Source organism: Notolepis coatsorum, assembly GCF_963971535.1.
Source record: "Notolepis coatsorum genome assembly, contig: SCAFFOLD_113, whole genome shotgun sequence".
In the NCBI taxonomy this organism is placed as follows: Eukaryota; Metazoa; Chordata; class Actinopteri; order Aulopiformes; family Paralepididae; genus Notolepis; species Notolepis coatsorum.
The window spans coordinates 431,581-503,669 of NW_028170718.1; the positions used below are offsets into that span (position 1 = coordinate 431,581).

The 72,089-nt window shown below is 44.1% G+C and overlaps 1 protein-coding gene across 2 annotated transcripts; it reads right to left on the bottom strand.

Moving 5' to 3' along the window:
* Nucleotides 1–8,713: 8,713 nt before the first annotated feature.
* zfand4 (zinc finger, AN1-type domain 4) lies at nucleotides 8,714–42,006 on the bottom strand. Of its 2 annotated transcripts, none has more exons than XM_084339338.1 (10): nucleotides 41,836–42,006; nucleotides 36,705–37,001; nucleotides 34,174–34,249; nucleotides 31,972–32,039; nucleotides 27,101–27,272; nucleotides 24,194–24,326; nucleotides 19,068–20,240; nucleotides 18,546–18,594; nucleotides 10,017–10,134; nucleotides 8,714–8,992 (listed from the first exon to the last, which is right to left on the bottom strand). In XM_084339338.1, exons 2-10 carry the CDS (start codon nucleotides 36,883–36,885, stop codon nucleotides 8,857–8,859), a joined length of 2,106 nt encoding a protein of 701 aa, XP_084195464.1. In that variant the 5' UTR covers nucleotides 36,886–37,001; nucleotides 41,836–42,006; the 3' UTR covers nucleotides 8,714–8,856. The 2 variants fall into 2 exon arrangements, with proteins under 2 accessions (XP_084195464.1, XP_084195465.1); XM_084339339.1 differs by lacking the exon at nucleotides 41,836–42,006 and adding an exon at nucleotides 34,054–34,083 and having other exon boundaries at nucleotides 36,705–36,736.
* Between the last annotated feature and the right edge of the window lie 30,083 nt (nucleotides 42,007–72,089).

Sequence of the window (72,089 nt, forward strand, 5' to 3'; positions counted from 1 at the left end):
TTACCTGTAACTATATATAATAATACAGGAGAATAGATATTTATATCTCCTTCTTATCTGTAACTATATATATTAACACAGGAGAATAGATATTTATATCTCCTTCTTACCTGTAACTATATATAATAATACAGGAGAATAGATATTTATATCTCCTTCTTACCTGTAACTATATATAATAATACAGGAGAATAGATATTTATATCTCCTTCTTACCTGTAACTATATATAATAATACAGGAGAATACATATTTATATCTCCTTCTTACCTGTAACTATATATAATAATACAGGAGAATACATATTTATATCTCCTTACCTGTAACTATATATAATAATACAGGAGAATACATATTTATATCTCCTTCTTACCTGTAACTATATCTAATAATACAGGAGAATAGATATTTATATCTCCTTCTTACCTGTAACTATATATAATAATACAGGAGAATACATATTTATATCTCCTTCTTACCTGTAACTATATATAATAATACAGGAGAATACATATTTATATCTCCTTCTTACCTGTAACTATATATAATAATACAGGAGAATAGATATTTATATCTCCTTCTTACCTGTAACTATATATAATAATACAGGAGAATAGATATTTATATCTCCTTCTTACCTGTAACTATATATAATAATACAGGAGAATAGATATTTATATCTCCTTCTTACCTGTAACTATATATAATAATACAGGAGAATACATATTTATATCTCCTTCTTACCTGTAACTATATATAATAATACAGGAGAATACATATTTATATCTCCTTCTTACCTGTAACTATATATAATAATACAGGAGAATAGATATTTATATCTCCTTCTTACCTGTAACTATATATAATAATACAGGAGAATACATATTTATATCTCCTTCTTACCTGTAACTATATATAATAATACAGGAGAATAGATATTTATATCTCCTTCTTACCTGTAACTATATATAATAATACAGGAGAATACATATTTATATCTCCTTCTTACCTGTAACTATATATAATAATACAGGAGAATACATATTTATATCTCCTTCTTACCTGTAACTATATATAATAATACAGGAGAATACATATTTATATCTCCTTCTTACCTGTAACTATATATAATAATACAGGAGAATACATATTTATATCTCCTTCTTACCTGTAACTATATATAATAATACAGGAGAATAGATATTTATATCTCCTTCTTACCTGTAACTATATATAATAATACAGGAGAATAGATATTTATATCTCCTTCTTACCTGTAACTATATATAATAATACAGGAGAATAGATATTTATATCTCCTTCTTATCTGTAACTATATATATTAACACAGGAGAATAGATATTTATATCTCCTTCTTACCTGTAACTATATATAATAACACAGGAGAATAGATATTTATATCTCCTTCTTACCTGTAACTATATATAATAATACAGGAGAATACATATTTATATCTCCTTCTTACCTGTAACTATATATAATAATACAGGAGAATACATATTTATATCTGCTTCTTATCTGTAACTATATATAATAATCCAGGAGAATACATATTTATATCTCCTTCTTACCTGTAACTATATATAATAATACAGGAGAATAGATATTTATATCTCCTTCTTACCTGTAACTATATATAATAATACAGGAGAATACATATTTATATCTCCTTCTTACCTGTAACTATATATAATACAGGAGAATACATATTTATATCTCCTTCTTACCTGTAACTATATATAATAATACAGGAGAATACATATTTATATCTCCTTCTTACCTGTAACTATATATAATAATACAGGAGAATACATATTTATATCTCCTTCTTACCTGTAACTATATATAATAATACAGGAGAATACATATTTATATCTCCTTCTTACCTGTAACTATATATAATAATACAGGAGAATATATATTTATATCTCCTTCTTACCTGTAACTATATATAATAATACAGGAGAATACATATTTATATCTCCTTCTTACCTGTAACTATATATAATAATACAGGTGAATACATATTTATATCTCCTTCTTACCTGTAACTATATATAATAATACAGGAGAATATATATTTATATCTCCTTCTTACCTGTAACTATATATAATAATACAGGAGAATACATATTTATATCTCCTTCTTACCTGTAACTATATATAATAATACAGGAGAATACATATTTATATCTCCTTCTTACCTGTAACTATATATAATAATACAGGAGAATACATATTTATATCTCCTTCTTACCTGTAACTATATATAATAATACAGGAGAATACATATTTATATCTCCTTCTTACCTGTAACTATATATAATAATACAGGAGAATAGATATTTATATCTCCTTCTTACCTGTAACTATATATAATAATACAGGAGAATACATATTTATATCTCCTTCTTACCTGTAACTATATATAATAATACAGGAGAATAGATATTTATATCTCCTTCTTATCTGTAACTATATATATTAACACAGGAGAATAGATATTTATATCTCCTTCTTACCTGTAACTATATATAATAATACAGGAGAATAGATATTTATATCTCCTTCTTACCTGTAACTATATATAATAATACAGGAGAATACATATTTATATCTCCTTCTTACCTGTAACTATATATAATAATACAGGAGAATACATATTTATATCTCCTTCTTACCTGTAACTATATATAATAATACAGGAGAATACATATTTATATCTCCTTACCTGTAACTATATATAATAATACAGGAGAATACATATTTATATCTCCTTCTTACCTGTAACTATATCTAATAATACAGGAGAATAGATATTTATATCTCCTTCTTACCTGTAACTATATATAATAATACAGGAGAATACATATTTATATCTCCTTCTTACCTGTAACTATATATAATAATACAGGAGAATACATATTTATATCTCCTTCTTACCTGTAACTATATATAATAATACAGGAGAATAGATATTTATATCTCCTTCTTACCTGTAACTATATATAATAATACAGGAGAATACATATTTATATCTCCTTCTTACCTGTAACTATATATAATAATACAGGAGAATACATATTTATATCTCCTTCTTACCTGTAACTATATATAATAATACAGGAGAATAGATATTTGAAAGTAATACAGAACGCCCAAGAGCCTCACTGCATTATATTCCATTATATTTGTGTCAGCAGGTTCCTGAATGTTGTCTTTTACTTTACATAAATAAAGACATTTTTATACTTCCTGTTGCTGGTTTTATTGTTAACCTTGACTTTGAACTGCCTTGTGTTTTTTAATTTACATTTTTTTCTATGATCTGTAAGGTGACCTTGAGTGTCCTGAAAGGCTCCACCAAATAAAATGTATTATTATTATTATTATTATTATTATTATTATTATTATTATTATTATTATGCGTCACACTCAACACTATTTCAGATACAAACTCCTAGGGGTCCTACTGACTGTATATAAAATATGAATGTATGGGTCCTTAACTGCCCCCACATGGACTGGTGGTAGAATCACACCGTTATCAAACCCAAACGAGCCCCGACAACACTGTGGTCGGTGCCACCAGGCGCGTGCTTCAGTCTCCGCCGGGCTTTAGCCAGGATTATGACCGGGAGACTTAAATTCCTCGTTAATGAAATCCAGCTTGTTGCTAAGAGACCGCCGGAGAGTGGCCTTGAAGAAGACGATACAGGATTCTATGCGTCGATATGAATCAGTCAGCATTGTTTAACGGAGACCATTTCTTATCTGCTGTAATTCACTGCAATTTGAGGAGCATTGTGAGGAGAGCGGGAGAGGTCTGCCTGCTGTGTGGGTTACTTGAGAATAAAGAGCTTAAAGCACAGGCATGGGACGAATGATTAAACAACCATTTGTAGCGAAATACTAGACAAAGTATGCGGGTTGAATAAAGACTACAAGTGAGCAGGGATCAGGGCGGCCGGGGAGCGCAGCGGACTAAGCGTCTGCCTACCACCGCAGAGACAGTGGGATCGAATCCAGCTGTGGTGCCTCCGGCTTGGTCGGTCGTCCATACTGACACAATTGGCAAGTCAGCGGGTGGGAAGCCGGTGGGGTGGGTCCTGGTCGTTGTAAACAGCGACTCCTACAGGTCGGTCAGGGCGCCTGCACAGCGAGGGAGGGATCTGGGTGAGGTAGTGTGATCCTCCCACGCGTTACACTCACCCAATGAGAGTCCTCGCTGTCAGGTGAAAAGAAGCGGCTGGCTGACTCCGCATGTATCGGAGGAGACAGGTGATAGTCTTCAACCCTCCCTAGACCGGCAAGTGGGGGGCAAATGCGTGCAACGACCAGGAAGGGAGGGAAGGGAATTGGCATAACGACAAAAATTGGGATGGGAGAAAAATACAGAAAAAGGGAGGAGAAAAAGTAGATAATTTTTTTAATAATGCCTCACTGATATTGGCAAAACGTTATTTTTAAAGATACATTTTTTAGCATTTATTGCTTTCATGGTCAGACATGACCGACAGATGAGCAGGAGAAGAGGCGGGGAAGTCATGCGACAAATGGGAGTCACCGGGAGCGGGAAGCCAACCTGGGACGGCCGCTTCGCGACCCTAACCCTAACCCTCTACCCAGCAGTAGAGGGTGTGGTTGTACTGGGCTCCCAGGTGCCACTGAGCAAGGCACTTAACCCTCAGCTGCTCCAGTACCCAGCAGTAGAGGATGTGGTTGTACTGGGCTCCCAGGTGCCACTGAGCAAGGCACTTAACCCTCTCCAGTAGCCAGCAGTAGAGGGTTGCACTCCCCGGTGTGAAGATGTGGAACAGTGTGATGACGGCTTCAGTACATCTTACCTGGATAAACATTAAAGGAGCTGTAAGTGGTATTTTGTTTGTTAAAATAAGTGTCTACATGTTCAAATACGTGTCTACGTGTTAAAATAATAGCTCTACGTGTTAAAATAATAGCTCTACGTGTTAAAATAATAGCTCTACGTGTTAAAATAATAGGTGTACACTCCAACAGCCATCACTGGTATATAGTGTCGGGTCAGTAACATGGCTCTCTCAGTCCCTTACTTCTGAAAAAAGTACAAATATCTAGGGTTGAGGGTTCTCTCTCCTGATACCACACAAAAATACCACGTACAGCACCTTTAAACAAAAAAAAGAGACATGTATGGAAAGGCAAACTTAATTTATTACTAGATCAAACGAGAGTTACGGTTCTATGAATCCTGGATGACCTCCAGAGGCAGTGCATATAACACTGAATATGTTCCATCTTGTCGCGTAGGTCGAGTACATTACAGTCACGTGTGCCCTATAATGTCCAAATTGCAGGAGGTGCAATATTTGCTAAAGGCAAAATGTATACATGTCTAAAATACTATTCTAAATCACTGTGATCCCTAATACTATTCTAAATCACTGTGATCCCTAAAATACTATTCTAAATAACCGTGATGCTTTCCGCGCGGACTCTCACTGGGAGAGTGTAACGTGTGGAAGGATCACACTACCTCTCTCCAGATCCTTCCCTCGCTGAGCAGGCGCCCCGACCGAACTGTAGGAGTCGCTGTTTACAACGACCAGGACCCACCCACCGGCTTCCCACCCGCTAACACTGCCAATTGTGTTAGTATGGACGGTCGACCAAGCCGGAGGTACTGCTGGCAGTTGGATTCGATCCCACCGTCTGTGCGGTGGTAGGCAGACGCTTAGTCCGCTGCGCTACCCGGCCGCACCATAAAATACTATTCTAAATCACTGTGATGCAGCGATGTCCCGGCCTGCACATCACATTCTACAGACATTAAAGGAGCTGGAAGTGGTATTTATTTGTTAAAATAAGTGTTAAATAGCTCTACATTCCAACAGCCATCACTGAGTGTCTGGTCAGTAACATGGGTCTCCCAGTTCCTCCACTCTGCAGTAAACAGTCATCACTGATATAGTGTCTGGTCAGTAACATGGGTCTCCCAGTCCCTCCACTCTGCAGTAAACAGTCATCACTGATATAGAGTGTCTGGTCAGTAACATGGGTCTCTCAGTCCCTCCACTCTGCAGTAAACAGGCATCACTGATATAGAGTGTCTGGTCAGTAACATGGGTCTCTCAGTCCCTCCACTCTGCAGTAAACAGTCATCACTGATATAGAGTGTCTGGTCAGTAACATGGGTCTCCCAGTCCCTCCACTCTGCAGTAAACAGTCATCACTGATATAGAGTGTCTGGTCAGTAACATGGGTCTCCCAGTCCCTCCACTCTGCAGTAAACAGCCATCACTGATATAGAGTGTCTGGTCAGTAACATGGGTCTCCCAGTCCCTCCACTCTGCAGTAAACAGTCATCACTGATACAGAGTGTCTGGTCAGTAACATGGGTCTCCCAGTCCCTCCACTCTGCAGTAAACAGCCATCACTGATATGGAGTGTCTGGTCAGTAACATGGGTCTCCCAGTCCCTCCACTCTGCAGTAAACAGTCATCACTGATATAGAGTGTCTGGTCAGTAACATGGGTCTCCCAGTCCCTCCACTCTGCAGTAAACAGTCATCACTGATATAGAGTGTCTGGTCAGTAACATGGGTCTCCCAGTCCCTCCACTCTGCAGTAAACAGCCATCACTGATATAGAGTGTCTGGTCAGTAACATGGGTCTCCCAGTCCCTCCACTCTGCAGTAAACAGTCATCACTGATACAGAGTGTCTGGTCAGTAACATGGGTCTCCCAGTCCCTCCACTCTGCAGTAAACAGCCATCACTGATATAGAGTGTCTGGTCAGTAACATGGGTCTCTCAGTCCCTCCACTCTGCAGTAAACAGTCATCACTGATATAGAGTGTCTGGTCAGTAACATGGGTCTCTCAGTCCCTCCACTCTGCAGTAAACAGTCATCACTGATATAGAGTGTCTGGTCAGTAACATGGGTCTCCCAGTCCCTCCACTCTGCAGTAAACTAAACAGTCATCACTGATATAGAGTGTCTGGTCAGTAACATGGGTCTCTCAGTCCCTCCACTCTGCAGTAAACAGTCATCACTGATATAGAGTGTCTGGTCAGTAACATGGGTCTCCCAGTCCCTCCACTCTGCAGTAAACAGCCATCACTGATATAGAGTGTCTGGTCAGTAACATGGGTCTCTCAGTCCCTCCTGCTCTGCAGTAAACAGTCATCACTGATATAGAGTGTCTGGTCAGTAACATGGGTCTCCCAGTCCCTCCGCTCTGCAGTAAACAGTCATTACTGATACAGAGTGTCTGGTCAGTAACATGGGTCTCCCAGTCCCTCCACTCTGCAGTAAACAGCCATCACTGATACAGTGTCTGGTCAGTAACATGGGTCTCCCAGTCCCTCCACTCTGCAGTAAACAGGCATCACTGATATATAGTGTCTGGTCAGTAACATGGGTCTCCCAGTCCCTCCACTCTGCAGTAAACAGCCATCACTGATATAGAGTGTCTGGTCAGTAACATGGGTCTCCCAGTCCCTCCACTCTGCAGTAAACAGTCATCACTGATATAGAGTGTCTGGTCAGTAACATGGGTCTCCCAGTCCCTCCACTCTGCAGTAAACAGTCATCACTGATATAGAGTGTCTGGTCAGTAACATGGGTCTCCCAGTCCCTCCACTCTGCAGTAAACAGTCATCACTGATATAGAGTGTCTGGTCAGTAACATGGGTCTTCCAGTCCCTCCTCTCCCTCACATCCGCGGAGCTAATGATGCTAATGATGGAGCATCGGCGTCGGTTGTGTGATAGTAAAGGGTTAACCTTCTGCCGTGTGGCAGTGAAAGGGTTAAAAAAAACGTATAAAAGAGATTTTATCGCAACCACCTTACTGTAGACATAATCAAAACACCACAATCCCATCCCTTTAACTGTTTAACACACAGATTACATCGGACAGACACACCTACAGATTGCATGCTTGCCATTTCACAACGTGATATTGAATTTAAATAATAACAACAACAATAATAATAATAAGTCTGGGTTTAAAGTATTGGATTAATGATGACGTTGTGTACCCCCCCCCCCCCATAAAGTCGTTATGCGTTACAGTGATGCCAGTACATTATGTGCCCATGATAGAAAAGAGGGAAGGGAGTGGAATATAAAAACCCTTCATGACGGACGACGTAAACACCCTATCACAAGGACCGACACGCAAGACCCGCCCTCCCCAATCAAGAAAGTCAAACATTTTGTATAAATATGATCATTCTAAAGTGCATCTCTCAAAGACTTGTCGCATGGAAAGTGATCTGCAGATTTAAGCAAACTTGGGTGATAAAAAAGCACACAATGGTGAATAGGTCTTCTCTCTTTAGTCTTTATAGCCCATTAACTGATTATCTTTCTTTAATAACCTGTAGTCCTTTCCGCTCATCCCTCCATCTTTAAAGAAGGTGTAGTGAGGGTGGGTGGGTGGGTCTAGATCTTGGGCAGCTCGCTGACGATGGGGTGGGTCTCCTGCAGGAGTGAGGGTGGGTGGGTCTAGATCTTGGGCAGCTTGGGAGCGCTGACGATGGGGTGGGTCTCCTGCAGGAGTGAGGGTGGGTGAGTCTAGATCTTGGGCAGCTTGGGAGCGCTGACGATGGGGTGGGTCTCCTGCAGGAGTGAGGGTGGGTGGGTCTAGATCTTGGGCAGCTTGGGAGCGCTGACGATGGGGTGGGTCTCCTGCAGGAGTGAGGGTGGGTGAGTCTAGATCTTGGGCAGCTTGGGAGCGCTGACGATGGGGTGGGTCTCCTGCAGGAGTGAGGGTGGGTGGGTCTAGATCTTGGGCAGCTTGGGAGCGCTGACGATGGGGTGGGTCTCCTGCAGGAGTGAGGGTGGGTGGGTCTAGATCTTGGGCAGCTTGGGAGCGCTGACGATGGGGTGGGTCTCCTGCAGGACGTGGCGCCCGGCGGTCTTGTAGTCGTAAGTGCAGTCGTGGGTCTCGGCGTAGCGGTGGGTGGCGCAGAAGTTGTTGCCACACCTATTAAAGACATTTTAATATAAGATAAGATGTTCCTTTATTGATCAGGCGCATGGGGGAGGGGAGGTACAGGTATGGGCAGGGTAATAGTAGAAAGATGTAAATAGATAGGCAATAAAATATTACTAGTAGAGTAAACAGTATACACAAGGTGCAGTATACACAGTAAACACAAGTTATTTATACTTTATTTAAATGACATTTTTACGGTATTGAATATTTTGAAAAATGTTACGTTTGCTGATGATACTAATTCACTTTGTTCAGGGGAGGACATACAAGAATTATTTTTTGTTAAAGTGACAGCCCTAGTGCATTTCTATAGGAGCTTTTATCCAAAGCGCTTTACAACCCCCCCCCCCCCTCACATTCACACACTGATTGATGGCGGAGGCGACCACGCAAGGTGCCAATCTGCACATTAGGAGCAATTAGGAGTTAAGTGTCTTGCTCAAGGACACTTGGACACGCTGCCCCCCGGGAGGAGAGGGAATCGAACCGGGAACCTTCCGACTACCAGACGAGCGCTCTACCTCCTGAGCCACTGTCGCCCCTCTGTATCCTCATCTGGTAATCCGGAGGTTCCCGGTTCGATTCCCGCTCCCCCCGGGCAGCGTGTGGAAGTGTCCTTGAGCGAGACACTTAACCCCCTAACTGCTCCCGATGAGCAGGTCTGCTCCGCCGTCGGTGAGTGAATGTGTGAGTGAACGGGTCAAAATGTGAGGAACAAATTGTAAAGCGCTTTGACTAAAAGCCGTTATATAAATGCACCATTTACCATTTATATCACCGCTTTATTGTCGTCACTTTTGTCTGTAAGAATATATGGGTAAAAGGCTTATATGGGCCAACAACATCAAACACAGGCCTCCAGCTCCAGTGTGTTCAGTACCTGCACTGGTAGCTGGTGGCCAGGCCGGTCTTCCTCCCACACAGTAAGCAGTGCTTAACTAACCCTAACCCTAACCCTAACCCTAACCCAACAACATCAAACACAGGCCTCCAGCTCCAGTGTGTTCAGTACCTGCACTGGTAGCTGGTGGCCAGGCCGGTCTTCCTCCCACACAGTAAGCAGTGCTTGGAGCTCTTCTTCTTGGCGCCAGTAGCAGCCTTGACTGGAGGTAGGTGGGACGCCGGGGTGCCTGAAAACACAGGGAAACAAACTCTTTTACCAGGGTATGCTAATGACCTAGACTAGGGCTGGGCAATTAATCGAAATAAAATCGCGATCTCGATTCATAGACCTATGCAATCTCATTTCTAAATTATGACGATTTTTTTTTAGATACATTTTTTTTTATTTGTTTTAACTTTTTACTTAACCTTTTTAAATGATGACGATTCTGACTTTTTGTATGTTACAAGAGACCTTTAAGTTTAAGTCGAGCACTTTCATATGTTATGTTTAAGTCATTGATATGTTATGTTGTCCGTTTAAGAAAGTGCAATAAATGATTTTATTGAAAAAATAAGAATTGTGTGAGAGAATCATGATCTCAATTCTTAGAAAAAAATAAATCATGATTCACATTTGAGCAAGAATCGCCCCGAGCCCTGGTATCTACAGACATGTTTAATACCACTTAGAGAGAGAACCCTAACCCAGCCCTAGTATCTACACACATGTTTAATACCACTTAGAGAGATAACACTAACCCAGCCCTAGTATCTACATGTTTAATACCACTTAGAGAGATAACACTAACCCAGCCCTAGTATCTACATGTTTAATACCACTTAGAGAGATAACACTAACTCAGCCCTAGTATCTAGACATGTTTAATACCACTTAGAGAGAGAACACTAACCCAGCCCTAGTATCTACATGTTTAATACCACTTAGAGAGAGAACACTAACCCAGCCCTAGTATCTACATGTTTAATACCACTTAGAGAGATAACACTAACCCAGCCCTAGTATCTACATGTTTAATACCACTTAGAGAGATAACACTAACCCAGCCCTAGTATCTACATGTTTAATACCACTTAGAGAGATAACACTAACCCAGCCCTAGTATCTACAGACATGTTTAATACCACTTAGAGAGATAACACTAACCCAGCCCTAGTATCTACATGTTTAATACCACTTAGAGAGAGAACACTAACCCAGCCCTAGTATCTACAGACATGTTTAATACCACTTAGAGAGATAACACTAACCCAGCCCTAGTATCTACATGTTTAATACCACTTAGAGAGAGAACACTAACCCAGCCCTAGTATCTACATGTTTAATACCACTTAGAGAGAGAACACTAACCCAGCCCTAGTATCTACATGTTTAATACCACTTAGAGAGAGAACACTAACCCAGCCCTAGTATCTACATGTTTAATACCACTTAGAGAGATAACACTAACCCAGCCCTAGTATCTACATGTTTAATACCACTTAGAGAGATAACACTAACCCAGCCCTAGTATCTACACACATGTTTAATACCACTTAGAGAGAGAACACTAACCCAGCCCTAGTATCTAGACATGTTTAATACCACTTAGAGAGAGAACACTAACCCAGCCCTAGTATCTACAGACATGTTTAATACCACTTAGAGAGATAACACTAACCCAGCCCTAGTATCTACATGTTTAATACCACTTAGAGAGATAACACTAACCCAGCCCTAGTATCTACATGTTTAATACCACTTAGAGAGATAACACTAACCCAGCCCTAGTATCTACATGTTTAATACCACTTAGAGAGATAACACTAACCCAGCCCTAGTATCTACATGTTTAATACCACTTAGAGAGATAACACTAACCCAGCCCTAGTATCTACAGACATGTTTAATACCACTTAGAGAGATAACACTAACCCAGCCCTAGTATCTACATGTTTAATACCACTTAGAGAGATAACACTAACCCAGCCCTAGTATCTACAGACATGTTTAATACCACTTAGAGAGATAACACTAACCCAGCCCTAGTATCTACATGTTTAATACCACTTAGAGAGATAACACTAACCCAGCCCTAGTATCTACAGACATGTTTAATACCACTTAGAGAGATAACACTAACCCAGCCCTAGTATCTACATGTTTAATACCACTTAGAGAGATAACACTAACCCAGCCCTAGTATCTACATGTTTAATACCACTTAGAGAGAGAACACTAACCCAGCCCTAGTATCTACAGACATGTTTAATACCACTTAGAGAGATAACACTAACCCAGCCCTAGTATCTACAGACATGTTTAATACCACTTAGAGAGAGAACACTAACCCAGCCCTAGTATCTACAGACATGTTTAATACCACTTAGAGAGATAACACTAACCCAGCCCTAGTATCTACAGACATGTTTAATACCACTTAGAGAGAGAACACTAACCCAGCCCTAGTATCTACATGTTTAATACCACTTAGAGAGATAACACTAACCCAGCCCTAGTATCTACAGACATGTTTAATACCACTTAGAGAGAGAACACTAACCCAGCCCTAGTATCTACATGTTTAATACCACTTAGAGAGATAACACTAACCCAGCCCTAGTATCTACAGACATGTTTAATACCACTTAGAGAGAGAACCCTAACCCAGCCCTAGTATCTACAGACATGTTTAATACCACTTAGAGAGATAACACTAACCCAGCCCTAGTATCTACATGTTTAATACCACTTAGAGAGATAACCCTAACCCAGCCCTAGTATCAAGACATGTTTAATACCACTTAGAGAGATAACACTAACCCAGCCCTAGTATCTACATGTTTAATACCACTTAGAGAGAGAACACTAACCCAGCCCTAGTATCTACATGTTTAATACCACTTAGAGAGAGAACACTAACCCAGCCCTAGTATCTACAGACATGTTTAATACCACTTAGAGAGATAACCCTAACCCAGCCCTAGTATCTACATGTTTAATACCACTTAGAGAGATAACACTAACCCAGCCCTAGTATCTACAGACATGTTTAATACCACTTAGAGAGATAACACTAACCCAGCCCTAGTATCTACATGTTTAATACCACTTAGAGAGAGAACACTAACCCAGCCCTAGTATCTACATGTTTAATACCACTTAGAGAGATAACACTAACCCAGCCCTAGTATCTAGACATGTTTAATACCACTTAGAGAGATAACACTAACCCAGCCCTAGTATCTACATGTTTAATACCACTTAAAGAGATAACACTAACCCAGCCCTAGTATCTACAGACATGTTTAATACCACTTAGAGAGAGAACACTAACCCAGCCCTAGTATCTACATGTTTAATACCACTTAGAGAGAGAACACTAACCCAGCCCTAGTATCTACACACATGTTTAATACCACTTAGAGAGAGAACACTAACCCAGCCCTAGTATCTACATGTTTAATACCACTTAGAGAGATAACCCTAACCCAGCCCTAGTATCTACATGTTTAATACCACTTAGAGAGATAACACTAACCCAGCCCTAGTATCTAGACATGTTTAATACCACTTAGAGAGATAACACTAACCCAGCCCTAGTATCTACATGTTTAATACCACTTAGAGAGATAACACTAACCCAGCCCTAGTATCTACAGACATGTTTAATACCACTTAGAGAGAGAACACTAACCCAGCCCTAGTATCTACATGTTTAATACCACTTAGAGAGATAACCCTAACCCAGCCCTAGTATCTACATGTTTAATACCACTTAGAGAGATAACACTAACCCAGCCCTAGTATCTACATGTTTAATACCACTTAGAGAGAGAACACTAACCCAGCCCTAGTATCTACATGTTTAATACCACTTAGAGAGATAACACTAACCCAGCCCTAGTATCTACATGTTTAATACCACTTAGAGAGATAACACTAACCCAGCCCTAGTATCTACATGTTTAATACCACTTAGAGAGATAACACTAACCCAGCCCTAGTATCTAGACATGTTTAATACCACTTAGAGAGATAACACTAACCCAGCCCTAGTATCTACATGTTTAATACCACTTAGAGAGATAACACTAACCCAGCCCTAGTATCTACATGTTTAATACCACTTAGAGAGATAACACTAACCCAGCCCTAGTATCTACATGTTTAATACCACTTAGAGAGATAACCCTAACCCAGCCCTAGTATCTACAGACATGTTTAATACCACTTAGAGAGAGAACACTAACCCAGCCCTAGTATCTACATGTTTAATACCACTTAGAGAGATAACACTAACCCAGCCCTAGTATCTACATGTTTAATACCACTTAGAGAGATAACACTAACCCAGCCCTAGTATCTAGACATGTTTAATACCACTTAGAGAGAGAACACTAACCCAGCCCTAGTATCTACATGTTTAATACCACTTAGAGAGATAACACTAACCCAGCCCTAGTATCTACATGTTTAATACCACTTAGAGAGAGAACACTAACCCAGCCCTAGTATCTACACACATGTTTAATACCACTTAGAGAGATAACACTAACCCAGCCCTAGTATCTACAGACATGTTTAATACCACTTAGAGAGATAACACTAACCCAGCCCTAGTATCTACATGTTTAATACCACTTAGAGAGATAACACTAACCCAGCCCTAGTATCTACATGTTTAATACCACTTAGAGAGAAAACACTAACCCAGCCCTAGTATCTACAGACATGTTTAATACCACTTAGAGAGATAACACTAACCCAGCCCTAGTATCTAGACATGTTTAATACCACTTAGAGAGATAACACTAACCCAGCCCTAGTATCTACACACATGTTTAATACCACTTAGAGAGATAACACTAACCCAGCCCTAGTATCTACATGTTTAATACCACTTAGAGAGATAACACTAACCCAGCCCTAGTATCTACATGTTTAATACCACTTAGAGAGAGAACACTAACCCAGCCCTAGTATCTACAGACATGTTTAATACCACTTAGAGAGAGAACACTAACCCAGCCCTAGTATCTACATGTTTAATACCACTTAGAGAGATAACACTAACCCAGCCCTAGTATCTACATGTTTAATACCACTTAGAGAGATAACACTAACCCAGCCCTAGTATCTACAGACATGTTTAATACCACTTAGAGAGAGAACACTAACCCAGCCCTAGTATCTACATGTTTAATACCACTTAGAGAGAGAACACTAACCCAGCCCTAGTATCTACAGACATGTTTAATACCACTTAGAGAGATAACACTAACCCAGCCCTAGTATCTACATGTTTAATACCACTTAGAGAGATAACACTAACCCAGCCCTAGTATCTACATGTTTAATACCACTTAGAGAGATAACACTAACCCAGCCCTAGTATCTACATGTTTAATACCACTTAGAGAGATAACACTAACCCAGCCCTAGTATCTAGACATGTTTAATACCACTTAGAGAGATAACACTAACCCAGCCCTAGTATCTACATGTTTAATACCACTTAGAGAGATAACACTAACCAGCCCTAGTATCTACAGACATGTTTAATACCACTTAGAGAGATAACACTAACCCAGCCCTAGTATCTAGACATGTTTAATACCACTTAGAGAGATAACACTAACCCAGCCCTAGTATCTAGACATGTTTAATACCACTTAGAGAGATAACACTAACCCAGCCCTAGTATCTACATGTTTAATACCACTTAGAGAGAGAACACTAACCCAGCCCTAGTATCTAGACATGTTTAATACCACTTAGAGAGATAACACTAACCCAGCCCTAGTATCTAGACATGTTTAATACCACTTAGAGAGAGAACACTAACCCAGCCCTAGTATCTACATGTTTAATACCACTTAGAGAGATAACACTAACCCAGCCCTAGTATCTACATGTTTAATACCACTTAGAGAGATAACCCTAACCCAGCCCTAGTATCTACATGTTTAATACCACTTAGAGAGATAACACTAACCCAGCCCTAGTATCTACATGTTTAATACCACTTAGAGAGATAACACTAACCCAGCCCTAGTATCTAGACATGTTTAATACCACTTAGAGAGATAACACTAACCCAGCCCTAGTATCTAGACATGTTTAATACCACTTAGAGAGATAACACTAACCCAGCCCTAGTATCTACATGTTTAATACCACTTAGAGAGATAACACTAACCCAGCCCTAGTATCCAGACATGTTTAATACCACTTAGAGAGATAACACTAACCAGCCCTAGTATCTACATGTTTAATACCACTTAGAGAGATAACACTAACCCAGCCCTAGTATCCAGACATGTTTAATACCACTTAGAGAGATAACACTAACCCAGCCCTAGTATCTACAGACATGTTTAATACCACTTAGAGAGATAACACTAACCCAGCCCTAGTATCTACATGTTTAATACCACTTAGAGAGAGAACACTAACCCAGCCCTAGTATCTACATGTTTAATACCACTTAGAGAGATAACACTAACCCAGCCCTAGTATCTACATGTTTAATACCACTTAGAGAGATAACACTAACCCAGCCCTAGTATCTACATGTTTAATACCACTTAGAGAGAGAACACTAACCCAGCCCTAGTATCTACATGTTTAATACCACTTAGAGAGAGAACACTAACCCAGCCCTAGTATCTACATGTTTAATACCACTTAGAGAGAGAACACTAACCCAGCCCTAGTATCTACATGTTTAATACCACTTAGAGAGAGAACACTAACCCAGCCCTAGTATCTACATGTTTAATACCACTTAGAGAGAGAACACTAACCCAGCCCTAGTATCTACATGTTTAATACCACTTAGAGAGAGAACACTAACCCAGCCCTAGTATCTACATGTTTAATACCACTTAGAGAGAGATAACACTAACCCAGCCCTAGTATCTACATGTTTAATACCACTTAGAGAGAGAGAACACTAACCCAGCCCTAGTATCTACATGTTTAATACCACTTAGAGAGAGATAACACTAACCCAGCCCTAGTATCTACATGTTTAATACCACTTAGAGAGAGATAACACTAACCCAGCCCTAGTATCTACATGTTTAATACCACTTAGAGAGAGAACACTAACCCAGCCCTAGTATCTACATGTTTAATACCACTTAGAGAGATAACACTAACCCAGCCCTAGTATCTACATGTTTAATACCACTTAGAGAGATAACACTAACTCAGCCCTAGTATCTACACACATGTTTAATACCACTTAGAGCAAAGTTTTATACCAATTTCATGACCATGGTAGCAAAAATATAGTGACACTAAACTGGCGGCTGCGCCAATTTAAATTCTTGCACGTTCCACACGAGCTCTCACCAGACGCACCGAGCTCCTGGTAGGGTTAGGGTTAGGGTCTCGCCAGTGCCATGTGCAAAAAAGGTTTACGTACAGCCCTGGTGAGTGTGTGTGTGTGTGTGTGTGTGTGTGTGTGTGTGCGTGTGTAGGCCTGCCGCGATAAGCAATAAATCGATTAATTGCCGCGATAATTAAAAGTAATGCAATGATTTTGACGGGCGCGATTAATTGCTATTTGCGCCTTGTCAGTCACTGTCCGTGTGGGGGGCCGCTGGCCTTACTACAGAGCACAGCATGAATGAATGAATGAAAACTTTATTTAACAGATTGCAGAATGGGTACAATACAGTACGGCTCAATACATACAATTGTTAAGGGGATACAGACCTGAGAAAGACGTTTGTCTTGTTTCCATCAGGGTCCCCCATTTTCAATTCATATAGATGACGCTCCGTGGGGCAGTAGCAACGCCACATATAGCTTAACTACATTTCTCAATGGTGTTGCTCCTTTTAACCAAGTAGCGTTATTTATAGTGTAACGTTAGCTATTTTTAGACCCAAGTAGTTACTCGCTACTGCCCGGAGAAACTGGACTGCTAAATAAAGATGAAAGATCGAGTGTTGATTCTCATTCAAAGCTAACAACATTAGCTAACAAACGAAATACAACGTATAGCATAGCTACAACACAGAATAACGTTAATACAATTACATGCATCATTGTTTACAATGAACGGGTGGGGCTAGTCAAAGGACTGGACACGGGGACAAGTTAAACATGAATTCATTTATTATAACGTAGTAGGTAGTTTCGAGTCGTGCTGCAGTGCCTACGCGCCACAGCTATTCTATTATATACTGCTTTGACGCTTCCTCCTCATCGTTGATTGCCTGTAGTAGCTGCATCTAACGTTAGTAGCTAACGTTAAAACTAACCTAAAGTTAGTTGTTCACCAACAATCTCAATATTTGTTTTATCATTAGCTCAAAAACACAACCGGACGAGACAAGTTGGCCGCTCATAGGTGGCGGTGCCGCTAGGATAATAACAACAGTACTTCCGGTCCGGTCGGTGGGCTTCAAAATAAAAGTCTAAACACCGGAAAAGACGGAGCGGTGGGCTTCAAAATAAAAGTTTTGGGAAATAAATTTCTCAAAAAAAAATTCTCTAACCGGTCGCAATAATATCGCTTATCGCGATATTTTCGGGGGCAATTAATCGCCCAGCAAAATGTGTTATCGTGGCAGGCCTATGCGTGTGTGTGTGTGTGTGTGTGTGTTTGTGTGTGTAGGGGCTTTGGGAACATCAACTCACCCAATCTCCTAATTGAAGTAGAGGCTCCAGCAGCTGCTCTGTTGGAGGCCTGACAAGTGAACAGGGAACATGGCGTCACAAGAGGCCGTCAACACAAGGAGAGCTAGCTTCGGCTAATAGAACAGATAGCTACCGGCTAACAGGACAGGCTTCGGCTAGTGAGCTAGGCCGCGACAACCACGGCCACGAGATATAGCATAACGTCAGGACGGAGTGCTTCTCGTTGTGTCGGTGGAGCTAATCAAATGAAAACGATCACTGGGAACGCTGTCGGGGTGGAAGAGTCAGCGGCTGGACTGCTGGAGTATTGTTGACGGAAAGGTCACTCGTTTAAACACGGAAACAGAAGGGTCTGATGTTTATACTGTGGAGAACATTTGATACCCATGCAAGGTTTCTGTAAACAACATTCTTGGAAGGAAAATACATAATATAATACAAAGATAATAATAATAATAAATCATCTCAAATAAACCCTATGGAGAAGGCTTGGATGGTCTATTTAATAGATACACTGCTCACCATATAAGAGACTGCTGCTCTGTGCATGAGGTCATCCTGGAGCAGCTGTGTGTTGGTTGGGATGGAAGGGGGCATGGAGCCCCGCGCGCCCTGTCCCGAGGCACCGGCAGTGGGCAGTGCCAACCCGAGTCCCAGGCTCTGTCCGAGGCCCTCCCTGTTGCCGCCCGCTGCCCGGGAGGAGAGAGACGCCAGGCTGGCCAGCCTCTCGGAGGGCATCTCTGGCCTCTTGCCGGGCGCGTCCACCTTGATGCCGCGGAGACGAGGGGGCCGCGGGGGGGGCGGCGGCGAGGAGGCGGGGCGGGGAGGCGCGTTGCCCGGCTGGAGCAGAGAGGAGGGCCGTGCGGGAGGAGGGCCGGGCCGTAAGCGGGAGCCGGTGAACTCGAAGGGTTGAGGCGACCGTCTGGCAGGATGGCACGGCGGGCACGGCGGCATGGAGGGAGGTAAGTTAGGTACCGTATCGCCGAGCCGTGTCCTGTCGGGGCCGGTGAGCTTAGCGGTGCTCCCCAGTGCCCAGGTGCTGAGCAGGGAGGAGGGCGCAGGGACCCAGTGCTCGGCCCCCACCTCCAGGACGCCCTCTGGCTGGCCGCACACGTCCAGGCTCAGCAGATCCTGCGCGGGCTCCACCGGGCCGGTCGCTTCCTCCTCCGACAGGCAGAGTCCCAGCGCCTCCGCGGCCTGCCCCCTGGTGGACAGGGGCGGCAGCTGCGGGTACACACAGTCCCTCATCAGCCTGCCGCTGCCTACGTCCAGCCGGGAGACCTTGGGGGGAGGTCGGAGCTTCGCGAAGGGGGGGCACGACTCCCAAGGCTCCTCCTCCTGAAGCATGTAACAGGACGAGGAGGAGGAGGAGGAGGAGGAGGTGGGCGGGGCCCGCCCGGCGACGGACAGCCGAGCCGAGGAGAGGGTGGGCGGCGGGGCGGCGCCGTGGTCGCGGAGCGGAGGTGGCCGTGTGGTCGAGTGCCGGTCGATCTGCGGCAGGACGCGCAAGGAGCGGCGATGGTGCCGCGCCCCGGGGGGGGGGCAGGGGTGGGGGCTGGCGGGGGGCCCGAGAGAGCAGGGGTGGGGGCTGGCGGGGGGCCCGAGAGAGCAGGGGTGGGGGCTGGCGGGGGCCCCGAGAGAGCAGGGGTGGGGGCGGGCGGGGGGCCGTGGTTTCAAGTTGGCAGACTTGTTGGGCTGGAGGAGACACAGACGGGTCAGGGTTAGATACAGGAGATATCTGGAGGAGACACAGACGGGTCAGGGTTAGATACAGGAGATATCTGGAGGAGACACAGACGGGTCAGGGTTAGATACAGGAGATATCTGGAGGAGACACAGACGGGTCAGGGTTAGATACAGGAGATATCTGGAGGAGACACAGACGGGTCAGGGTTAGATACAGGAGATATCTGGAGGAGACACAGACGGGTCAGGGTTAGATACAGGAGATATCTGGAGGAGACACAGACGGGTCAGGGTTAGATACAGGAGATATCTGGAGGAGACACAGACGGGTCAGGGTTAGATACAGGAGATATCTGGAGGAGACACAGACGGGCCAGGGTTAGATACAGGAGATATCTGGAGGAGACACAGACGGGTCAGGGTTAGATACAGGAGATATCTGGAGGAGACACAGACGGGTCAGGGTTAGATACAGGAGATATCTGGAGGAGACACAGACGGGTCAGGGTTAGATACAGGAGATATCTGGAGGAGACACAGACGGGTCAGGGTTAGATACAGGAGATATCTGGAGGAGACACAGACGGGTCAGGGTTAGATACAGGAGATATCTGGAGGAGACACAGACGGGTCAGGGTTAGATACAGGAGATATCTGGAGGAGACACAGACGGGTCAGGGTTAGATACAGGAGATATCTGGAGGAGACACAGACGGGTCAGGGTTAGATACAGGAGATATCTGGAGGAGACACAGACGGGTCAGGGTTAGATACAGGAGATATCTGGAGGAGACACAGACGGGTCAGGGTTAGATACAGGAGATATCTGGAGGAGACACAGACGGGTCAGGGTTAGATACAGGAGATATCTGGAGGAGACACAGACGGGTCAGGGTTAGATACAGGAGATATCTGGAGGAGACACAGACGGGTCAGGGTTAGATACAGGAGATATCTGGAGGAGACACAGACGGGTCAGGGTTAGATACAGGAGATATCTGGAGGAGACACAGACGGGTCAGGGTTAGATACAGGAGATATCTGGAGGAGACACAGACTTTTGCCAAATTTTGCGTATACTTTTTGTGTATACCGTTTACTTTTACTCTTACTCATAGTATATTATTCAGATTCAAATTCTTTATTGCCTATATTTATTGTAACGTATATTATAACCGATAGGGCACACAGGTCACTCAACTGCACCTCTGTTTACCTTTCCCATATCTTTATATTCAGAGTAAGGCTGTCAAAGTTAACGCCCGATTCTATTAACGCCACTATTTTTTTTAACTCACGATTAACTTAAAAAAGAAAAAAGAAAAAATTGTTGTTTTAATTTTTTTTACTAGACTTCACTCAGGTGTATTATTGATGCTCTCATTGATACTATGTTTGTTTCTGAAGTGTGTGTGTGTGAGTGCGAGATATATAGAGAGAGAGGGGTGCGGCTGGGTGGCGCAGCGGACAAGGCGCTCGTCACCAACGCAAGAGACACTAGTATCGAATCCAGCTGTCAGCGTTGCTTCCGGCTTGGCTGGCCGTCATACTGGCTCGATTGGTAGAGTCAGCGGGAGGGAAGCCGGTGGGTGGGTCTGGGTCGTTGTGGACAGCGACTCCTACAGTTCGGTCGGGGCGCCTGCACAGCGAGGGAAGGATCTAAGAGAGGTAGTGTGACCTTCCACACGTTACACTCTCTCAGTGAGAGTCCGCGCTGCCAGGTGAAAAGAAGCGGTGGGCTGGCTACACGTGTCGGAGGAAGCATGTGATAGTCTCCGCCCTCCCGGACCGACGGTAGTGGGTAGAGTGCGCAACGACCAGGAAGGGGATTGGGAATTGGCATAACGACTAACATTGGGAGGGGAGAAAAACGGAAAAAAGGAAGAAAAAAAAAAATATATATATATATATATAGAGAGAGAGGGGGGTGAGAGAGATGAGGAAGGGGCAAGAGAGAAAGAGCTGGGAGAGTGTGTGAGAGAGAGAGGGGGGGGGTGTGAGTCCTCAGCCCTTGTGTGGGTGAATGTAACAAGTTCCTAACATTTTCTTTCCCCTATTATTTCATGCACACTTTATTCATTGTTTTAAATTATTATTTTCTTTTAAGTTATTTTGTGCATCACTCTGTTTTGAATTTGATGCAAATTTGCAATGCATGAGGGTCATCCTTTTGTGTTAAATGGCTGCATAAAGCAAGCATTTGTTGACTCGCATGTTGATAAGAGTATTAAAACTTGGAACTTGAAAAATATCCTTTTAAGGTAAAAAAAAATTAAATAAAAATGCGATTAATTTGCGATGAATCGCGAGTTAACTATGGACAATCATGCAATTAATCACGATTAAATATTTGAATCGATTGACAGCACTAATTCAGAGTTAATTATATTGTTTACACGGTTTATTTTTCTCATATTTTACCATTCAGATCTAATTTTATCACCAATATTTATGTCTGCCCATACCTCCCCTCCCCCCATGCTGCTATTGTTTCCCCAAGGGGATCAATAAAGGAATATCTTATCTACTGCTCCCCCACTTTTCACAAAACATACGCGGGTAATATTAGATACCTCAAATCCATCAGGTCCTTCACCCTAGTGATGTGACGTTTGAAGCGAGGCTCCGGAGCTTGTGTCGAGCAATCCAGCTTTTTTTAAGTGGAGCCTGTATCGAGGCGCGTATCAGGTGACGTACTGATGACGTCCGAAGCCTCGGTCCGGGGGGTACCGCCCCCGAAGCCCCACTCCGGGGGGTACCGCCCCAGAAGCCCCACTCCGGGGGGTACCGCCCCCGAAGCCCCACTCCGGGGGGTACCGCCCCCGAAGCCCCACTCCGGGGGGTACCGCCCCAGAAGCCCCACTCCGGGGGGTACCGCCCCCGAAGCCCCACTCCGGGGGGTACCGCCCCCGAAGCCCCACTCCGGGGGGTACCGCCCCCGAAGCCCCACTCCGGGGGGTACCGCCCCCGAAGCCCCACTCCGGGGGGTACCGCCCCCGAAGCCCCACTCCGCGTCACTGATTCAGGAAATGGCTTCGGGGTTGGTGCGCAACGCGTCTCCAACACGGGATCATCCCTATGTTCCCCGGAACATCCCCGCAACACAAGTGTCGACATAGGAATTCATTACGAGTTTCTTTGCGTTGGAGAATCCCGTGGAGTACTGGGAAAGACAAATAAATGTGTATCCTAATAATCCCAACATATATATAACAGATGGTAGCGCGAGGCACTGTCAGTCACGATGGACTTCAAGCGTTGTGAAGTGACTGGCGAGTAGCGGTACTGCGAGTTAAACTCACTCCACTTAAAAAGACACTTTACACGTCATGAAGAGTGAATTCACCTTGGTGTAGCGGTCTGTGCTGTCACCTGTCGCCCGTGTCACGGCAGACCCGGGTTCTAAACTCCCTCGGGGCATCGAAGAAAGTTAAACACAACGCAAAAAAGGTGACCATATGATATCATCTCCGTTACATATAAACTTGCTGTAATGTCTAACTTGCTGTGCCTAATCTGATCACATCTGTATGATCCAAATGCAGGATGGCATGTCGATTTTGAGTTGCTTTTTCTGAATAAAAATTAATGAAGCAAGCACTTGTCCCTGCCATCATTCTGTTAGAAAAACACACTATATTAAATTATAGAATGTTGTAGTAACACAAGCACTTTCTCCTCTGTCCCTGCCATCATTCTGTTAGATAAACAGACACATTATTATTTGTTTATTGGCATCATCATCACTCTGCCTGTTCTACATTTATTGTCCACTTGATGGCACAGTAGAGCAAATGCACCATCATGAAGCTTCGACACATGTGTGGTACAATTGGATGGAAAGCCTCAATGCTTCATGAAGCTTCATCTCGCCATCACTACTTCACCCCCCCCCCCCCCCCCCCCCCCAGCTATATTAACCCCATCCAACCCTCCCCCCTTCCTCCTCCTCCCACCCCTACCTTCTTGTTGAGGTTCACGTCCTCCATCTTGGCTCGGAGCAGCTGCATCTTGCTCATGGTGACACAGTTCTCCAGGGTCTGCTGCTCCTCCCCCCCCTCCTCCGGGAACACGTGACAGACGGAGCCGTGCATGCTGGGAGACACAGACACAGTCCTTTAACACGCTACAGACACAGACCTTTAACACGCTGGGAGACACAGACACAGTCCTTTAACACGCTACAGACACAGACCTTTAACACGCTGGGAGACACACACAGTCCTTTAACTCATTGACCGCCACGCATTAGCCTCAACCTGTAGCAGCTACCGCCAGCGCTGTACACGGTGGGAGTCGCTCACCTTGTTTGCAGGGCTATAACTATTTAAATATTATAGCTATATATGCAATACTATTGACATAACGAGTATCTATCGTTCAAGATGTGAAAAAGGAATATTTTTTCCATCCATATATTCTCGTTTTATACCGTGGTGAATATAAGTATGGTTTTAGAGTGGTTTAGGGTAATTCCTGGGAGGCTAGTAATAGCCTGCGACGCATATTATACTTAATCCATTGGCATTTCGTCTCTATGGTAACTACGTCTACGAACATTGTACATATGTCTAAACTGAACACTGTGACCTCTTTTTTTCTTCTAATTTTTACTATGTTTTTATTTCATACTATCTTGTCATGCACAGTCTCTGGAGCGCAACAGTAAGAAGCATTTTGTACAAAAGTATTCTGTACTTCTGTATGACAACTATTAAAGAAACTTGAGAAACTTGAAACTATACACGCTATAATTAAAAATGAAAGGGGGGGGGGGTCGTTGCTGATTAATTTATTGTCAATGACGGCATTCGTTAGTACAACAGCATATGCTGATCAGGGCGATGGCTATGAAAACAATGGACAACCAAGATGAAATTGATGTTAGATTGCTCTTACCTGTGGCCGATGAGACTCTCATATGGAATATTCCAATTATTTGATTGCCATCTGCTAGACCGTATGTCCATTTGGCCCACGCCATAACCCCCAACAGCATAATGAATCTGGCGTCCCAAAGGCGATTCAATGCGATCAGGTGAATATCTTGATCCACGTTACAAGAAAACTCCGCCCGGATGATTTTCAATGACGCACAGCCCCACACACAGAGTCAGACAGGAAGTGCGACATCGGCCGCATACCAGCAGGCGGCGTTATCGGACCGCTGCAATCTCAGACGCATTGCCACACAGTACCACAGCACGCCTGGATGAATTATGAATGGAAATAGCGAATAAAAGAAATAACGAGTATACTCATTGTTGGCGTCCAACGATTGGCGGGCTATAACGAGTATACTCGTTGTTGGCAGCCATTGAGTTAACACGCTGAGTTAACATGCTAACACAGACACAGACCTTTAACACGCTACAGACACAGACCTTTAACACGCTACAGACACAGACCTTTAACACGCTACAGACACAGACCTTTAACACGCTGGAACACGCTGTATTTTCACTGTATTTTTATTGGATTCTATTATGTTGTACCACTGTATTGCACATCGTCACGGGCAAGACCACCCGCATTTCATTGTATACGTGTATGCCGTGACAATTAAAACTCTTGACTTGACTTGAGACACAGACCTTTAACCCTTTCACTGCCACACGACAGCTGGTTAACCCTTTCACTGTGACAATACAGAAGGTTAGCCCTTTACTATCACACAACCGACGGCGATGCTCCATCATTAGCTCCGCGGTGTGAATGTATTCCCAGTGTGTCTGTTACTAGGCTTGTTTAAATTGTGATGAAACAAAGGAGAATATGAATTATGATTTTTCTTTGTATCTTTGACAGTGAATAACACCGTGCTAATAATGACCAGACAGGAAAAATGGATGTGGTTAGTATAGCTGGGGGGGGGGGGGGGGTTGAAGGACCCGATGGACCTGAGGTATCTATTATTACCTGCGTATGTTTTGTGAACAGTGGGGGAGCAGTAGATCTGTAGGGTTAGGGTTAAAGTGGGGGAGCAGTAGATCTGTAGGGTTAGGGTTAAAGTGGGGGAGCAGTAGATCTGTAGGGTTAGGGTTAAAGTGGGGGAGCAGTAGATCTGTAGGGTTAGGGTTAAAGTGGGGGAGCAGTAGATCTGTAGGGTTAGGGTTAAAGTGGGGGAGCAGTAGATCTGTAGGGTTAGGGTTAAAGTGGGGGAGCAGTAGATCTGTAGGGTTAGGGTTAAAGTGGGGGAGCAGTAGATCTGTAGGGTTAGGGTTAAAGTGGGGGAGCAGTAGATCTGTAGGGTTAGGGTTAAAGTGGGGGAGCAGTAGATCTGTAGGGTTAGGGTTAAAGTGGGGGAGCAGTAGATCTGTAGGGTTAGGGTTAAAGTGGGGGAGCAGTAGATCTGTAGGGTTAGGGTTAAAGTGGGGGAGCAGTAGATCTGTAGGGTTAGGGTTAAAGTGGGGGAGCAGTAGATCTGTAGGGTTAGGGTTAAAGTGGGGGAGCAGTAGATCTGTAGGGTTAGGGTTAAAGTGGGGGAGCAGTAGATCTGTAGGGTTAGGGTTAAAGTGGGGGAGCAGTAGATCTGTAGGGTTAGGGTTAAAGTGGGGGAGCAGTAGATCTGTAGGGTTAGGGTTAAAGTGGGGGAGCAGTAGATCTGTAGGGTTAGGGTTAAAGTGGGGGAGCAGTAGATCTGTACCGTTGGAAGTTAAGTAAACTACCGTCGACTCCACTGCGTCTCTGGTCTCTGTTTCCTAACTCCACGTTATCTTACATTTTTAATATAAATGTTTGATTTCCTTTATGTGTTTTCTTATCATCTTAATTGTATTTTTTTCCTATTCAGTCTATCCAGTGTCCTTTCTGACCCTCACCCACCTCAGGGCTCCAGAGAGCGGGCTCAGAGTGCCACCCTCACCCACCTCAGGGCTCCAGAGAGCGGGCGCAGAGTGCCGTCTCCTCGCTCCACCACCCGGAAGACGTTGAGCTGGTCGCCCTCCCGGTAGACCAGGAAGGTCACCTGCTTGGTGGGAAGGTCCCTCTGCCAGCGCTCCATCACGTCCGCCACCTCCTTCAGGGGGTCCTCCACGGCCACTGGCAGAGAGAAGATAATAATAACACATATTAATAATACATAATAACCCTAACCCTCCTCCACGGCCACTGGCAGAGAGAAGATAATAATAACACATATTAATAATACATAATAACCCTAACCCTCCTCCATGGCCACTGGCAGAGAGAAGATAATAATAACACATATTAATAATACATAATAACCCTAACCCTCCTCCACTGGCAGAGAGAAGATAATAATAACACATATTAATAATACATAATAACCCTAACCCTCCTCCACTGGCAGAGAGAAGATAATAATAACACATATTAATAATACATAATAACCCTAACCCTCCTCCATGGCCACTGGCAGAGAGAAGATAATAATAACACATATTAATAATACATAATAACCCTAACCCTCCTCCACTGGCAGAGAGAAGATAATAATAACACATATTAATAATACATAATAACCCTAACCCACCTCCACGGCCACTGGCAGAGAGAAGATAATAATAACACATATTAATAATACATAATAACCCTAACCCTCCTCCACGGCCACTGGCAGAGAGAAGATAATAATAACACATATTAATAATACATAATAACCCTAACCCACCTCCACTGGCAGAGAGAAGATAATAATAACACATATTAATAATACATAATAACCCTAACCCACCTCCACTGGCAGAGAGAAGATAATAATAACACATATTAATAATACATAATAACCCTAACCCTCCTCCACTGGCAGAGAGAAGAGAATAATAACACATATTAATAATACATAATAACCCTAACCCACCTCCACTGGCAGAGAGAAGAGAATAATAACACATATTAATAATACATAATAACCCTAACCCTCCTCCACTGGCAGAGAGAAGATAATAATAACACACATTAATAATACATAATAACCCTAACCCTCCTCCACTGGCAGAGAGAAGATAATAATAACACATATTAATAATACATAATAACCCTAACCCTCCTCCACTGGCAGAGAGAAGATAATAATAACACATATTAATAATACATAATAACCCTAACCCTCCTCCACTGGCAGAGAGAAGATAATAATAACACATATTAATAATACATAATAACCCTAACCCTCCTCCACTGGCAGAGAGAAGATAATAATAACACATATTAATAATACATAATAACCCTAACCCACCTCCACTGGCAGAGAGAAGATAATAACATGTTCATTTATTGCTCTCCTTGTGGAAATGTGGGCGTCATAGCAGTATGGGGGAGGGGGAGGGGAGGTATGGGCAGGGTAATAGTAGAAAGACATAAATATAGACAATACAATTAGATCTGAATATAAATATGAGAAAGTGTAAACAAAGGTAGAGGTGAGGGTCTGTATTCCCCATCGGTTATATTATATACGTTACAATAAATATAGGCAATTAATGTATACTATGAGTAAGAGTAAAAAGTATACACAAGGTGCGAAGAGTGAGTGAGAGAGAGAGAGAGAGAGAGAGAGAGAGAGAGAGAGAAAGAGAGGTTGAGTGAGAGAGAGAAAGAGAGGTTGAGTGAGAGAGAAAGAGGTTGAGTGAGAGAGAGAGAGAGGAGAGAGAAAGAGAGAGAAAGAGAGGTTGAGAGAGAGAGAGGTTGAGTGAGAGAGAGAGAGAGAGAGAGAGAGGAGAGAGAAAGAGAGGTTGAGTGAGAGAGAGAACGAGAGGTTGAGTGAGAGAGAGAAAGAGAGGTTGAGTGAGAGAGAGGTTGAGTGAGAGAGAAAGAGAGAAGTTGATTGAGAGAAAGAGAAAGAGAGAGAGAGAGAGAGAGAGAGAGAGAGAGAGAGAGGGAGAAAGAGAGAGGTTGAGTGAGAGAGAGAATTTAGTTTAGTTTATTCGGATCCCCATTAGCCATTGCCACAGGCATAGGCTACTATTACTGGGGTCCACACAAATCAATACAATACAATAAAATCAATACAATAGAATAAAACAATACACCTCAAAAACACCTACAAATATTATATAATAAAATATCTAAGTTCACCAATCACACATACCCATCTACTCAATCATGTTTCAAGGCATACAGTATATGTTCAACAATACATCTCAATACAACATACAAATATATAAAGAAATCTAAGTTCACCAATCACACATACCCATCTTCTCAATCACCCACTATGTTTACTTAACTGACAGTACCACTCTTTCTTATATGATTTATTTATTTATTTTGTTAATCCTCTCTTTCTCAGATTTTTCTGTTTTTCTCCCCGTCCCAATTTTTTGTCGTTGTGCCAATTCCCCCCCTCCCCTACCTGGTTGTTGTGCACATGTTCCCCCTACTGGTCGGTACAGGGGAACCCTGAAGTCATCCGCATGCTTCCTCCGACACATGCAGAGACAGCCAGCGGCTCTCTTCTCACCTGGCAGCGAGGACTCTCATTGGTGAAGTGTAATGCGTGGGAGGTCATGCTGCCTTCACCACTTCCTGCCTTTCGCTGAGCAGGCGCCCAGATCTGACCTGTAGGCGGCGCTGTCCACAACGCCAGATTACCACCCACGGCTTCCCTCCCCCTAACCCAGCCAAACGAGTTAGTTAGTCTAGTAGATAGAGGGGGGTATCATGCACCCCCCGGAAATATACTTCTAACCAGACTTTCTAGAATGGAAAAAAGGTGAAAAAAATTATAGGCTATGTTAACAAGTTGTCAGAGTGTCCCATGTATCATTTATATGCAAAATTAAGGACGCGATTATCAAAAAATCGCTAAAAAATCCGTTTCATATATCTCAGCCAATATTGCAGATAACTGAACAAATGAGGTGTCTAGACCCATGTTTTGAGGGTCAAATATCACAATAACACTATCCCTAGAGTGATCACATGTTTCTATGTAATTTTGCCAATGCAAATCTGTGCCGTCAATACAAATTAATCACATTTCTACCCATTAGTTGAGTAGGAAAGCGGATACTATCACGCACCCCCTGGAAATATATTGTTAACCAGTGTTTCTAAATGTGTAGAAAATGATAGGCTATGTTAAAAATCTGTCAGAGTGTCCATGTATCATTTATATGCAAATGAATGACGCCATCATCAAAAAATTCATGTCGCTATTTCAGCCAATATTGCAAATAACTGAACAAGTAGGTTGTCTAGACCCATATTTTATTTTGAGGGTCAAAAATCATAATAAAACTATTCCCAGAATGATCACCCGTTTGTGGCGAGCTAGTATGCAAATTAGTGTAACCTTTACAAAGAATAAAGCATTTTTACCAATAAAGACACATCATATTGTAGATGACTGAAAAAAAAAGATGTGGACTCATGTTTTGAGGGTTAAAGATGGTAATACAATTTCTGAAGTGGTCACATTATATCTCTGGCATGCTTATATACAAGAGTGCTGCTTTCACTGCCATTTCTTACGTAGGTCTACATGTATGTAATACGGTAAATACGTCCTCTGTTCTGGATATCTTCTTTGTTGACACAACATTCAAGTCTTTTTTTCTATTTGTATTTTGTGCCCTAAACTACTAATCATCATCATCATCACTAAAACAATTGTCAAAGTCTATCTCTTGGATCTCCATCTCTTCCTCCGCCTCATCACACTCGTACTCTCCATCCTCCTCCTCATATTTTTTGCATAATCTGCCTCCTTATCAAGAGCTTCTTGCTCTTCTGACTCCACTTTCTGGGCCAGTACCTCAACAAGAGAAGGACGGAGGATGGGTCCAACCGTCCAGACAGGCTCCAACACCTCCTCATCCATTGTTTTTCCCAGTCCATACTTTGATCATAGGCTTTGGGCCTCTTAATAATAATAATAATAAATTGGATTTTAAGAGAGAAGCGCCTTTCTCAGACTCAAGGACACTGTACAAGGAAAGGGTGGAAAAATAAACATTTTGAAACAATAAAAGATACAAAATAAAAATTATGAATATATGTGTATAGTAACAACAGGAAAAAACAAACAAGATAAAAAAGGGAAGCAAGGTGCTGTCTCTTGAATATTGGCTGTTCTGATCTTTTGTAGCAGGCGACTCTGAAGTTGGCTCGCTGTACATGTGGGATGAGACAGACCTTGGGAGGAGGCAGGCGGATCCGATTCCCTCCCGTCCTCCACTAGGGGGGTCCAGGGGGCTCGGGTCCTCACCGGTTCTGATGGTTGTGGGGGGCCTCAGCGGGTACATCTGTCGAGCTTCCGCTCTGCTCAGCTCCTGTGTTCCACTAAGAGCAGAGCGTAAGCTATACGATCTATAACGTAAGGTTATCCTATAACCCTAGTTATGTGAGTATAGCGAGCGCTCTGCTCTGAGGACCCCGTGGTCTTCGCCTTCGGTGGTGAAAGACTTGGGAAGGAGCTGATGGTGTGGCCACGCCCCCGCTTATGTAGAGGAGCGGATGTGGGTGTGGCCAGGCGGATGGGTGTGTGCATGTGGAGACAATTATTCATTATTAGAGTGGATAAAGGGATAGTTCCACTAAGAGCAGAGCGCTCGGGTTATAGAATAACCTTACGTTATATGCTCCTGGTGTGCTGTGAGGGCTCACCTCTCCTGGTGTTAATGGGGTTAGGGTTAGGTTAGGGTTAGGAAGGCTCACCTCTCCTGGTGTTAATGGGGTTAGGGTTAGGAAGCTCACCTCTCCTGGTGTTAATGGGGTTAGGGTTAGGAAGGCTCACCTCTCCTGGTGTTAATGGGGTTAGGGTTAGGAAGCTCACCTCTCCTGGTGTTAATGGGGCCTCCCCTCATGGCAAGGACCAGCTTCAGGGTGCAGCCCTCCGCAATGCTGCCAACACAAACACACAAACACACACTGATCAACACAACGGAGCGGAGACTCTCCCTGCCGCTCCGCGATGCACGCAGAGGGAAGAGCGAGACGCCAGGGTGTGCGGGGCAGCGTGAGAGAGACCTTCTGGCTGAACCGGGAGAGAGAAAGAGAGAAGGCGTATTCTAGAACAGATGAAGGCGTCAACTAAGCTGGTCGGTGCTAAATTCGTCTGGCATGGCCTCAGGAAGGACATCGCAGCCCGGGCCGGCTCCTGCGTGGCGTGCCAGCGTGCAAAGATACACCGTCACACCAAAGCCCCCATGGCACCGTTTCTCGTGCCGGAGAGGCGCTTTGACCATGTCAATGTGGACCTGGTGGGTCCCCTGCCCCCCTCCCACGGGTTCACTCACCTCCTCACCATGGTGGACAGAACCACTAGGTGGCCGGACGGTGGTCCCGCTGGCATCGACCACATCCGCCGAGGTGGCCCGGGCGTTCATTGGGTCCTGGGTAGCCCGTTTTGGCACACCATCTGATCTCACGTCCGACCGGGGCCCACAGTTTACGCCCGGGCTCTGGACTGCAGTTGCCGAGGGCCTGGGAGTGAAGCTCCACCGCACCACAGCCTACAACCCACAGGGCAGCGGCTTGTGTGAACGGTTTCACCGCTCTATGAAGGCTGCTCTGCGGGCCAGCCTTACGGACGGCAACTGGGTCGACCGGCTTCCCTGGGTCATGCTTGGCCTGCGCTCCGCCCCCAAAGAAGACCTGCAGGCCTCGGCTGCTGAGCTGGTGTACGGACAGCCGCTGCGAGTCCCTGGGGAGTTCCTCCCGGATGCCGAGGCTCCCTGGTCGGTCACCTCATCTCGGACTGTGCTCAGGGATGGCGCCGGTGCCTTCACCCCAGTCCCAACCTCCCAGCACTGCCTCCCGCAGTCCTACATGCCTAGGGATCTGCAGTCAGCCAGGTATGTTTTCATTCGCCATGACAGCCACCGTACTCCTCTGCAGCCCCCTTACGACGGCCCTTTTCGCGTCCTGGAGGCGGGGCCTAAGAACTTCATGGTGGACATTGGAGGAAGGTCGGAGCGGGTATCGGTCGACCGGCTCAAGCCTGCCCATTTGGACCTAGACAGGCCAGTTGAACTGGCCCGGCCCCCGCGGCGTGGACGACCCCCTGCCCGGCCCCTGCAAACTGCTTTTCCCTCTCGTCACCTCATATCTCCTGAATCCCCCCCACACGCCGCAATCCCCACCTCTACCCCTGCACGGGTGATACGGAGTCGTTTTGGGTGCCTGATCCGCCCCCCGCCTCGTTGACTGTGGATGATCTTTTGGGGGGTTATTGTGAATTCTGGGGGGGGCCTGTGTGGCGACTCACTTATCACGCACAATTGGTGCAGACATTCACTGGACTTGAGGAGCGGAGTGAGTGCTCCTTTAAGCCTGGGGATTCTGGGAACGGGGTGGGTATTTGGTAACCTACATATGTCAGCTGGCTGCTGTCACTTTGGAGGAGTAACGTTAACGTCTCTGCACTCTGTTGGATGTATGTAATTTATGTTGGGAAGTAAAAGGAAAGACTCGACTACCGTCTCCCGTTTCATCCTTTCTTGCGCTCCCACAGTAGAATGTTTACCTGTAGTCATGGAGACAGTAGAATGTTTACCTGTAGTCATGGAGACAGTAGAATGTTTACCTGTAGTCATGGAGACAGTAGAATGTTTACCTGTAGTCATGGAGACAGTAGAATATTTACCTGTAGTCATGGAGACAGTAGAATGTTTACCTATAGTCATGGAGACAGTAGAATGTTTACCTGTAGTCATGGAGACAGTAGAGTGTTTACCTGTAGTCATGGAGACAGTAGAGTGTTTACCTGTAGTCATGGATACAGTAGAATGTTTACCTGTAGTCATGGAGACAGTAGAATGTTTACCTGTAGTCATGGAGACAGTAGAGTGTTTACCTGTAGTCATGGAGACAGTAGAATGTTTACCTGTAGTCATGGAGACAGTAGAATGTTTACCTGTAGTCGTGGAGACAGTAGAGTGTTTACCTGTAGTCGTGGAGACAGTAGAATGTTTACTTGTAGTCATGGAGACAGTAGAATGTTTACCTGTAGTCATGGAGACAGTAGAATGTTTACCTGTAGTCATGGAGACAGTACTCGTCATCCAGCTCCATGTTGTTCCAGATCAAGTGCTGCTGGGAAACAGGGATGCCTTGTGAGAGAGAGAGGGGGGAGAGAGAGAGGGGGGGGGAGAGGGGGGGGGGAGAGAGAGGGGAGGGGGGGAGAGAAGAGAGATATGGGGGAGAGAGAGAGAGGGGGAGAGAGAGGGGGGAGATAAGAGAGAGAGAGGGGAGGAGGCAGAGAGAGAGAGAGAGAGAGAGAGAGAGAGAGAGAGAGAGAGAGAGAGAGAGAGAGAGAGAGAGGGGGGGGGGGGAGAGGAGAGAGAGAGGGGGGAAGAGAAGAGAGGGGGGAGAAGAGAGAGAGGGGGGGAGAAGAGAGAGAGGGGGAGAAAACAAAAGTGTTTGAGATGGAGAGGTTCATCTCACCGAGGCTGGAAACTAGGGACGCACCGATCCGACTTTTTCAGTCCCGATACCGATACCTGGGCTTTGGGTATCGGTCGATACCGGGTACCGATCCAATACCCATTGTTCAATTAATAAACTGTGTGCCTCTGTTACGTGTGGGTGTGTTTGTACCCTGATCAGGTGTTCCCCAGTGTGATGTGTGATGTCTGTAAATATAATGTAAATATCTAACCCTAACTAACCATACTGTCATGCACTTGTCCTAATAAACTAACCTACACTGTAGCACTCAACACTTTGATGAACATTGTTTCTCAGCTGATAGAGTTGTATCCTTCCTTCCTGATGACCTGTCGTACAGAACTTGTAAGTCGCTTTGGATAAAAGCGTTTCAGCTAAATGACTAAATGTAAATGTGAATATCATGCAGGTCAGTTTAGGTTTAAACAATAAACCGTTCACACTGGAATCTGATATTGGCCACATTTGAAAAACAAGCACTAAGGCTTGCAGTGTGAACGTAGCCTTAATGACACAAACACATAAATGGATAAATGGAGACTCATGGGTCAGGGTCACTACCTTCTAGCCTCTGGTCAGGGTCAGGGTCACTACCTTCTAGCCTCTGGTCAGGGTCACTACCTTCTAGCCTCTGGTCAGGGTCAGGGTCACTACCTTCTAGCCTCTGGTCAGGGTCACTACCTTCTAGCCTCTGGTCAGGGTCACTACCTTCTAGCCTCTGGTCAGGGTCACTACCTTCTAGCCTCTGGTCAGGGTCACTACCTTCTAGCCTCTGGTCAGGGTCACTACCTTCTAGCCTCTGGTCAGGGTCAGGGTCACTACCTTCTAGCCTCTGGTCAGGGTCACTACCTTCTAGCCTCTGGTCAGGGTCAGGGTCACTACCTTCTAGCCTCTGGTCAGGGTCACTACCTTCTAGCCTCTGGTCAGGGTCAGGGTCACTACCTTCTAGCCTCTGGTCAGGGTCACTACCTTCTAGCCTCTGGTCAGGGTCAGGGTCACTACCTTCTAGCCTCTGGTCAGGGTCACTACCTTCTAGCCTCTGGTCAGGGTCAGGGTCACTACCTTCTAGCCTCTGGTCAGGGTCACTACCTTCTAGCCTCTGGTCAGGGTCAGGGTCACTACCTTCTAGCCTCTGGTCAGGGTCACTACCTTCTAGCCTCTGGTCAGGGTCACTACCTTCTAGCCTCTGCTCAGGGTCACTACCTTCTAGCCTCTGGTCAGGGTCAGGGTCACTACCTTCTAGCCTCTGGTCAGGGTCACTACCTTCTAGCCTCTGGTCAGGGTCAGGGTCACTACCTTCTAGCCTCTGGTCAGGGTCAGGGTCACTACCTTCTAGCCTCTGGTCAGGGTCACTACCTTCTAGCCTCTGGTCAGGGTCACTACCTTCTAGCCTCTGGTCAGGGTCACTACCTTCTAGCCTCTGGTCAGGGTCACTACCTTCTAGCCTCTGGTCAGGGTCAGGGTCACTACCTTCTAGCCTCTGGTCAGGGTCACTACCTTCTAGCCTCTGGTCAGGGTCAGGGTCACTACCTTCTAGCCTCTGGTCAGGGTCACTACCTTCTAGCCTCTGGTCAGGGTCAGGGTCACTACCTTCTAGCCTCTGGTCAGGGTCACTACCTTCTAGCCTCTGGTCAGGGTCACTACCTTCTAGCCTCTGGTCAGGGTCACTACCTTCTAGCCTCTGGTCAGGGTCACTACCTTCTAGCCTCTGGTCAGGGTCAGGGTCACTACCTTCTAGCCTCTGGTCAGGGTCACTACCTTCTAGCCTCTGGTCAGGGTCACTACCTTCTAGCCTCTGGTCAGGGTCAGGGTCACTACCTTCTAGCCTCTGGTCAGGGTCAGGGTCACTACCTTCTAGCCTCTGGTCAGGGTCAGGGTCACTACCTTCTAGCCTCTGGTCAGGGTCACTACCTTCTAGCCTCTGGTCAGGGTCACTACCTTCTAGCCTCTGGTCAGGGTCACTACCTTCTAGCCTCTGGTCAGGGTCAGGGTCACTACCTTCTAGCCTCTGGTCAGGGTCACTACCTTCTAGCCTCTGGTCAGGGTCACTACCTTCTAGCCTCTGGTCAGGGTCAGGGTCACTACCTTCTAGCCTCTGGTCAGGGTCAGGGTCACTACCTTCTAGCCTCTGGATCTTGGCCTTGACCGAGACCACGGGCTCGCAGGGCGACACGCGCAGCTCGAAGCAGGTCCCAGTCAGCGTCTCGATGAACAGCTCCATGGTCTCATAGAACGGCAGCTTGTACTGGAAGGCTCCCATGCTGCTGTCATCGTTGTAAAACTCCTTCCTGTCGGCCATGTTGGGCGGGTCAGGAGGGGGCGGGGCTTCAGGGAGAAGGTGGACTGGGGGGGCTGGCCCCCGGGGATAGGCACCGCTCGCTGCCCCCACCACCGCCACGCATCATGAGAGGCGGACTGGGGAGAGAAACAACCAGAGAGAAGAACCCACTGAGAGCGAGGTCCCTTCTTCAAGGGCGATCTGGCCAAGGAGGCGAGCACCGATTATGTCAAATACACAAATACACACACAAGTTGTCAGTAGACTACCATACAACCGAAATGTCTAATAAAAAATTAAATTCCGATTAATAAAATACAAGCACAATAAAACAGTAACAATCAACCTCGGCGTACTGAGGGGACAGAGGCCAGAGGTCAAGTGGAAAAGGGCTTCGCATCAAAGCAGGAGGAGCAGGTGGCGAGGATTTCATTACGATTACGCCATAAAATATGACGACAGACATTCAAAGCTTCACTCGAAAACTTCAATAGAATCTTAAAAAAAAAAAAAAAAAAAAAAAACATTCGGTACAGCCCTGCTTTTACTTGCCTCAGCCCCCCCCCCCCCCCCCCCCCCCCCTGCGATCTGCTCTCTCTTCACAATGTAAAAACATCACACGTATGGCGGATTCAGGTTAAAGGTCTGCCCACAACAACATGGGACAACAGAGACCCATGGATCTGGTAGGTAGGGAGCCTTGTAACCTTGACAACACTAAGTGCACAAACGGTTCCAATGTAACACACACACACACACAGGAAGTGATAACATGAGTCAACCCATATAACTTTGTATGATAGCCAGTGTTGTGCTAGTTACTGAAAAATAGTAACTCTGTTACTTTACTAGTTACTTCATTTCAAAAGTAACTCAGTTACTCTACTAGTTACTTACACCCAAAAGTAATGCGTTACTGTGAAAAGTAACTATTTAGTTACTCAAAATTAAATAAAAAGATTGCTCTCATTAATGCCCTTACAGATACTCAAAATCTGTTGATCAACTTGACAGTTTCCATTCACATCACTGAACTCTGCTAAGCAATGTGGTCTAGATACAAACACAGATCTGACACAAACACAAATGTTGTCCCGAGTCCCAACATAATAAGAAATGCGCCGTGCCTAATTGTATCGCTGCTTAGGTTGAAGGAACAGCCTTGATGTCTGTCGCCAGAGCATTTCATTATAACCGTCTTGCAACGTTGTTTAAGATATCAATCGTGCATTGCAACGTTAGAATAGTTAGGATATCAATTGTGCATGAAAGAACTATATTTATATTGTTTGATTAGTATTGATGAGATTCCCTTGCAGATTCTTACAGTCAAAATCTGTTGATCAACTTTGCATTCACATCACTGAACTCACCAAAAGTCTGCGGTGGTTGAGATGTAACGTTAGTCCAGCCCCTCAAACATTTTCTTTAGCTCATATTCTCTCTCCAAGTAGTTGGAAAACGTGAAGTGTTCCGTCCCATTTGCTGTGTGCCGCCTGGTGATGCTAACTAGATCCCCGAAAGCGAGTGGCTTACTGGCTTCGGATGAGTCCTGTTAATGTTAGACTCAGCTACTAGCTTCGTTGAAGCATGGGCAGTAGATAGTATCTTTGAGCCAAAACACAAATGACATTTAACTAAAACGTTCTTTTCTTTGTGCTCGACAAAAGAGAAAGTGATAATATCCATGTGTACAAACGCGAGTAGTGGGCGCTGCCATGACAGTCAGGACTATAGTAAACAAAAACACGCCCCCAGCACAGCGTGTCCCCGCAGCCCGCAGGTGAGGTGACAGACAGGAGAGGAGGACCAACCACAGCACAGCGTGTCCCCGCAGCCCGCAGGTGAGTGACACAGACAGCAGTCAGGAGGACTGCGCTGGATCACTACCGCTCGCTATCAATCTACATAAAAATACCGCAGTAACGAACCATTCAGTAACGGTAACGGAGTTACTGAATTTAAAAAGTAATGTGTTAGAGTACTAGTTACCGCCAAAAGTAACGGCGGTCCCAACACTGATGATAGCATAATGCTGTATATACCGTATATATTCAATTCAAACCTTTATTTATTCTGGAAAAGGACAATAAGAGGTCACCCTCATTTTCAATGTTGTCGGGACTTACATTTCAATGCATAATTTATTTTTTACAATATAATAATAATAACTATCTATATCGCACCTTTCACACATGGAGTGGACTGCAGCCCAAAGTGCCCCAAAGCAAACAGCATAAAATGAACATAGGCATAAAATTAGTATACAGTTGACAGAATAAAAACAATTCATAAAGTGCAGACATAATAGGTATAAAAGACAATAAAAGTAGTGCAACGTAGAACGTGCAGACATAAGAATAGGCATGAAATAAGTACAATAAGTACAGTGTTGCTCGAAGGCATGTGAAACCCCCCCCCCCTCTTTGCTCAGGCATTTAAATGAAACACCAGGGATATCCTGACACAAATTGTACTTTACCTGCACTATTCTTACCCTGCCTACCTTTATACACTTCCTATCAAATGCATGTGTCGGTTCTATGCTCATTTTATCTCACTACCTGCTATGCACTGTAATTTTAAGAGCACTGCTCTGTTGTAATTCAAAATAGGGATGCACCGATCCGACTTTTTCAGTCCCGATACCGATACCTGGGTTTGGGTATCGGCCGATACCGATCCGATACCCATTGTCCAATTTCCCCCCCAAAAAAGTAATAATATTTTTTTTATTTATCCACATTTTTTTTTTAAAGAATTGTAAAGCATCACAAGTGTGTTTTTGATTTGTTGTAAACAAAGACAGAAAATAAACTTCATTCATTCAATTAATAAACTGTATGCCTCACTGTCACTGTGTGGAAGAGACTGAGATCATTCTTTTGTGCAAGGCAACATCAGGCTCGACTTAAAACATTACTTTCCTAACTTAGTGAAACTAAATGTAACAAATTAACACAGATATAAATGTACTGAATGGTTATTTCTTATTTGATTTCTTATTAAAAAAATAATACATTTAATCAGATTTTTTATTTCTTTTTTATACCCGATCCAGCTATTTTACTGATATCAGCGGCCGATACCAATATCGGATCGGTGCATCCCTAATTCAAAACTGTACTTTGTAAAGAAACTCAAAGTGTTAAGAGTAGGGAGGCTCCTCCTCTCCGCCACCCTCGCTAGAGAGTCCAGCGCCACCCCGACCACGCTGCTGGCCTTCCTGACCATTTTATCCAGCCTGGTTGTGTCCACTGCTCTCAGTCCGCTGCCCCAGCAGGTCACAGCGTACAAGAATGGTTTTCAAATAAACGCTAGATAATCGATAGTATATGTGTGCGCTGCTCTTATTTCCTGATGGCTTTCACAGTCAAAACAGCCATATCACATATAGGGGAAACGCTTATATATATCCGTGAAAACGAGTCTGATTATCCTAAGACTGATAACATAGATTCCTTACCTGAGATCAGATGGTATCCAAGTGGATTATTCCAATTCCTGATCACCATTCAAAAAAATCGATCATTGTATTGATCAACCGTGTATACAGTAGAACACATAATCCCTGCTGCTTTTCAGGCTCCAGAGTGATGCCGGTCGATGCTGCCTGCGTGAGTGAGACGTAAAATGTGGAGTCAGAAATCCTTTCTCCCATTCACTTTCATTGAGTCCAATCCAAAAGGGTGATTTACCATCTGGGAGACGATAGGGGGCGCTTTTTTCCACACCTGAGCGCCGGGGGTGCCTGGAACTCCAACGGTAGGCTCGCTTGATGCAATATGATTTTAGATCGCTAATTTAAAAAAAAACAACGAATAAAACGAATATTCTCGTGATGGGCCTTCAACCGGGGGGGGGGGGTAATAACCAGAGAAAAGCTGTGAGTGGCATTCAAAGTGTTAAGGGGATGCAGACCAGAGAAAGACTTTCGTCTTGTTTACATCAGGGTCTGCCATTTTCAATTCATCATAACTACTGTACTGTATATTTGTATATCTTGTATGTCATAAATGTCTGGATGTAACAGTACTGTCTGTATGTCGTGTATGTCATAAATGTTATGAATTGAAAATGGGGGACCCTGATGTAAACAAGACGAAAGTCTTTCTCTGGTCTGCATTCCCGTAACAATTGTGTGTATTGAGCCGTACTGTATTGTACCCATTCTGCAATCTGTTAATACAAATTTCAATCAATCAATCTAATATGAGGTGATCATTTAAACAGATAGTTGGTCGTTACGAGTCCGTGATGTTTAAACCTAAACGGCGCCACCACCAACATCACCTGCAACAGGTAAACAACGGCCGAGCCACATTTAACAGTTAGCCAAACGTCCACTAGCTAGAAAGCTAGAGTAACCATAGACCACCACCACAACACTACCGGTACTTTGAGCTCAGAGGAGGGGGGAACTTGGGAGCATGTGAATGAATGTTGATTATAGCCACTTACGTCAAGGCTCTGATCAACATTAATTAATTGTATCCCCTCACGAGCTGATTGATTGATTGATTGAAAACTTTATTAACAGATTGCAGAATGGGTACAATACAGTACAGCTCAATACACACAATTGTTAAGGGGATGCAGACCAGAGAAAGACTTTCGTCTTGTTTACATCAGGGTCCCCCATTTTCAATTCATTCCATGTAACACGGAAGTGCAGTAGATATCCCCATAGATATATATATATGTATATCCCTCCCAAGCTCCATGTAACTCGGAAGTGCAGTAGCTATCTCCGACACGCCCCCCCCCCTCCCCTCACGAGCTCCATGTAACGCGGAAGTGCAGTAGATATCCCCCACACGCTCCGCTCCCCCCCTCCCCTCACGAGCTCCATGTAACGCGGAAGTGCAGTAGATATCCCCCACACGATCCGCCCCCCCCCCCTCCCCTCACGAGCTCCATGTAACGCGGAAGTGCACTAGCCAACAACTCAAACAAAACAATGGCTCCTACCTTTCTCGGTGGCTAGCTTAGCGAACCGCTAGTAGCAATAGTCCCGTCCTCAATTCCGGTTTAGCTTTCGAGAGCACCTACCAAATCAAGCGCCATCTCCTTCACATTAAAGCCAAACGACAATTAATTGATTACACTTCCACGTCCGTTGGAGTGACGCTGTGCTCCAGGTTGTTGTTGTGGGCCAGCTTCGTGAACTCCTCCCACCTGTGACGTCACTCCAACCAGCCAGCCGCGGGAGGGGAGGGGCGGGGCTAGCGCGTTTGGGTTGCCAAACTTTATTAACAGATTGCAGAATGGGTTTGATTGAATTGAATTGATTGAAAAGTTTATTAACAGATTGCAGAATGGGTACAGTACAGTACAGCTCAATACATACAATTGTTAAGGGGATGCAGACCAGAGAAAGACTTTCGACTTGTTTACATCAGGGTCCCCCATTTTCAATTCATCATAACATACATGACATACAGATAGACAGTACTGCTACATCTATACATTTATGACATATCAGATTTGCAAATACAGTACTGTTTGTGATACAAAAGTGTCCAGAAAAGGAGTGTATATACATTTGGCATAGAAACTGTACATTGGAGGAGGTTGGTTGGGTGGGGTGGGGTTGGGTGGGTTGGGTGAGGGCTGTACATTGGAGGTGGGGGGGGGGGTTGGGAAGGGGACACACACACATTTTACACTGTACATTGGAATATTGACAAAGCCTTACTTGGTCATTTACTGTACAACTAGGTTAGGACATTTGTAGGGGCCAGTTTCGAATTGCAGTCTCACGTAGGTGTTTTTTGAGAGTGTTTTTGAAGGTGGGTAGTGATTCACATTCCTTTACAGCTTTAGGCAGGGCGTTCCACATTGATGTGGCATAATTGCGAAACGTGTTTAGTCCCTTGTTTGATCCGAATCTGGGTTTTACATGATTTGTGGAGCTCCCTCTGGTGTTGTGATCGTGGTATTCACTGACCTTTGGGAAGTATTTTGACATGTACATGGATACCTTGGTCGCGTAGTGTATCTTGTAGACCAGGCCCATTGCAAGTTGCTGTACTCTGTCGTCTACTCTAAGCCATCCTAGGTTGTCAAAGTGGGCAGGGGTGAGGTGGGTTCTAGGAGTCAGGTCAAGTAGTAGTCTGACTAGCTTGTTTTGAGATGTTTGTAATTTGTTTTTTAGTGCCTTTGAGGTGCTTTGGTACCATGAGGTGCAAGCATAGTCGTAGTACCCTTGAATGATGATGATGGGTACAGTATGAAACTGTATGAAACTGTATGAATGAATGAATGAATGAATGAATGAATGAATGAATGAAAATGAATGAAAACTTTATTTAACAGATTGCAGAATGGGTACAATACAGTACGGCTCAATACACACAATTGTTAAGGGGATGCAGACCAGAGAAAGAAGTTTGTCTTGTTTACATCAGGGTCCCCCATTTTCAATTCATATAGACATTTATGACATACACAACATACATGACATTTATGGCATAGGGACATATAGGCATGGCCGCCTAGTTATAGTTGAAAGTGGGGGTGCAAGTTTTTTTTTTTTTTTTTTTTTTTTTTGCAATGGGTGGTTTGGAGGGGGTCCGGCACGACCCCCTCCACGGCAGATTTTTTTACATTTAATGAACACCTGTATGTGCAATTTCCTGCAATATAGAGCCTTCAATCTTGACCAAAATAAAGCTGCTCTTTTCACTATAAAACTCAGTTTATATTGCAGTATGATAGCTATAATAATAATAACTTCACTGCGAGGGCTCTTTTAGCTAACGCTAGCTAGGCACGTATGATAGCCAATTACTATTATAATAATAATAACTTTCCCATCCTCCCAAAGCCCCTCCAGCCCCGTTCACATCCGCAGCACCAACAACAACAACAACAACTAATTGACGCTATCAATAGCCCCAGTGAGCGCGGCGGCTGAATGAATGAAAACTTTATTTAACAGATTGCAGAATGGGTACAATACAGTACGGCTCAATACACACAATTGTTAAGGGGATGCAGACCAGAGAAAGACATTTGTCTTGTTTACATCAGGGTCCCCTTTCGTGACTGTGCTGCACCGAGTGAATCCACAGTCACTTGCTCCTCAATGGGAAACCAACCTAGATTTACCATGAAGGACTGGTTCTGGCCGAACCGTTCGTTATACAAGTATCACAGAGACATTACAAAGGTGCTCACAGTTGCACGAGGGGTTCGCACAGAGATACGGGATGGTTTGAAAGCTCGGCGTTGCTAATAAATATTTTTAATATTTTTTTATAAACTGCTCAAAGCGGCATTATTTCCGCCGTTGGGTGATCACAGCGCCTGCGCACCATCCTGTATCTCTGGATTCACTCGGTGCACTGGGTGCAGCGCCGAGGCTCACCATACGAGAAATATTCAGTTTCAATCTGTTTGCGCATTTAGTATACAGTCACAGTGTTCGACTTACGTGATGATTTGCTCCATTTTGATGTAAACGCCGAAGAATAATCCTCACGAGTCACAATGTTATCCAATATCCAGCCTGAATTTTTCAAGGGCTTTCGAAAAAGCCGCCTCCCCCAACATGTCGTATACGTCATGCCGACGAACCGTGGCCCGTGGGCACTGGATCAAACCATTAAAGTGGGGGGTCACACAATCTTTGGAAACTTAAAAACTTGCTATTAAGTGTCATTGCGTATTATTAATTTGATTGAAATTACGTAGTTATGGTTCGATAAGATTTATATATTGGGGGGGGATATTTATATCATATGATACGATCAAAAAGTGAGGGAGCAAAGAGACAAGCTTGCTCCCCCAAGTTCAATAGTCCTGGAGCACGTGCATCGTCTGCTCCGTTAAGTGGGCGCCTATGCATATAGGTATTTAGTACTGATACATTTGTGACATAAACGGTATTCAAATATACAGTACTGTTACCCCTAGATCTTGACAGAGTATATACATATGATGGGGAGGGGACTGTACATTAGGAGGGGGTGGGTGGGTGGGAGAGAAATATACATATACGGCGGGGAGAGAATATATACATGCGGTGGGGAGGAGACTGTACATTAGGAGGTGGTGGGGGTTTTGGGCATTTACGGTGGCCAGTTTCGAATTGCAGCCTCCCGTAGGTGTTCTTTGAGAGTGTTTTTGAAGGAGGGTAGTGATTCACATTCCTTTACAGCTTTGGGTAGGGCGTTCCACATTGATGTGGCATAATTGCGAAACGTGTTTAGTCCCTTGTTTGAGCCGAATCTGGGTTTAACATGATTTGTTGAGCTTCCTCTGGTGTAGTGGTTGTGGTATTCACTGACCTTTGGGAAGTATTTTGACATGTACATGGGTACCTTGGTCGTATAGTGTATCTTGTAGACCAGGCCCATTGCAAGTTGCTGTACTCTGTCGTCTACTCTAAGCCATCCTAGGTTAGTACAGTACGGATCAATACACACAATTGTTAAGGGGATGCAGACCAGAGAAAGACTTTCGTCTTGTTTACATCAATGTACACCTCCTCCAATGTACAGTTTCTGTTGTTCTGTTGACCCTGGGTCTAACTCAGTCCTGACCACTAAAAAACAGTACTGTATATTTGTAGATCTGGTATGTCATAAATGTCTAGATGCAACAGTACTGTCTGCCTGTATGTCATATGTGTTATGATTAATTGAAAATGGGGGACCCTGATGTAATTAAACAAGACAAAAGTCTCTCTCTGGTCTGCATCCAGCCAAGCTCAGGGACCTGGGCTTGAACTATGACCTCTGCCAGTGGGTCTTGGACTTCCTGACGGGCAGACCCCAGGTGGTGAGAGCAGGCAACTGCACCTCCTCATCCATCACCCTCAACATAGGGGCCCCCCAGGGCTGTGTTCTGAGTCCCCTCCTCTACTCCCTGTACACACACGACTGTGTGGCTCAGTGGAGTAGCAACACAATCATCAAATTTGCTGACGACACAGTGGTGGTGGGCCTGATCTCTGCCAACGACGAGAGGGCCTACCTGGAAGAGGTCAAGGTCCTGGCGGGATGGTGCCAGGAAAACAGCCTCTCCCTGAACGTCAGCAAAACTCCCCACCCTCCAGAACATTTACAACAAGTGGTGCAGGGGCAAGGCTAAGAGAATCATTAAAGACTCCAGTCACCCGAACAACTGCCTCTTTGAACTGCTGCGGTCAGGCAAGCGATACCGGAGTCTCAAGGCGAGCACAGAAAGACTCAGAAGAAGCTTCTATCCCCAGGCCATCAGGCTGCTCAACGAACAATGAACACTACACAACAACAACCATCAAACGCACATAGCACACACATCCACACGCACACACTCACTTTAAACAAACACACTGTAGCACCCACTCCCCACACTTTATAGCACACACTCACTTTAAACAAACACACTGTAGCACCCACTCCCCACACTTTATATTTATTGATGAAGGATTGCACTACAACTCGTACACCTTACTGTAAATTGTACCTAAATTGTACCTCATCCCATTTCTGCTTTGCACTATATAGTATTGTACATTAGTACACTGCATAGTATTGTTATATTATATGGTAACTCAGTTACGTCTATTCTGCATCGAACATTGTACATATGTCTATACTGAACACTGTGACCTCATTTTCTACTTCTAATTTACATGCTATACTATGTTATTTGATACTATCTTGTCTAGCACAGTCTCTGGAGAGTAACTTAAGAAGCATTTTGTATAGGTGGGGCCACATTCACTCAGTTTCAGTCACTACAGAACACTATATATTATTCTAGGTGGGGCGGGGCCACATTCACTAAGTTTCAGTCACTACAGAACAGTATATATTATTCTAGGTGGGGCCACATTCACTCAGTTTCAGTCACTACAGAACACTATATATTATTCTAGGTGGGGCGGGGCCACATTCACTCAGTTTCAGTCACTACAGAACAGTATATATTATTCTAGGTGGGGCCATGTTCACTCAGTTTCAGTCACTACAGAACACTATATATTATTCTAGGTGGGGCCACATTCACTCAGTTTCAGTCACTACAGAACACTATATATTATTCTAGGTGGGGCCATGTTCACTCAGTTTCAGTCACTACAGAACACTATATATTATTCTAGGTGGGGCCATGTTCACTCAGTTTCAGTCACTACAGAACACTATATATTATTCTAGGTGGGGCCACATTCACTCAGTTTCAGTCACTACAGAACACTATATATTATTCTAGGTGGGGCCACATTCACTCAGTTTCAGTCACTACAGAACACTATATATTATTCTAGGTGGGGCGGGGCCACATTCACTCAGTTTCAGTCACTACAGAACACTATATATTATTCTAGGTGGGGGCCACATTCACTCAGTTTCAGTCACTACAGAACACTATATATTATTCTCGGTGGGGCCACATTCACTCAGTTTCAGTCACTACAGAACACTATATATTATTCTAGGTGGGGCGGGGCCACATTCACTCAGTTTCAGTCACTACAGAACACTATATATTATTCTAGGTGGGGCGGGGCCACATTCACTCAGTTTCAGTCACTACAGAACACTATATATTATTCTAGGTGGGGCCATGTTCACTCTGGTTCAGTCACTACAGAACACTATATATTATTCTAGGTGGGGCCACATTCACTCAGTTTCAGTCACTACAGAACACTATATATTATTCTCGGTGGGGCCACATTCACTCAGTTTCAGTCACTACAGAACACTATATATTATTCTAGGTGGGGCCATATTCACTCAGTTTCAGTCACTACAGAACACTATATATTATTCTAGGTGGGGCCATGTTCACTCAGTTTCAGTCACTACAGAACACTATATATTATTCTAGGTGGGGCCACATTCACTCAGTTTCAGTCACTACAGAACACTATATATTATTCTAGGTGGGGGCCATGTTCACTCAGTTTCAGTCACTACAGAACACTATATATTATTCTAGGTGGGGCCACATTCACTCAGTTTCAGTCACTACAGAACACTATATATTATTCTAGGTGGGGCGGGGCCATATTCAATCAGTTTCAGTCACTACAGAACACTATATATTATTCTCGGTGGGGCGGGGCCACATTCAATCAGTTTCAGTCACTACAGAACACTATATATTATTCTAGGTGGGGCGGGCCATATTCACTCAGTTTCAGTCACTACAGAACACTATATATTATTCTAGGTGGGGCGGGGCCATATTCAATCAGTTTCAGTCACTACAGAACACTATATATTATTCTAGGTGGGGCGGGGCCATATTCACTCTGGTTCAGTCACTACAGAACACTATATATTATTCTAGGTGGGGCCATGTTCACTCAGTTTCAGTCACTACAGAACACTATATATTATTCTAGGTGGGGCCATATTCAATCAGTTTCAGTCACTACAGAACACTATATATTATTCTAGGTGGGGCGGGGCCACATTCACTCAGTTTCAGTCACTACAGAACACTATATATTATTCTAGGTGGGGCGGGGCCATATTCACTCAGTTTCAGTCACTACAGAACACTATATATTATTCTAGGTGGGGCCACATTCACTCAGTTTCAGTCACTACAGAACACTATATATTATTCTAGGTGGGGGCCATGTTCACTCAGTTTCAGTCACTACAGAACACTATATATTATTCTAGGTGGGGCCATGTTCACTCAGGTTCAGTCACTACAGAACACTATATATTATTCTAGGTGGGGCCATGTTCACTCTGGTTCAGTCACTACAGAACACTATATATTATTCTAGGTGGGGCGGTGCCATATTCACTCAGTTTCAGTCACTACAGAACACTATATATTATTCTAGGTGGGGCCATATTCACTCAGTTTCAGTCACTACAGAACACTATATATTATTCTAGGTGGGGGCCACATTCAATCAGTTTCAGTTACTACAGAACACTATATATTATTCTAGGTGGGGCGGGGCCATATTCACTCAGTTTCAGTCACTACAGAACACTATATATTATTCTAGGTAAGGCAGGGCCATATTCAATCAGTTTCAGTCACTACAGAACACTATATATTATTCTAGGTGGGGCGGGGCCATATTCACTCAGTTTCAGTCACTACAGAACACTATATATTATTCTAGGTGGGGCCACATTCACTCAGTTTCAGTCACTACAGAACACTATATTATTCTAGGTGGGGCCACATTCACTCAGTTTCAGTCACTACAGAACACTATATATTATTCTAGGTGGGGCCATATTCACTCAGTTTCAGTCACTACAGAACACTATATATTATTCTAGGTGGGGCCATATTCACTCAGTTTCAGTCACTACAGAACACTATATATTATTCTAGGTGGGGCCATGTTCACTCAGGTTCAGTCACTACAGAACACTATATATTATTCTAGGTGGGGGCCATGTTCACTCTGGTTCAGTCACTACAGAACACTATATATTATTCTAGGTGGGGCCATATTCACTCAGTTTCAGTCACTACAGAACACTATATATTATTCTAGGTAGGGCCATGTTCACTCAGGTTCAGTCACTACAGAACACTATATATTATTCTAGGTGGGGCCATGTTCACTCAGGTTCAGTCACTACAGAACACTATATATTATTCTAGGTGGGGGCCATGTTCACTCTGGTTCAGTCACTACAGAACACTATATATTATTCTAGGTGGGGGCCATATTCACTCAGTTTCAGTCACTACAGAACACTATATATTATTCTAGGTGGGGCGGGGCCACATTCACTCAGTTTCAGTCACTACAGAACACTATATATTATTCTAGGTGGGGCCACATTCACTCAGTTTCAGTCACTACAGAACACTATATATTATTCTAGGTGGGGGCCATGTTCACTCAGTTTCAGTCACTACAGAACACTATATATTATTCTAGGTGGGGCCACATTCACTCAGTTTCAGTCACTACAGAACACTATATATTATTCTAGGTGGGGCCATGTTCACTCAGTTTCAGTCACTACAGAACACTATATATTATTCTAGGTGGGGCGGGGCCATATTCACTCAGTTTTAGTAACTACAGAACACTATATATTATTCTAGGTGGGGCGGGGCCACATTCACTCAGTTTCAGTCACTACAGAACACTATATATTATTCTAGGTGGGGCCCTGTTCACTCAGTTTCAGTCACTACAGAACACTATATATTATTCTAGGTGGGGCGGGGCCATATTCAATCAGTTTCAGTCACTACAGAACACTATATATTATTCTAGGTGGGGCGGGGCCATATTCACTCAGTTTCAGTCACTACAGAACACTATATATTATTCTAGGTGGGGGCCACATTCACTCAGTTTCAGTCACTACAGAACACTATATATTATTCTAGGTGGGGGCCACATTCACTCAGTTTCAGTCACTACAGAACAATATATATTATTCTAGGTGGGGCCATGTTCACTCAGTTTCAGTCACTACAGAACACTATATATTATTCTAGGTGGGGCCATGTTCACTCAGTTTCAGTCACTACAGAACACTATATATTATTCTAGGTGGGGCCATGTTCACTCTGGTTCAGTCACTACAGAACACTATATATTATTCTAGGTGGGGCGGGGCCATATTCACTCAGTTTCAGTAACTACAGAACACTATATATTATTCTAGGTGGGGCCATGTTCACTCTGGTTCAGTCACTACAGAACACTATATATTATTCTAGGTGGGGCGGGGCCATATTCACTCAGTTTCAGTAACTACAGAACACTATATATTATTCTAGGTGGGGCCATGTTCACTCTGGTTCAGTCACTACAGAACACTATATATTATTCTAGGTGGGGCCACATTCACTCAGTTTCAGTCACTACAGAACACTATATATTATTCTAGGTGGGGCGGGGCCACATTCACTCAGGTTCAGTCACTACAGAACACTATATATTATTCTAGGTGGGGCGGGGCCACATTCACTCAGTTTCAGTCACTACAGAACACTATATATTATTCTAGGTGGGGCCACATTCACTCAGTTTCAGTCACTACAGAACACTATATATTATTCTAGGTGGGGCGGGGCCACATTCACTCAGTTTCAGTCACTACAGAACACTATATATTATTCTAGGTGGGGCCACATTCACTCTGGTTCAGTCACTACAGAACACTATATATTATTCTAGGTGGGGCCATGTTCACTCAGTTTCAGTCACTACAGAACACTATATATTATTCTAGGTGGGGCCACATTCACTCAGTTTCAGTCACTACAGAACACTATATATTATTCTAGGTGGGGGCCACATTCACTCAGTTTCAGTCACTACAGAACACTATATATTATTCTCGGTGGGGCGGGGCCACATTCACTCAGTTTCAGTCACTACAGAACACTATATATTATTCTAGGTGGGGGCCACATTCACTCAGTTTCAGTCACTACAGAACACTATATATTATTCTAGGTGGGGGCCACATTCACTCAGTTTCAGTCACTACAGAACACTATATATTATTCTAGGTGGGGCCATGTTCACTCAGTTTCAGTAACTACAGAACACTATATATTATTCTAGGTGGGGGCCATGTTCACTCAGTTTCAGTCACTACAGAACACTATATATTATTCTAGGTGGGGCCACGTTCACTCAGTTTCAGTCACTACAGAACACTATATATTATTCTAGGTGGGGCGGGGCCACATTCACTCAGTTTCAGTCACTACAGAACACTATATATTATTCTAGGTGGGGCGGGGCCACATTCACTCAGTTTCAGTCACTACAGAACACTATATATTATTCTAGGTGGGGCCATGTTCACTCAGTTTCAGTCACTACAGAACACTATATATTATTCTAGGTGGGGCCACATTCACTCAGTTTCAGTCACTACAGAACAGTATATATTATTCTAGGTGGGGCCACGTTCACTCAGTTTCAGTCACTACAGAACACTATATATTATTCTAGGTGGGGCCACATTCACTCAGTTTCAGTCACTACAGAACACTATATATTATTCTAGGTGGGGCCACATTCACTCAGTTTCAGTCACTACAGAACAATATATATTATTCTAGGTGGGGCGGGGCCACATTTACTCAGTTTCAGTCACTACAGAGCACTATATATTATTCTAGGTGGGGCCACATTCACTCAGTTTCAGTCACTACAGAACACTATATATTATTCTAGGTCGGGCGGGGCCACATTCACTCAGTTTCAGTCACTACAGAACACTATATATTATTCTACATTTACATTTACATTTAGTCATTTAGCTGACGCTTTTATCCAAAGCGACTTACAAGTTCTGTACGACAAGCCATCAGGAAGGAAGGGTACAACTCTATCAGCTGAGCAACAATGTTCATCAAAGTGTTGAGTGCTACAGTGTAGGTTAGTTTATTAGGACAAGTGCATGACAGTACGGTTAGTTAGGGTTAGATTTTTTTATTGTTTTTTTTCTTTTTTTTTTAAATTCAGATAATGGTTGAAGAAGTGCGTCTTTAGTCGACGGCGAAAGATTGGACGTGATTCGGCTGTCCTAACTGGGGTGGGTAGTTCATTCCACCATTGTGGGGCAAGGACTGAGAATAGGCGACTTCTCTTTGATGACCCTCCCGGAGCTTGGATAGGAGTAGGTCTGAGGCGGCCAGAAGATGCAGAGCGTAGGGGTCTTGAGGGTGTGTAGTTAGAGACCATTGACCGGAGGTAGGCGGGAGCGGTTCCCTTTGCCGCACGGTATGCTAGGTCGAGGGCCTTGAAGCGGATTCGTGCAGCAATGGGGAGCCAGTGCAGGTCCCTAAGAAGTGGGGTGACATGGGCCGACTTCGGTAGGTTTGAGATCAGGCGGGCCGCTGCGTTCTGAATGAGTTGAAGAGGCTTAGTGGCAGTGGCCGGGAGGCCAGCGAGCAGTGCATTGCAGTAGTCGAGGCGGGAGATGACTGTTGATTGGACGAGGAGTTGGGTGGCTTCTTTTGTCAGGAAGGGGCGTATCCTTCTGACGTTGCTCAGGAGGAATCGGCAGGTTCTGGTCGTCGCTGCGATGTGAGCAGAGAAGTTCAACTGGTCGTCGAGGACAACACCAAGGTTCTTGGCGGTCGGGGACGCAGTCACAGCTGTATTCTCGACTGTGATTGAAAGGTCGGTTAGGGGGGAGGATTTGGCCGGCAGGTGGAGCAATTCTGTTTTGCTTAGGTTCAGTTTGAGGTGGTTGGACGTCATCCAGGCTGAGATGTCGGACAGACAGGCCGAGATCCGCTCAGAGACGTGGATATCTGAGGGAGGGAAGGAGAGGAAGAGTTGAGTATCGTCGGCATAACAATGGTAGGAGAAGCCATGAGACGTGATAATGTTACCCAGTGATTTAGTGTAGAGGGAGAAGAGAAGGGGTCCTAAAACCGAGCCCTGGGGGACACCCGTCCGCAGGGGGCGGGTGGCCGACAGGGTCCCTCTCCATGACACTTGGTAGGAGCGGTCATTGAGGTATGATGACAGGTGGGGCCACGTTCACTCAGTTTCAGTCACTACAGAACACTATATATTATTCTAGGTGGGGCCATGTTCACTCAGGTTCAGTCACTACAGAACACTATATATTATTCTAGGTGGGGCGGGGCCACATTCACTCAGTTTCAGTCACTACAGAACAGTATATATTATTCTAGGTGGGGCCATGTTCACTCAGTTTCAGTCACTACAGAACAGTATATATTATTCTAGGTGGGGCGGGGCCACATTCACTCAGTTTCAGTCACTACAGAACACGATATATTATTCTAGGTGGGGGCCACATTCACTCAGTTTCAGTCACTACAGAACACTATATATTATTCTAGGTGGGGCGGTGCCATATTCACTCAGTTTCAGTCACTACAGAACACTATATATTATTCTAGGTGGGGCCATATTCACTCAGTTTCAGTCACTACAGAACACTATATATTATTCTAGGTGGGGCCATATTCACTCAGTTTCAGTCACTACAGAACACTATATATTATTCTAGGTGGGGCGGGGCCATGTTCACTCTGGTTCAGTCACTACAGAACACTATATATTATTCTAGGTGGGGGCCATATTCACTCAGTTTCAGTCACTACAGAACACTATATATTATTCTAGGTGGGGCCATATTCACTCAGTTTCAGTCACTACAGAACACTATATATTATTCTAGGTGGGGCGGGGCCACATTCACTCAGTTTCAGTCACTACAGAACACTATATATTATTCTAGGTGGGGCGGGGCCACATTCACTCAGTTTCAGTCACTACAGAACACTATATATATATATATGACTTCCGGTTTAGCGCAATATGTAGCGCACGCATTTGGCAACAGCTCCGCTCCCATCAACGTTAATTTCGTTTAAAAACATTATTTGGACAATACCAAAAGAGATAAGACCACATCGTATGTATTTATAAGACCTTCTACTAACTATATCAAAAGACAACATGGGTAAGGATAGGGGAAAGACGGCAAAGAAACAAGAAACGGCAACTTCAGCGGCGCAGAGCGAAACACGATCAAGAAGACACGGTCTAGGCGACGCGGGTACAGAACCGTTGGCGACAAGCCCCGACGAGGAGAATAAAGAGGAAAATACACCGGGACCATCGACTATGGTCCCCGACAGAGAGACAATAGTTGTCAACATAACAGGAGCGACAGGAACAAGCTCCGTGAGAGATAGAGCAGCTGATCTGGATAAGATAATAGCAGACAAATCCATCGCCATCGTCACTGCACCTATACCACCAGCTGGCACAAGCAGTACAACCATACCACCCGATTTCAACTCACTGACTAACCTGATGAAAGAACAGATTACACACATCGAGGAGCTCAAAGCACACGTCGATGAGCTCAAAGCACACGTCGAAGATAAATTCGATCGCATCGATGCTAAATTGGAAGAAGTCAAGAAAGCGGTCGCTGCACAGTCCGAGCGAATCACGACAGTGGAGAATTCGGTGACAGATATTACACTGGCAGTCAAAGTGAACGAAAACACCATCTGCAATGGCATGACAGAGATGGCAAATGAGATAGAAAGTGTGAAAGAAGCATGCCGGAGGGAAATACAAGAGGTTAAAGACGAAGCGATGGAGAAGCTACTCGAATCCCATCGCTACCACAGGCATAATAACATCCGCATTGTAGGGCTTGATGAAGCAGTCAATTGCGAAGACGACAACTTTCCAACAGTGCTATCATTGATTTTGGGTAACAACTTTCCAAACAAAGTGCCGAAAGTGGACCAAGTTTACAGAATCGGTTCTCGGGAGCAAAGAAGCAAAGGGCCAAGAGTCATCATTGTTACTCTGCGGAAGACATCAATAAGAGATGACATCATCAAAATTGCTCGCATCCAACGTGGGATGCTGAAACATGGTGAACATTCAATATTTATCTACGAAGATCTAAGCAAAGAAGCCATCGCTCGACGTCTACCATACAAGGAGGTGATGCAAAAATTGTTCAAGGCTGGCCACAACCCACGGCTAACATACCCGGCGCTGTTAACGATCGTGAAAAGGGACGGCCGCAGGATTGGATTACGCACACCTAAAGAGGCTGAGGATTATTGGATTAAATATGGAGGAGATAACCCAAGTCAGAACGACATTGTCTGAAAACAGATAAGCCGATTCATCTCCCTCTTTCTCAGTGTATATCAGTATTAGAATGACTTTTATTGTGTTCATCAAAGTAGCAGATGATATGCAGGCCGTCTATACCAATGCGTACTGTGTATAATACGTTCCGTAATACATTATAATTTCAGACTCTGGTCTCCGGGGAGACAAGTACATATCATTGGCAATAAGATCAATCTGGAATATTCTGGCTTTATCGCTCCACTGCCCTGGGTCTCTTAGATCATTCTGGAACATAACAACAGTCTATTGGTACTAGTATATTCTACAACCTTCTAGAATATAATGCACCATGACAACGAAGGCCTACAACTCTAACATTAAACATCCGGTGTGTATATACATAGCAGATAATCAATTGACTGAAGTTCAATCAGTCCTTAATAATACTTTAAAAATCAACCACACCTAAACGTATGAACACAACAAGGTTATTCTAACAATTTAAGTAATCACTCCACTGATGAAGTGACTGGCACATTGAAGCTCTAAAAGGCTCTGCTTTTCTATTGTATCTAATCACTTAATTCGGTTCTAGTGGCTTCTCCACGTTGAATATTATTCTATCTCTCATTCCTTATCTATATATTTTTTTTTATTATTCTATTTTTTATCTCTATCTTTTAACTTACATTGTTCTTTTCCATTGTTCTTCACATTAAGGTGTCAATATTTCTCTACAATCTTTTCCTTTTTCCTGACTTTCCTACATGTTAGTAGAGGGTTCAAATGAATATGTCGATGAAAGTTTATTCTCTTTTTTTTTCATTTTACACAATATTTCATTACAGTAAGGGAAGGTGCAAGACCAAAAGCGACATTCTATTGCATTAGAATGAAAATGTTAGATCCTATGGCAATTAGCATAGGAAGATTAGGATTACAATGCTCAGTTTGGGCAATCCGGTGGACTAAGGGAGAGAGTCATTCGCGGAGGATGTGTTTTTGGAACACAGGCCTGTACGACTCTCTGGGCGAGGGGAAAATAGGGGATTTTTATTTGTATATATATATGTTTTTAAGCTCGGCTCTCAACGGGACCTCATTAATTGGATGTACATCTATTGTAGCTTCGCACTCCAGAAGCATTACCAAAAACTACACAAGAACATGCATAGATTATGGCTAGTTTGAATATAATGATATGGAACACTGGTGGGATAAACAAACAACACAAACGCAAAAGCGTGCTCACACTGATGAAAAAAGAACATGTGGACGTGGCTCTATTAAGCGAAACGCACATTTTAGAGGAAGACATAGATACGTTAGCGGATAACATATACCATAATATTAGTCACTCTTCTTTTGGTACGAGAACTCGAGGTGTAGCCATAGTCGTTAGACGTAAATTAAATATCGAATTAAAAGGGGTATGGTCGGATGCTGAGGGGCGTATAACTATAGCTAGGATTGTACATAATAACAGGAAAATAGCGTTGGCAGCGGTATATGCCCCAAATTTGTACGAAGTGGGTTTCTTCACTTCACTAACCGGGGAAATGTTAAACCATCCCGAGTACTCATATATAATAGGTGCGGATTTTAATGCCATTTGGAATCCAAGGATGGACAAATCTTACCTTGCCTTTTCCAGCGAACAAAAAAATTCATCTAAAGCATTAAAAGATTGGTCAAAGACTACAGGGGTAATTGATTTATGGCGCTCACTTAATCCCATGACCCGAAAGTACTCCTGTCGTTCGGCGAGACACAACACATTATCCAGAATTGATTACGTTTTTGCATCCCCGAGAATATTTGATAAATATGAAGTGGAAATGATACCCAATGCGCTTTCAGATCACTGTTATTTAATCCTGAAAGCAACATTTGGTATACTATCTTCCCGGGCCCCAAGATGGCGTTTTAATACTATGCTGCTTAACAACAAGGAATTCATTACACAACTCAAAGAAGCTCTCACAGTATTCTTACGGGATAATGCAAACGCGGTGCAAGACCCCAGAATATTATGGATGTCGGTAAAGGGTATGATCAAGGATTTCACGGATAGATTTTCCTCCATATTGCGCAAAAATCAATGCACAAAACTGTCTGAAATGGAAACGCTTTACTCAACGTTATTTAATTCTTTAAAATACAACAACTCTACTGGACTAGAAAATCAAGTTAACATTCTAAAAACAGAGATCAATGCAATTTACAGACAAAAATCGGAAATGCAAATACGCAGCAGTACAACAGCAGTATTTCCAAGGTTCTAAACCCAGTCACCTATTAGCCATGCGATTAAGAATTAATGCAACATTTGCAAATATAACTGCCATTAGAAAACAACAAGTACTTGTAACAGACCCCAAAATAATAAACGATACATTCAAAGAATTCTACTCCGACTTGTATAATTCAGAAACGACCTTTGATCAAAACAAATTAGACACATATCTTAATCAAATTATTCTCCCTAAACTTTCGGAGGACGACGCTAAACAGTTAGAAGCACCGATCACATTAGAAGAACTCAAGAAGGCCATATCCGGAATGAAAAACGGTAAGGCTCCGGGAAAAGACGGTATCCCATCAGAAATGTACCTTTCTTGTTGGGACATATTTGGACCCTTATTACTAAATATGATCTTATACTCAGTCAAGGAGGGGAGCTTCCATAAACACCACAATATCGCACTCATTTCAGTCCTTCTCAAAAAAGACAAGGACCCCACTGAGTGCGGTAGTTACAGACCTTTAAGCCTCCTCGGAACCGATGTCAAACTGTACTCTAAGATATTAGCCATCAGATTGCAAAAGCATATGACGTCTTTAGTTCATCCGGACCAAACTGGCTTCATAAGAGGTCGCCTGATCAATGATAACATAAGGCGAATACTGCACGTACTAGATGCAGACAAAGAGGACACCACACCTAAGGCAATGCTATCCCTGGATGCTATGAAAGCATTTGACAGGCTGGAATGGTCGTTTCTATGGGCAGTATTAGAAAGGATGGGGTTAGGAAAAGGATTCATTGATATGATTAAAGTACTATACAAGGACCCATCGGCCATGATTACAACAGGCACATTCATCTCCGAAATCTTTCCGGTATCACGCTCAGCCAGACAGGGTTGGCCTCTTAGTCCCGGACTATTCGATCTATCATTAGAGCCTTTAGCACAATATATAAGACAATCCCAATACATAGAACCAATCGTAATCAAGGGCACACAACATAAAATTTGTTTATATGCGGACGACCTAATATTGTTCATGCAAAACCCCAACACCACATTGCCGCATCTACTCAAGTTGATAGAGAACTTTGGTGATTTATCGGGATTTAAAATAAATTGGCCGAAGTCGGCTTTCCTTCCTCTTAACATCCGAGCAAAAAAAGACACAACCCTCCCAGGTGCGATACCCATGGTTAAACATTTTAGATGCTTGGGTGTGGAAATATTTCCCACCATAAGGCAAACGGTGAAGCACAATTACACAAAAATACAGAACAAAATCAAAGACGACCTGGACAGGTGGGCAAAACTTAAAAACTCAGTACAGGCAAGGGTATCAATAGTTAAGATGGATGTATTACCAAGAATCAACTTCATCAGCTCAATGCTACCGTTACCTCCTCCAGAGGGCTACTGGAAAAGATTACAATCCTCCACATACAAATTTATTTGGAATAACAAACCACCTTGCATAAAAAGATCCACCGCACAGAGAAATAAAGCAGACGGTGGCATGGCAGTTCCAGATTTTTTACAATATTTTAAGGCTTTCACATTAAGACCATTGACAATATGGTTTGATCCCCAGGCTTTGGTATCTTGGAGAGAATTGGAATAAAACATAGTAGCCCCACAGAGACTGAAGGACATAGCACACACTAAACTTTCAATCAAGCACTGTGAGCGGGAATTTGGCCCCATAATTACCCATGCAATCAGAACATGGCGAGAAACACAAAAAAAATATCCTAACTCTCAAAAATGGCATAATCACACTCCCATATTCAATAACAATGCACTCTTAATGGGAAAACGTCCTATAAGATTCCCTATATGGGAAGAGCAAGGCATACACTCATTAGGGGATATTTTTAATAACCAGGGCTTCTGTAGTTATGGAGAAATATGCACAAAGTTTAACCTCACCGAGTCCACATGGCTTTTTTACATACAGTTACGCCTATGTTTGAGGTCTCACGGTGTTCCATTACACATACCAGTTGAACACCACAGATACCACAAATTTTTCTATGAAAGAGAAACATTGGGAGGTTTTGTATCAGGTTTTTATTATCAACTACTAACGTCCTCGTATGAAACCCTTCAACTAGACACTGTCTGGAGGAGGGATATTCCAGACCTGGAAAGTGACTTTGATTGGCAAGAAGCATGGGCAAATGTCCATCTTACATCAAGGAACCCGGACCATCAACAAATCAATCTTAACTATATTCACAGGACATACTTGACTCCTATAAGACTGAACAGAATGGGCCTGAAACAAGACTCAAAATGCACCCAATGTACAAATGGAGACGAAGGGACATTTATGCACATGTATTGGGACTGCCCACCAGTTAAGGCATTCTGGAAAGATGTGACCCATCAATTATCAAAACTCGTATCTTGGAATATACCAGTACACCCCTCTGTATTGCTTTTAAATGATGTTTTTGAGTTTGCAGTAAATCCACAGCTAAAGAGATTGGTCTTATCGGGTATCACAGTAGCTAAAAAAACTGATCGCATCACGCTGGTTTCAACCGGAAAAAATGTGCCGGAAAGTTTGGTCTCTTACATATCTCGATGTGATATATCAAGAAATATCTACAGCAAGAATTCTGGGTCTCAACGAATCCAAAATGTCAATGTGGGTAGAAGTGGTGGAGAGAATAAAAGCTAGCTTATAATGGTAGTGTCTGGTTAGGAGTGAGGGATAATGGAGGTACTATCCAAGGAGGGGTCCGGGAGGGGGGGGTTCGAACTGGAGCATATGTGTGTAGGGTTTTAGAAAATAGGTATTAAGGGTATGTTCTATATAAACATTTATATAATTGTAATTTCGCTGGATATACACTGTATACGGTTAAAATGTTATTATAGACTTTTTTTTTATCTTGTTTCTGTACTTGCATGTAATTTTAACCACCTTGACTGTTAGTTTCATTATGCATTATGTGTTGAGTACTGACTTTTAATAATTTTTGTTTTGCAATAATAAAAAAAATATAAAAAAAAAAGAACACTATATATTATTCTAGGTGGGGCGGGGCCATATTCAATCAGTTTCAGTCACTACAGAACACTATATATTATTCTAGGTGGGGCGGTGCCATATTCACTCAGTTTCAGTCACTACAGAACACTATATATTATTCTAGGTGGGGGCCATGTTCACTCAGTTTCAGTCACTACAGAACAGTATATATTATTCTAGGTGGGGCGGGGCCATATTCACTCAGTTTCAGTAACTACAGAACACTATATATTATTCTAGGTGGGGCGGTGCCATGTTCACTCAGTTTCAGTCACTACAGAACACTATATATTATTCTAGGTGGGGCCATGTTCACTCAGTTTCAGTCACTACAGAACACTATATATTATTCTAGGTGGGGCGGGGCCATATTCACTCAGTTTCAGTAACTACAGAACACTATATATTATTCTAGGTGGGGCGGTGCCATGTTCACTCAGTTTCAGTCACTACAGAACAGTATATATTATTCTAGGTGGGGCGGGGCCATATTCACTCAGTTTCAGTAACTACAGAACACTATATATTATTCTAGGTGGGGCGGTGCCATGTTCACTCAGTTTCAGTCACTACAGAACACTATATATTATTCTAGGTGGGGCCATGTTCACTCAGTTTCAGTCACTACAGAACACTATATATTATTCTAGGTGGGGCGGGGCCACATTCATTCAGTTTCAGTCACTACAGAACACTATATATTATTCTAGGTGGGGCGGGGCCACATTCAATCAGTTTCAGTCACTACAGAACACTATATATTATTCTAGGTGGGGTGGGGCCATATTCACTCAGTTTCAGTCACTACAGAACACTATATATTATTCTAGGTGGGGCGGGGCCACATTCAATCAGTTTCAGTCACTACAGAACACTATATATTATTCTAGGTGGGGTGGGGCCATATTCACTCAGTTTCAGTCACTACAGAACACTATATATTATTCTAGGTGGGGGCCACATTCACTCAGTTTCAGTCACTACAGAACACTATATATTATTCTAGGTGGGGCCATGTTCACTCAGTTTCAGTCACTACAGAACACTATATATTATTCTAGGTGGGGCGGGGCCATGTTCACTCAGTTTCAGTCACTACAGAACAGTATATATTATTCTAGGTGGGGCGGGGCCACATTCACTCAGTTTCAGTCACTACAGAACACTATATATTATTCTAGGTGGGGGCCACATTCACTCAGTTTCAGTCACTACAGAACACTATATATTATTCTAGGTGGGGCCATATTCACTCAGTTTCAGTCACTACAGAACACTATATATTATTCTAGGTGGGGCCATGTTCACTCAGTTTCAGTCACTACAGAACACTATATATTATTCTAGGTGGGGCCACATTCACTCAGTTTCAGTAACTACAGAACACTATATATTATTCTAGGTGGGGCCACATTCAATCAGTTTCAGTCACTACAGAACACTATATATTATTCTAGGTGGGGCCACATTCAATCAGTTTCAGTCACTACAGAACACTATATATTATTCTAGGTGGGGCCACATTCACTCAGTTTCAGTCACAACAGAACACTATATATTATTCTAGGTGGGGGCCACATTCACTCAGTTTCAGTCACTACAGAACACTATATATTATTCTAGGTGGGGCCACATTCACTCAGTTTCAGTCACTACAGAACACTATATATTATTCTAGGTGGGGGCCACATTCACTCAGTTTCAGTAACTACAGAACACTATATATTATTCTAGGTGGGGCCACATTCAATCAGTTTCAGTCACTACAGAACACTATATATTATTCTAGGTGGGGCCACATTCAATCAGTTTCAGTCACTACAGAACACTATATATTATTCTAGGTGGGGCCACATTCACTCAGTTTCAGTCACTACAGAACACTATATATTATTCTAGGTGGGGCGGGGCCATATTCACTCAGTTTCAGTAACTACAGAACACTATATATTATTCTAGGTGGGGCCACATTCACTCAGTTTCAGTCACTACAGAACACTATATATTATTCTCGGTGGGGCGGGGCCACATTCACTCAGTTTCAGTCACTACAGAACACTATATATTATTCTAGGTGGGGCCATGTTCACTCAGTTTCAGTCACTACAGAACACTATATATTATTCTAGGTGGGGCGGGGCCACATTCACTCAGTTTCAGTCACTACAGAACACTATATATTATTCTAGGTGGGGCGGGGCCATATTCACTCAGTTTCAGTCACTACAGAACACTATATATTATTCTAGGTGGGGCCACATTCACTCAGTTTCAGTCACTACAGAACACTATATATTATTCTCGGTGGGGCCATGTTCACTCAGTTTCAGTCACTACAGAACACTATATATTATTCTAGGTGGGGCCATATTCACTCAGTTTCAGTCACTACAGAACACTATATATTATTCTAGGTGGGGCCACATTCACTCAGTTTCAGTCACTACAGAACACTATATATTATTCTAGGTGGGGCGGTGCCATATTCACTCAGTTTCAGTCACTACAGAACACTATATATTATTCTAGGTGGGGCGGTGCCATATTCACTCAGTTTCAGTCACTACAGAACACTATATATTATTCTAGGTGGGGCGGGGCCATATTCAATCAGTTTCAGTCACTACAGAACACTATATATTATTCTAGGTGGGGCGGGGCCACATTCACTCAGTTTCAGTCACTACAGAACACTATATATTATTCTAGGTGGGGGCCATGTTCACTCAGTTTCAGTAACTACAGAACACTATATATTATTCTAGGTGGGGCCATGTTCACTCTGGTTCAGTCACTACAGAACACTATATATTATTCTAGGTGGGGCCATGTTCACTCTGGTTCAGTTACTACAGAACACTATATATTATTCTAGGTGGGGCGGTGCCACATTCACTCAGTTTCAGTCACTACAGAACAGTATTGTTATAGAGACTCACTTTTTTGCTGCGGTAGAACATCACGTAAGAATTGAAAGAGCCGTTGCGTGTCACGCTAACCCTTTGAGGAGCTTTGTGGTCCGGGCTTGAACTTTCCATAAACATGTCCATATAAATCTGTTTTGTTAGATCCAACACCGTCTGAAATAGTGTATCTTGTCATTATTATAAATTTCCGAAGACGACAACAGTTGTAATCCTGTCTCGTATCGAGTCCCTGCGATTGCGACAATCGTTGCTGTTGTCATCAGTAGACTAGAGGGGTCGCGAGCCGCAGTGGGGGGGTCGCCAGATGATAAAATAAATAAAAAAGATGTCCACAAATAAAAACGTTTGCAGTCAGGCCACTGAACTTAGAAGCAGGCCAGGGCAGTGTTTCTAGTTGCAGCGGCACAATAGTTAGATAACCTAGGTGGGGAACAACCAGGAGATCACTGCAACTCACACAAGTTGGAGAACTATCTCTCTCTCTCTCTCTCTCTCTCTCTCTCTCTCTCTCTCTCTCTCTCTCTCTCTCACACACACACACAAAGGGAGCCGCATGTGATTGGTGGAGGCGGGACCCTTATAAAAAACAAAAAATCCATCAAAATCAGTGTTGTTGCTAATCATTGACACATGCTAGCCTGTAATAATCCTCCCCAGAAAAATCTACTTTGCATTTGATATATTGCAAATATATGCCATCACACACAAATCTTTTTTTAACTTGTAGTAGTAACGTGAATAGTGAATATATTTCGTGGCAGTATTCCTTTATTGATCCCCTTGGGGAAATTCAGGCATCATAGCAGCATGGGGGGAGGGGGGAGGGGTACAGGTAGTAAAACAACACAGTATACAGGTAGTAAAAGACAACACAGGCAGTGTAAACAATTTGATCAATATGGTCAATATAATTTACTATCCGACTAGCTGAGGAATATTCACATTATTCACAGTGTCACATAAGGTGCAGTATGCATGAGGTAGTGTTATAATTTACTATCTACTGAGTATACACTAATCAAAGTACCAGGGTAGTGTAGGTTGTCCCCCTTGGGTTCCTATAAGTCCCAGGTCAATGTCTGGTAGCAGTCGCTGTCGCTGCCCCCTGTTGTGGAGCCTGGAGGCTGCTAGTCGCTGCCCACTGTTGTGGAGCCTGATGGCCGCTGGTATGAAGGACTGTCCGAGGCGGTTAGTTGAGTGTCGGGGGGGAATGAGTCTGTGGCTGAACTAGCTTCTCATCTTGACTAGCTCGTCGTAGAGGGGGTGGTAGGGGTTCTCCATGATGGCATCCAGCTTCCTTATCATCCCCCTCTCTACCATCACCTCAAGTCTAGGTAGCTCGACTCCCACCACGGAGCTAGCCTTCCTCACCAGCTTGTTGAGCTTGTTGGTGTCCCTTGAGTTGATGTAGCCTCCCCAGCATGCCACAGCATAGAAGAGGATGCTGGCCACAACAGACTGGTAAAAAGACTGCAGCAGTTTGTTGCACACATTGAAGGACCTGAGTCTCCTCAGGAAGAACAGCCTGCTCTGTCCCTTCCTGTAGAGGGCCTCTGTGTTGTCCGACCAGTCCAGTTTATTGTTCAGGTGTACCCCAAGGAACTTGTATGAGTCCACCATCTCCACATCCACCCCTCGGATGGAGATGGGAATCGGGGGGGGCCTCTTCTTGCCCCTCCGGAAGTCCACCACCAGCTCCTTGGTCTTACTGGTGTTGAGTTGGAGGTGGTTGCTGTCGCTCCACCCCACGAAGCTCTCCACCAGGGCTCTGTACTCCTCCTCATCATCGTCGGTGATGTAGCTTACGATGGAGGAGTCGTCTGAGAACTTCTGCAGGTGGCACCCGCTGGAGTTGCGGCAGAAGTCTGAGGTGTAGAGGGTGAAGAGGAAGGGTGACAGCACAGTTCCCTGGGGGGCGCCGGTGTTGCTCACCAGTACGTCAGACTGACTGTCCTTTAGTCTGACGTACTGTGGCCTCTCAGTGAGATAGTCCTTGATCCAGGCCACCAAGCCGTGCTCCAGCTGCATCGCAGAGAGCTTCTCCGCTAGCAGTGACGGCTGGATGGTGTTGAAGGCGCTGGAGAAATCAAAGAACATAATCCTCACTGAGCTGCGCGGCTTCTCCAGGTGCGTGTATGCTCTGTGGAGCATGTAGATGATGGCATCCTCCACCCCGATGTTTGCCTGGTATGCAAACTGCAGGGGGTCGAGGGAGTCACGCACCAGGGGCTTGAGGTGTTGCAGGACCAGTCTCTCAAACGTCTTCATGACGTGTGACGTCAGAGCGACTGGCCTGTAGTCGTTGGGGGTGCTGGGACGTCCCTTCTTGGGCACCGGGACAATGCAGGAGGTCTTCCAGAGCTGGGGCACCCTCTCCAGCCTCAGGGAGAGGTTGAAAAGATGCTGGAGCGGTGCTGCCAGCTGCTCTGCACATACCTTGAGCACCCTGGGATTGGTGTTGTCCGGTCCTCTGGCCTTGTTTACATTAATTCTGGAGAGCTGCCTACTGACCTGACTGGTTGTGATCGTCAGGGTTGGGGGTGGTGGGCAGTCTGCTGGTGTTGGGGGTGGGGTGCCGTTGCTGATGGGTGTGGGTGGGTGGGGGGTGGGGGGGCTGCTTTGTAGGTGTGATCTGGTGCTGGTGTCGATGGGTGGGGGGAGGGGTGTGGGGAGGCCACTCTGGTCAAAGCGGTTGAAAAACGAGTTGAACTCGTTTGCACGCTCTGGCGGGCCCTCAACAGCTGTGCCCTGCTGTTTGAAACCAGTGATCTTCCTGACCCCCGCCCACACCTCCCTGGTGTTGTTGGCCTGTAGTCTGCCCTCCAGCCTGTCCTTGTAGCTGACCTTGGCTGCCCTTAGCTCTTTTTTGAGCTCCCTTTGGACAGCCCTGGCCTGCTCAGTGTCCCCTGCCATGAAGGCCCTCTTTTTCCTGTTTAGCAGGTGTTTAATGTCCTTGCTAATCCAGGGTTTATTGTTTGAAAAGCAGCGTACCTTCTTTGTGGGTACGATGCTCTCCTCACAGAACCTGATGTAGTCTGTGATGCAGTGGGATAGTCCATCAATGTCATCACCATGGGCCCTCTCAAACATATCCCAGTCTGTCGACCTGAAACACTCCTGTAGCTCCTCCTCGACGTCGTCAGACCACTGTGGGACAGACATGGTGGTCGGAGGCTCTCTCTTAATGAGAGGCGTGTATGTGGATACAAGCCTCACAAGGTTGTGGTCTGACTGGCCGAGGGGGGGCAGGGAAGTCGCCTCTCAATCAATCAAAACCACCGTAGCTGGCGTTGGTAACGGTTAGCAAAGTTAGCTAGCTAACTCGCTGGTCGGGGAGCCCAGCATCTAACGTTAGTTTGCAAGCAAGCTACAGGTTGACTAGCCATAGATATATATTACCCACGCTGCTGGCCAACGGAGACCAACGTTGCCACATGGTGGCCATCTTGCAAGGGTGGAGCACACCCACTCATAACATGCATGTCTATGGTGCTTGTACTCTCGCAAGATGGCCGCCGCTGAAGTACGTGGGAAACTCCGCCTTGGGCCATCTAGTGTTTTATATCTATGTGACTACACTGTAAGAAAAAAAAGCTGCAAGAAAACAGTAAATGTCTGGCATCAATGGTTGCCAAATACTTACTGTCAAATTATAGTAAAATCAAATACATTTACAGATTACAACCTTCATTTAATGGTTAATATTTTGATAAATGTCATGGTTTTTGCCTTATTTCACCTTTCTGTGAGGGACAGCTGTCTATTTTTGCTTTATTTCACCTCTCTGTGAGGGATAGCTGTCAATCCCTGTCCCCTGTGGTTAATTGCCTCATGGGTCGGCAGGTGTGTGGGCTTGATTGCACCTGATGCAGTGCAGCTGTGCATATGGCCATGTGGAGTCTATTTAAGTTTGGAGATCGCAGTGTCAACTGCTTTTTCATTTCCTAGTGTTGGCTGTCCTTTTGGTCACGCTCATTATATTGAAGTGTAGTCTGATCTCTGATTCAGAATTGAGCTTTATGGTAGTCATTCTTATTTTAGGCTACTCACGTGATTCTACACATAAACTCCCTTAGTGGAGGTTTATTGTTTTACTTTTTCCAATATAAACTCCTTTATTAGGAGGTGTCCTTGTGGCTTATTTACTTTTATACTATACCTCTTTATTGAGAGTAGTCCTGTTTTTTGGGGCTTGATTTATTTTCTTAATTACTCACTTTGAGATTTCCACCTGTAAAGGTTGTTTTCGGTTGTTTAATTTTTTCCCTCTCCTAAAATATCTGCGTAAGCAGTCTAGTGGTTGTCCGTTTCACGGATAACTTTAAGAGTCTGTTATCTGCTCATGACCCACACACACCGCCATCACAATAAAAGGTAATTTACTGTATTTTTATGGCATTTACACTTAAAGTAGAAAAACAAGAGTAATCTGTAAAATAATACAGTGAATTTCCAGTGAAAAAACATAAATTTTTGACAGTGTAGCTACCTAACGTTGGCTCTGGCGATTGTCTTCACTCGCCAGTGTGGCGAGTGGTCTTCATGAATCACTCGCCAAACATAAAAAATACTCGCATTTGGCGAGTAAAATGGCCTAATTTCCTCCCCTGCACACACGCAACAGAGTACCGTAGTATTCTGTGCAATGCGCCAGTCAATTTAAGTACATGCAAACGGTGCGTGAAACCCGGACATTTTCATGAATTTATAAACCCCCCCCCGGACAGGGCGTGAAAAGAGGACATGTCCGGGCAAAAGAGGACGTTTGGTCACCCTAGTGTACAGTGTATCTGTAACTAAGTTAGCCTAATTAAGATAACAGTTGCTGTGAATCACTACCCACCTTCAAAACCGCTCTCAAAGAGCACCTACGGGAGGCTGCAATTCAAAACTGGCCCCGGTAAATGTCGAAACCCCCCCTCCCTATGCTTGCACCTTGCACCCCACCTTTAGGTAACCGCACATGATAATAGTCAATCTGATTAATGGTTACAGTTACAGGCTTTTTACTGCTGCACTGTATGTGAATCTTTGCACAGTGCTGTAGATTAATATCTATGATGCACACATGACAGATGCACAGTGCTGTAGATTAATATCTATGATGCACACATGACAGATGCACAGTGCTGTAGATTAATATCTATGATACACACATGACAGATGCACAGTGCTGTAGATTAATATCTATGATGCACACATGACGGATGCACAGTGCTGTAGATTAATATCTATGATGCACACATGACAGATGCACAGTGCTGTAGGTTAATATCTATGATGCACACATGACAGATGCACAGTGCTGTAGATTAATATCTATGATGCACACATGACAGATGCACAGTGCTGTAGGTTAATATCTATGATGCACACATGACAGATGCACAGTGCTGTAGATTAATATCTATGATGCACACATGACAGATGCACAGTGCTGTAGATTAATATCTATGATGCACACATGACAGATGCACAGTGCTGTAGGTTAATATCTATGATGCACACATGACAGATGCACAGTGCTGTAGATTAATATCTATGATGAAAGATGCACTTCAGAAATGTTTGGCGACTGCAAACACACCTGCTGCTGGAGAGTCAGCAAGCTGCATGTGAGGGCTGTCTTCATGGGTCAGGGTCAGGTCACCAAGCTGCATGTGAGGGCTGTCTTCTTGGGTCAGTGTCAGGTCACCAAGCTGCATGTGAGGGCTGTCTTCTTGGGTCAGGGTCAGGTCACCAAGCTGCATGTGAGGGCTGTCTTCTTGGGTCAGGGTCAGGTCACCAAGCTGCATGTGAGGGCTGTCTTCATGGGTCAGGGTCAGGTCACCAAGCTGCATGTGAGGGCTGTCTTCTTGGGTCAGGGTCAGGTCACCAAGCTGCATGTGAGGGCTGTCTTCTTGGGTCAGGGTCAGGTCACCAAGCTGCATGTGAGGGCTGTCTTCATGGGTCAGGGTCAGGTCACCAAGCTGCATGTGAGGGCTGTCTTCTTGGGTCAGGGTCAGGTCACCAAGCTGCATGTGAGGGCTGTCTTCTTGGGTCAGGGTCAGGTCACCAAGCTGCATGTGAGGGCTGTCTTCTTGGGTCGGGGTCAGGTCACCAAGCTGCATGTGAGGGCTGTCTTCTTGGGTCAGGGTCAGGTCACCAAGCTGCATGTGAGGGCTGTCTTCTTGGGTCAGGGTCAGGTCACCAAGCTGCATGTGAGGGCTGTCTTCTTGGGTCAGGGTCAGGTCACCAAGCTGCATGTGAGGGCTGTCTTCCTGGGTCAGGGTCAGGTCACCAAGCTGCATGTGAGGGCTGTCTTCTTGGGTCAGGGTCAGGTCACCAAGCTGCATGTGAGGGCTGTCTTCTTGGGTCAGGGTCAGGTCACCAAGCTGCATGTGAGGGCTGTCTTCTTGGTTACTGTGCTAGTATTGTTTTAACTATATTTGCATAATTATTGTCAACTATTTGATGTCAAATAAAATATTGATCTAAGGATTTAATGAAGTGGGTACCCATGTCTGATTAAACCTGTAGGTCAAGTCATGCAGCCAGAGTCAGGCCAGCAGGGGTCGCCAGAAGCAGGGGAGTGTTTTTAATGGTCAAATACTGTGCTGCCTTTACATTCATATACAAGACACACAGGGGATAGAGTACTAAATGTTGATATTTGAACAATTGATCAGTACCTTCATTTAATACCTTGAAATAAAATATTCCACACAATACTTTCATTATGAATATTGGATACATGCTACTTAATGGAAATAGCACCTAAAATGGACATTAGGGTTGTTATTTTACAGTTTTTGGGCCATTTCCTACACTATCCCAGTCTCAAGTCTGACATTCGTGGCGAGATATTAGATTTGAGAAAATGCAATTCTATGACATCAAGTTGCATTCCTGGAATGACTAAATGGAAATTGTATGATCAGTTATTATTCATGATCTGTGTAACACTTCTGTAATTTTCTTATCAAAAAGTCACCCCATAGTCACGGTTTTCTCTTATTTATATCTATAAAATGATTACATAAAAACAGCTAGAATGACATTATTATTTAATTCAATACATTCAGTTCTAATAAAAAAAAATATATTAGTGGTGGTGATGGTGTGTTTATGTTTAGTAGTAAGATTGTAACTGCAGCATGATGGAAATAGGGTTTGTTGGGGGGGGGCACAGCGGATGTTTGGCCTAGGGCACCAAAATGGTCAGAAACGGCCCTGCTGTGTTGCAAACATATCATTCATTCGTGGGTTTTGTTTCAGCGACAGCTGTAGTAAACGGGAGGGGAGAAACAACCCGAGAGAGAGTTAAATCATTTTGTGTCCTGTACTGTGCAGGACAGTGCAGGACAGTGCAGGACAGTGATTAAACAGTAGCAGGACAGTGCAGGACAGTGATTAAACAGTAGCAGGACAGTGCAGGACAGTGATTAAACAGTAGCAGGACAGTGCAGGACAGTGATTAAACAGTAGCAGGACAGTGCAGGACAGTGATTAAACAGTAGCAGGACAGTGCAGGACAGTGATTAAACAGTAGCAGGACAGTGCAGGACAGTGATTAAACAGTAGCAGGACAGTGCAGGACGGTGATTAAACAGTAGCAGGACAGTGCAGGACGGTGATTAAACAGTAGCAGGACAGTGCAGGACGGTGATTAAACAGTAGCAGGACAGTGCAGGACAGTGATTAAACAGTAGCAGGACAGTGCAGGACAGTGATTAAACAGTAGCAGGACAGTGCAGGACAGTGATTAAACAGTAGCAGGACAGTGCAGGACAGTGATTAAACAGTAGCAGGACAGTGCAGGACAGTGATTAAACAGTAGCAGGACAGTGCAGGACAGTGATTAAACAGTAGCAGGACAGTGCAGGACAGTGATTAAACAGTAGCAGGACAGTGCAGGACAGTGATTAAACAGTAGAAAAGATGGCTGCTATCCTGGAGACAGCCTAGTGAATGAGAAAAGCCTGCCCCTAGTGGAGCAGGACAGTCCCTACACAATTACAACAGTACAGGACGCGTGTAGCCTTTTTACAACGCATCCGCGTTTCCGGCTCTCTGATTGGCCAGGTCATGTGACATGTGCGCCCAATAGCGTGTTTGCCCATTTCCGCATCGAACAGCCTGCAAACTACCTGGCGTTCTATCGCCATGCTCTAAGACAAACTCTAACCTTAACCAACTTCGAAAGAGTGCCTAAGCTTAACCGGCGAAAGAACTTGCCGTCACACTCTAAGACAAACTCTAACCTTAACCAACTTCGAAGAGTGCCTAAGCTTAACCAGTGTAGAAACTTGCCGTCCCACGATTGCCGCTCATGTCACATGACCTGGCCAATCAGAGCGCAAAACGGAAACGCGGATGCATTGTAAAAAGGCTTCAAGCGTACAGGACGCGTGAATACTTTCCCTAAGGGGGTTGCACTTCCGTGTTCGGTTTGCGCGGCCTGATTGGCC

Bases quoted from the DNA above. Each gene is read 5' to 3' on its own strand.
- zfand4 (XM_084339338.1), bottom strand. From the start codon at position 36,885: ATGGCCGACAGGAAGGAGTTTTACAACGATGACAGCAGCATGGGAGCC. The intron at 32,040-34,173 runs GTAAACATTCTA...TTGTGTTGGCAG, and splicing joins TACTGTCTCCATGACTACAG to CATTGCGGAGGGCTGCACCC. The intron at 27,273-31,971 runs GTGAGCTTCCTA...TCTCTCTGCCAG, and splicing joins CCCCATTAACACCAGGAGAG to TGGCCGTGGAGGACCCCCTG.